General features: G+C 32.4%; 1 protein-coding gene and 2 long non-coding RNA genes across 3 annotated transcripts; 1 reads left to right on the forward strand and 2 right to left on the reverse strand.

Annotated features, from left to right (window-relative positions):
* Positions 1-1259: 1259 nt before the first annotated feature.
* Positions 1260-51326, reverse strand: LOC143052042 (uncharacterized). The gene is made up of 11 exons (XM_076225016.1): positions 51240-51326; positions 46240-46321; positions 45230-45392; positions 43175-43480; positions 41861-41918; positions 38839-38909; positions 6817-6876; positions 5723-5773; positions 5210-5284; positions 4089-4160; positions 1260-1264 (listed from the first exon to the last, which is right to left on the reverse strand). Exons 2-11 carry the CDS (start codon positions 46291-46293, stop codon positions 1260-1262), a joined length of 915 nt encoding a protein of 304 aa, XP_076081131.1. The 5' UTR covers positions 46294-46321; positions 51240-51326.
* LOC143051673 (uncharacterized) lies at positions 23686-29497 on the forward strand. Its single transcript, XR_012970872.1, has 3 exons — positions 23686-24018; positions 27538-27623; positions 28720-29497. It is a non-coding gene; the product is annotated as an uncharacterized LOC143051673 (long non-coding RNA).
* A 14992-nt stretch (positions 51327-66318) lies between the features above and the next one.
* LOC143052871 (uncharacterized) lies at positions 66319-68006 on the reverse strand. Its single transcript, XR_012971275.1, has 3 exons — positions 67927-68006; positions 67535-67584; positions 66319-66370 (listed from the first exon to the last, which is right to left on the reverse strand). It is a non-coding gene; the product is annotated as an uncharacterized LOC143052871 (long non-coding RNA).
* Positions 68007-72089: the final 4083 nt, after the last annotated feature.

Consider the following 72089-nt stretch of genomic DNA (forward strand, 5'->3'; position numbering starts at 1 on the left):
TTTTGGCATCTTTTAAATTTAACACGTTTAGGTTGATAACAGCAATGGGACACGTTTTACATGTTTAAGAGAGCTACAAATCATACATGTTTGAGCGAGGTAAATAATTGGATAAAGTACTTTTTGTACACTTACATTAAATATTGTATGGCGCGGTTTTAGATATAAATACATATAAAAAAACTTTATAGTTCATAGACAGTCTTTGAAATTATGCAGTAAAGCTACTTTAGTTAAATTTTTCCAAAATAAACAATTAAGGTAAGGGAAATCTGCCCTTTACAGCGAAGTGGTATGTAACAAATCACCTTTATTTAAGAATATCTGTAGTTAAATCTTAGTTTAAATCACGCCAACAAATGGTACACAATGTATGCATAAAATCAGATAACGCCCAAGTCTAAGGTTCCTTCCCTTTCATGAATGTGACCTACCGAATTAGACCATTTACAGGATTTGTTATCACATAAGCAACACGACGGGTGTCGCATGTGGAGCAGGATCTGCTTACCCTTCCGGAGCACCTGAGATCACCCCTAGTTTTTTGGTGGGGTTCGTGTTGTTTATTCTCTTGTTTTCTATGTTGTGTCGTGTGTACTGTTGTTTGTTTGTCTTTTTTCATTTTTAGCCATGGCGTTGTCAGTTTGTTTTAGATTTATGAGTTTGACTCTCCCTTTGGTATCTTTCGTCCCTCTTTTCCAATAACCTACCATAAATTTTCAAAAAAAGACAAGATTCAGTATATAGTAACAGATTTACAGAAAAGGGATTGTGAACCAACCATTAAATTGATTAATATCGTTTATTTATTGCTTTATAATTATTTCTATTTCCTAAAATCACTATTAGTCAACAAAATTACGAAATATCAGAGGATATTAGTATATTTTTTTCTACCCTTATGTCCCAATCTCGCTGTTGTATGTATCGAAAACAACTCAGAATGTTAAACTCATGGAATTCATAGTTTTTTTCATTCGATTCGTCTGTTGCTTACACGAATAACGATTGCACGTTCTATTGTTAAATATATACATTATGGTCAAATGAATTGTTCTCTAACACCTAACTGAAAAAATTAACCACTTGAATCGAATACTGTGTGTTTCAGTTCTGATTGAATGACTTTCGGAAAATCTTCCTGGTGCTATAAGATTTAATGGACAAATTTTTGGATACACTTTTATTATTGATAGAATCATGAAAAATTATTTGAAATCGAAATTTATTTGAAAAAAAAATGTTTAAAAAAACAATCTTTATCCTGAATATATTGTTAGTGTTAACAGATGTATGATTATCTCCAGAATACCTAAATCATTCCCTTTTATCAAGCAACACAAGAAAAAAGTAAAATAACAAAAAACGAGCTCCGAGGAAAAGTCTTAACAAAAAGTCCTTAATCCAAAATTACTCGAACACATCAAACGAATGAAAAACAACTGTCATATTTCTGACTTAGTACAGACATTTTCTGATGTAAATAATAATGGATTCAACCTGATTTTATAGCTAGCTTATCCTCTAAAATGTGTCACACTGACAGAAAATTTCAATAAATTGACAATATTGTTTGAACACAACACAAATTTAAACATGCATGGTTGATTACTATGAACAAAATAAGATTTTACTAACATACACCATAAATTTGGGTGCTTTACGACAAACTTGAAGTTGAGTATCCAACTTTCAGCAATTCCACGTGTGATTGAATTGTCTTTTCCGAAAAAAAAAAAAAATACTGGAGGATAATTTAGAAATATTTTGCCATTTTACATGTATCAACTCATGTATAAATTGTCCCAATTATTTTTTTATCTTGTTTTATATATTTGCTATTTTATTTTTTTAAATATAAAAAAAGAAGATGTGGTATGATTGCCAATGAGACAACTCTCCACAAGAGACCAAAATAACACAGTAGAAACACGTATAGGTCACCGCCTTCAACAATGAGCAAAGCCCATACCGCAAAGTCAGCTTTAAAAAGTCCCCAAAATGACAATGTAAAACAATTCAACCGAGAAAATCTACGACCTAATTTATGTAAAAATTGAACAAAAATCAAATATGCAACACATGAACAAACGACAGGCTTCTGATATGGGACAGGCACATACACACTGAATGTGGCGGGGTTAAACATTTTAGCGAGATCCTTACCTTCTCCCTAACCTTGGACTGTGGTATAATAGTACAACAAAAGAACGAACTATAACAACCAGTTGAAAAAGGCTTAATTCATCAGATGAACAAATATACAAGTAGATGAGGAAAAAAGACACTTGTTACAGATCTGAGAGTACTCGCAGTTAACAGACAGCAAGTTCAAAGCCTCTAACAATTAATAAAAAAATCAGGCATGAAAGACTAAATTATCAATCTGTACACATCCAACTCCAATGGATTTCGTGTAAATACGTCATAAACAGTCAGAGAAAAACATGACCTTGTACAAGGCCAAGTTACAGGTATCGACAGATTGTATATCCTTGGATGTTTATATGTATATGTAGGACTCTAAAGTGCGAGGGTACTCTAAAGTGCGATGGGCACGCTAAAGTGCGATGGTGTTCGCTAAAGTACGATGGTGTCTCACGCTAAAGTGCGATGGTTGTTTGTTTGCTAAAGTACGATGGCATATCACGGTAAAGTGCGATGGACCAATAGGTTCGAGGGCTTTATAAAACGCGTTAAAGAACACTTAATGTAAAAATAGTCCTTTTGTATAACCTAGTATTATAATGTATACCATATGTGAAAGGCATTTTAATTTAACCGTAGTCTTAAGTGAATGATTCTAAAAGACCGACCACGTAATAATTGCTAAAAAGTCATTTGGGTGTCACAGAATACTATATGTCTTGTAAATGAATTTCTGACAATTCGGGCGTATTAAATATTGTGATAATTTGTGTAGCTTAACGTTCACACGTTGTAGTCTATCAATAATGGGAACAAAACCCCTAACAATCGTCCTTTTTACATTACTGATACAATATTCGATAATTGTCGGAATATGTAACATTTATTTGTTTAATTGAGATTTAAATGAGAGAGAAAAGCGATGTTTGCCGAGCTTAATTTTCTCCTTTTTTTTGTAGCGACTATTCATCCATGTTATTTTTTCCTGCAATGTACAACTAACGTTTCAGCCGACAATTAATAATTTACGCAATATCTTCCAGCGTGTTCATTTTTAGTTTGTATAAACGACTGTTAACGTCATAATCCATCTACGTTTCGTACGTCTATACTTTCGCAGACCATCGGACTTTAGCGTATGGAGGAATCGCACTTTAGCGTAGACCATCGCACATTAGCGTGACCATCGTACTTTAGCGTCCCCATCGCACTTTAGAGTCCTACATATATACATACAAGTAATTTTTAGTTTGCTTTTAATTCATTGATAACAAAATCAATAATTAAAGACCCTTTCACATTACACATATTATTTCCTGCGCTCGTTTATCAAAACAACCTTTTCTTTTTTGAGCGAATTTGTCATTTTTTTTTTTTTGGTACAATAACACATGTTACGCATCAACATCAATTTAACACCAGGTTTTGATGAAAGTATTAATTATTCAATCAATGTAAAGAATCAGAAAAAACTTTCGCACGGATGACAAAACGCAATCAACTAGTATAGTCTATACCACAATACATTGTATTAAGAGAAAGGTTCAGATTTAAGTATTCCTCAGTTAAGTAAAGTCTAAAGTAATTTTTATGCATACGAGTCAAGAATTTTAATAAGCTAATTGAAATATATGCTTAAAAAACAGTCAAGTAAAGATATTTCATCCATATGGGCCCTGGAAATGTACTTTAAAAAACATATATAAAAATACTAGTTTTAATTGGATAAGACGACATGAGGTACAAGGTTTCCAAATGCATGACCTTATTTAATCAGTGCACTCTTGCACATTTTTATCATCAAAGCATATTATTTTTTTTAGTAATGATTTCTGTATAATAAATATATTGAGTGATCTTAATCATAAAGAATTCATTGGGGTAGACATTTAAAATAAACTTTGGATTGTAAATCCATGTTTTTTTGTCAAATGTAGTACCTTCACGAAATAGATAAACTTCGTGTAAGGTATTCGCCGACTCTGTTCTTCTGATTACTGTTTCATTTTTACCTGAAAAGATTTATGCATAGTGCATGTACATGTATTTGTGGGAAAAAAGTACGTTCTATCAATGTTGAAAATGGAGAACAAAAGATTGTGGATATTCAATGAAACAACCAACGATTCCTTTTTTATTTGTATATGTTACGATCATAGACGTATTTGACAAACTAAGATACTTACTCAATGAGCTAGCCACAGATATGTGTTATAAAAAAGAAACGAATAATAATTGTTTGTGATTTAAAGAGAATATATATGGCTTTTTCAATATTACATTCATATCAACCCTAAACACCAATATAATCCCAGGAGCTCTGCTCGAGGGATAATGTTGGTTGAGGGATACACTTTATTATATACCTATACCTCACGTAGATATTTTTAGTGACATGAAGTCATACAGATTAGGGGTTTTGATAAGGCCTTTACAACAGTGATTGCAACCGATGACGTGACGTCACACATATAAGAAGTGTAATAAAGCCTTTGCAACCGTACTGATATCGATATCATTGCAAAAACAATCTATCTGTTTTTACTACTAAGTATATAATAATAGTAATTCATAATGTATTTCATACTATAAAATTAAAAACTTCTAGTCTATTCTTCGAAAATATTTTTTACCGTTTCTACAATACTTTATCAGATAAATTTGGAAATAAACCAAACAACATTCTTCACTAATTTTAGAGCCTTAGAACACAAAGCGGCATAGAGCTCAAGCAACCCATTTGTCTTACTTGTCTAAGGTTCCCCTTTTTATGTTAATTATATTTCATGACTTAAATATGCATAGTTACTGGTACTTATGATAACCTCATATAATTTGTGTTTTAAGGTTATTATCTTTTGACATCATCAACTTTTATTCATATTCACCACTGTCCTGAACATGCATGTACATGAGCGTTAAGTAACCAACAATCGATCAATCATATTCACCAGGTATGATCATGTCCAAACGTTTGTTGAGGCAATAATATGCAATTAAGACATATAAGACATAAAACAGCGGAGAACTTCTGCTGAAAATCTTTGGCTCTAAACGTTACCTTTTTGGTCATTCTCAAAATTTCTTTCTGATAATTGAAGCTTTTTTCTTGACCATTTTCGGACAATGTTGAATCCTGAAAAATAGTTTATATATGTTTATCTATATTGAATATGTCGCTAATCATAATTTAACTATCTTAATTTTATTCAAATGTTTTAGTTTACAAAATGTGATTAACAAATGGACGAAAAGGGATGTTTTATGAATAAGATGTAAGAATATAAAACAATTAACGGGAAAATCTTAACACATTACTATACTATATTTTATTCAAGAATATTGTCTTAAAGGTTCATGTGCAGTATTAGGCAACTTGACATGGTTACAGGAAATGGTTGATAATAAAAGAGTGGACATAGTGAATTTTGGGATACAATAATACATGCATCTTGAAACCAATTTAGACGATTTATCCTGAGATGGCAAATGTGTTTGTCAACAGCGCCTCGGCTGCAATGTTGTTCTCTTTTTTACTTTTGTCCACATTGTTATTTACTTTAAGAGTACCTACCGGTATTAATTATCTGGTGTAGCTTTTTACATGCAATTACAATTAATGCTCCTGCAACCGAAAGAGTGAAAATTAGTACATGCTGGTAAAGAAAACACGTTTTCATTTTGATTTTCAAAAAGGAAGAATGAAAACGCTTTCCTTTAAACAGTTTGTTAAAAAAAGATAGTGTCCGTGATTGTGCATATTTAAGCTGATTTTGAATATTGCGTCGAACAACATGTACAATTAGCTTGAAAGTGGGCACGCACTGGCTTGTTCGGGTCAAACTTATTTTGTCGGTTTTACTGACAACGATTTTGTGTCTACTTTTTTTTCGCATCATTTTGTTGTGTTTTGGTAATATTTGTCGTAACATACATGACATAAGGAAACGGTTAGAAAAATTAATTATTTGTAAGTTTGTTGAGATACGACAGTGACAAATTTCAAAATAAAGCAATTTAGAAAATAAATATAAGGTAATTAGATGGTATATTGGTAAATGTAGCAGCTATCAACTACCCCTTTTCAAAATAAGAAAATCATTTTTTTTTTTCAAATAGGAAGGATAAATGATTTTTGTTTGTTTAATAGAATATTTCAAAAAATTTTCCTCTTTTGTGTAAACAAATGCTTTGTCGATGAAATACTGTGACCTTTGAGTAGAAATGAGTTACAGTCTTCGGTTCTAATAGTTATAAATCATTTTCTCGGTTGTTTTGGCAACGATTGGCAACGGGTGCCACATGTGGAGCAGGATCTGCTTACCCTTCTGGAGCACCTGAGATCACCCCTAGTTTGAAGTACTGGATGTTTGTAAGTTTGTTGAGATATGCAAGTGACATTAATTTATAGTAAATCAACTATATAAACAAATCGAACAAATAAAATGATGTTTTGATAGCAATTATTGATATCCAAATAAGCAATAAGAGACAGCAATCTATCAAATTTATTATTGGTGCATTTAGTTAAGTTGTATAAAACAGATAAAGCTTTCATTTTAACATTTAATTTGTTTGATAATTTTTATCATTTCGAGATGTTTAAATGGTGACTTTAAATATTTCTTCAACAAAAACAACAACAATATTGTACTCCCTTGAACTTACCAAACATAATAAAACAAAAACAGCACACTGTAAGAGCTGCATTCCGTCTGGTCTCTGAGACTAAAAAGTAAGAGATATATCCTAGTACATTTTATATTAATTACACCTTATATAAGAATATCGGATTTTGTAAGCCAGTGTTTATTCCCATCTTAATTATTTGTATCCTTTGTCCCTTTATCACGATAATCAAGACAACATGGTTGAGCACTATTCATGCTATTGTTTGAGTAAAACCGAAAAACTAAGATAGTCATGTAAAGAGGAAAAAGACGTATATACAAATGAACGATTTAGTGATGGCATAACAATGACGTGTGTACATATAGATACCATGAAGTTACAAAAAGACAGCACTAACATACATGTATAATTCCAGAGGTACTACGATTTCCCTTCACATGTACAGACAGCTTCAATCAAAATACATTCGGTGTAATTAAACAGATATATCATGTTATGAAGGGGTATTTGCGAAAAAAAACGGTCTTGGTACCAAATTTCCCGCGGCTAGCTGCTTGGAAAATTTCACAATTCCTTGACTGGTATTTTCCACAAATACCCCTCGGTAACATGATATATCTGTTCAAAACTGTTTTCGGAAAATAATAAATTACAGCTTTATCTTCCCGTAATAAATAGGAAATATATTTGAATATGCAGATTGATGATGGAAATACTATTGTACATGAAACTCCATGCCTTTAATTATAACCAAAAATTCTTGTTAACAAAATTTTTACGATTGTACAGAGAATTATTCCATTGTAATTGAAAGTTAAATACAAAGAAACTGAACTATGTACATTTTGTTTAAAGAAATCATATGAAAAACAAAATTTTCAAATCTAAAATCAACGAGGTCCGAAGGACCGATGTGAGCTTATGCCATCACTTGCAGTCCATGGTCGTCCTCCGTCCTCGTTGTCGTCGAAAACTATTTCCAGAATATTTTTTTCTGAAACCTTGGCCAATTACCTTCAAACTTTAACTGAGTGTTTCTTAGGGTATTTAGTTGATCAATTATATCCGAAATTTCAATATATCACCAAACATGGCCGCCATGGCTAAAGTATAACAAATGAGTCAAATGCAGACTTTGGCTCTTACCTTAAAAATGTAAAATCATTTAAAAAAACTGGGGTAAAGATTTCAATAGGTCAAGATCTAACAGTCCTGAATTTTTCAGACGATCTGAACAAGTTGTTTTTCGGTTACTCCGACCATATTAGTAATGTTAAAGAAACGTTTGCAGTTTTTGTTATAATATCTTGAATATAAAGAAAAAAAATAAAATGTAAAAAGTAAACAAGTACATCAAAGTAAGATCAACAAGTTATTAATTGACCCCTTAAGCAGTTATTGCAATTTAAAGACAATTTTACACAATTTGTTTATCATATTTGCGAACATTCTTCTCCTCTGAAACTACTACGCCTAATACTTCTAAACTTTAACTAAATGTTCCATAGGGTAACAGGTTAATACATCGTATCTGAAGTTTTGATCCATTAAAAAACATGGCCGCCATAGCTAAACATATGACATTTGCGTCAAATGCAGTTTTTGGCTTTTATCTAAATAATATCTGTAATGGAATTTTCAGACCAATTGGATCACCCATTTTAGGACTACTGTTCAAAATTGTTTATTTTTGTGAAATTTGTTTTCATATTAAAGTTAAATATTATAATAAGTAGAGATACAGTGTAAACGGCAAAAATGTTCAGCAAAGTAAAAACTGCAATCGAGTCAAATTTTAAAACTGAAATATCATGTGAGCGATTAAAGACTCTCATGCGCCTCTTGTGAAGATACAATACAAACAATGACAAAGTTTATGAATATCTATAAAAGTCTGGATTCAGATTTTTGCATTTTGTTGCCTTTCAGATACAAAACAAGTAGGTGTATCTGCGCATTTTGTCAACAGTTAAATGGTAAATTATATTTTGTTGCTTTCAAAATACTGTAAATACAAATGAAGGTGAATGAACATATTTCCCATAAAAAAAATTGGAGAAATAGAATATATAAAATATTGGATTAATTTAGAAAATTACTGTATGTTTCCAGCCATGATTGTATATATATATAAATGAACTATGGTAAATTTTGAATTATTGTCTTTAATTTTTGCACTTTGTCTATATGTACTCTTGTGATTCTTGATCAAACAGTTATTTTGCTACTGTCAAAAATAATAGTAATGCTGTATCCTAATCTTTTATAAGGGGATATTGTTGTCAATGTAAAAGACATTTTATGTGACTGTCATTCAAGTGATAGCTTTTGCTAGCTATAAAACCAGGTTTAATGAACCATGTTCTACATAAGGTACAGCACTGTAATGCATGTACCAAGTCAAGAATATGACAATTGTTTTCCATTCGGTAGATGTGTTTGAACTATTAATTTTGCCATCATATAAAGGACTTTCCATTCTATTTCCCTTGCAGTTCTGTAGTTTTGTTATTTTACTTCATTCTTAATCCCTTGATACAAATTAAAAATGGATCAGAAGTGGCCGCTGTTACAAGCAGCTTTTATTTAACAAAATCTATTGGTTTAAATATATCTTATTATACCACTGTGTTACTGAGCTTTTCTACTTTGCGTCTAATACTGTAATATGTAATTTTACATGTTTCATTGTTACAAATAAAAAAGTAAATCCTCTACTAAAGAGAGGCAAAAGATACCATAAGGACATTCAAACTCAAATATGCAGTCGTAAACGAACTGGTAAGAAATTTAACTCATTTTAAGGCAAGCTATGCTTTGACATTCTACATAATACTTTTTCGGCAACATTTGATTTGTTAATAAATTTTACCTTTCTGATAGATTTTTTATGATCTGAAGTGTCCTTTTATCTATTATAATTCAAATCATATCAATCATAATGGAATCATAGTTTCATGTTTGGGTAATAATGATTTGTCTAACAGTGTTGACGTATATGGACAATTGGTAGAGCTTACTATTCTGAACTTTGCTCTGTCAAAATTTTCTCTGTTTACAACAGTTCAAATGATAATAGCCAAAACTTGCATTTTTACCATATGCTCTATTTTTTTGTTTTATTTAAATTTGCTGTTACAAAATGTTAGAAATTATTATAAATTAAGGAATGTATCTCCCTCATTCAAAGCTCTGATTCCTTTCACGGATTTGGCTATACTTTTCGGAACTTTTGTATTATAGCTCTTTATTTTTTATATAAGCTTTGGATTTCAAATATTTTGGTCACGAGCATCACTGAAGAGACATGAACAGTCGTCGGGACAAGTTTGCAATTCCGCTGAGTGCAAAAGTTGTCACCTTAATTTTTGGAGTTAAGTCAAAATGAAGTTGATAACTTGGTTGGTATTGGTTACCTGATATTTGTCCTAAAATTTTTTGGCTCTAGCACCACTGTTGAAAAAGTTATGCCCCTTTTTTCAACAATTTCCTCAGAGGAAAAGTAGTTTTCCTCAAGGGAAATCAAATTTCCCTAAGGGAAAAAGATTTTTCCTCAAGGGAAATTGTTTTTTCTTCAAGGGAAAAAGATTTCCCTAAGGGAAATTGCTGCATAAATATTTCCTTTGAGGAAATTCTATTTCCTTAGAGGAAATTCTATTTCCTTTGAGGAAATTCTTTTTCCTTCGAGGAAATTTGCGGCTTCAAATTTTCCTTTCAGGAAAAACTTTTTCCTGTGAGGAAATTTGTAGCTTCAAATTTTCCTTGGAGGAAATACTTTTTCCTGTGAGGAAATTTTTGACAAACACTTTTCCTTGAGGGAAAATTCAAGACAACAAATTTCCTCGAAGGAAATCATTGTTCTTCAAATTTCCTCTAAGGAAATTTCTGAACATCAAATTTCCCTTAAGGAAATGGTTTCCCCTATTTTTCCTCTATGGAAACTTCATAACAGTACAAACAGTATAAATATAATTTTTCATAGACTGAATTATTGATACAAAAGATAATTAAAACTTTAATACAAATTTTCATGGTGAGTATTAAACATACAAACATGACAAAAACAAAAGGCTGACTGTTAATAACATGTTTAAGACAATACAATAATAAGCAAAACACTATGAATATCATACCATTTGTGATGTTATTAATATTGTGCTCACATTTGCATATAACTTGTCGTTTGTTTCAGCTGCTGTGTACAATTATTCGACCCCCTACATAACAGTTCAGTGCATAAATAATTCCATCAATAAGACATCATCTTTCAATTGGCTGAATAAATTTTTGCAACTTGTTCTTCAAACACTTTCTCTGTATATTTGATATGATGGAGCCATGTACATGAATGGATAAAGCAGGTGTTTATTTCGACAACAAACATGACAAAGATACTATTTTTTTCTTAATTTCTCCATAATCCATCAGTGAATATGTAGGTTGTTACATTTTACACAATTGTGTTCTTGCGCATCTTTGATAGTACATGTACTCCATTTTGTTTATAGCAATTTTGTAGAATTTTTTCTATTTCTTTTTCCAGAAAAACACACAGTGCAGTTCATTTCACATTAATTAATCTAATTAGCACATTATCATGATTATGTAGAGAAGTATTAACAATTAAGTTTCCTCTTCAGTATAGATCTGCAGGACCTGTTGATGATCATAAAAACCAAGAAATCTGACCTATAAATACACAAAATTAAAAAAATATGTTATAAATGGAGAAAAAAACAGTAATATAAATAAGCTTATTTTATCATGTTTTAATAAAAATTTTGAGAAACTTTCATTTGATATTCTTACTTATGAGTTCTCTTATTTCAGTGCTTTGTGTCCAAGATTTAATATTCGTTGTTTAGTGGCTTGCAGTGATATTTAAAGTTGAGCCACTTGCAATAGTTGTTATAGAATGTTCATATGTTGTATTATTTGAACCACTGTCCTATATTATGGTAAGGTTGATTGTTATTGACTTTGAATATGTTGAACTTCACAAATAATACACGATGGTCTTGATGTATAGATTCTTCGTACTGATGTTGTTTATCATCTTAACAACGTGTGTTATAGTTCTTTCATTTGTCTTTGTACTATCATTAATATTACTTTTACTGTTGAATGGTTTTATGTGATATCCGTTTGATGTGGCTCTGTACTTATACATCTTGTCAATGTGTTTGTATTGTCTTTCATTTTTTGGTGGCGTGTTTTGTATATGCGACTTTTTGTATTTCTTTGGTTCTTATAACGTGACTCTGTACTTTAAAAGATCCCATCAGTATGATATTGTTCATTTTATGTCATTATGGTATATTTCTATTATGAATTACAAAATACGTTGAACCATAAACGTCAAAATCATTCAATTGCGTAGTGGAATTATCTATTTGTGGATTCTTATAAATTCTATATAACTTTTGGACAACTTTCAATCTATGTCTATTTCTGAAATTTATTCTTACATACTTTTAATTTTTTTGCCCTATATGCTAACATTGCCTATGTAAATTTTAAAATTGTTTGTATGCACATTGAACGACAAATCTATGTGACGTATAAAATTTTCCGACGTCAGACACACAAATCAATGAACATGATGAATGTGTTTGTAGATAGATGTGTTTGTGTTCTGTAAAATTGTTCCTTTTAAAATTGTTATACGATGATGACTGATGTACCCATATTTGTACTATTTTATTTATTGTGTCTGTTTAGTTAACGCAACAATGTAAATATAACGGAATTTGATGAGACTGTCATCAAAGTGAGAGGATTAGCGCTATAAAACCAGGTTTAATCCACCATTTTCTACATTTGAAATTGCCTGTACCAAGTCAGGAATATGACAGTTCTTGTCCATTCGTTTTTGATGCGTTTTGTTATTTGATTTTGCCATGTGATTATGGACTTTCCGAATTGATTTTCCTCTAAGTTCAGTATTTTTGTGATTTTACTTTTTCTTTTGGATTGTTTAAATCTTTTCATGTTGGGATCTTTATTGGCTGACCTATAAAGGAAGTGTTGTCTCATTATTGAAGGCCGGCCCATCATTGGCCTTTAATTTCTTGCATTCACTGCATTGAACTCTGGTGGATAAGTCACTCATTTACCATACCACATCTTCTTATTTTTATATATGTCATCATTTAAAGGCAATTATTTTTATTACTGTAATTCAGAAATTATCGAGAGGTTTTTAGTAATGCGAATAATGTGACTGGGTGAGTATCGCAAAAATAAGAACTCATATTTTGATAACAAAAACATATATATATATATATATATATATGGCCAATTAAAATTAATTGATAGATTTTCATCCCCGCCCGCCCCTCTGAAATCTTCCTGCCCCGATTTTTTTTATTTTTGAAAAAAATTACGATTTCCGGATTTTGTTCATTTCCGTTACCGGTAACCGTCGATATTTCGTTTCGTGTAAAACTTCTGTTTTAGATTTCGGTTTTCGTATTGCTTAGAGTATTCCAACTGGATGATTAAGTCGATATATTCTGCGGATCTATGATGACAACATCATTTACCGAGAATAAATTAAAAGATTGATTATGAGAAGGGCGTGAAATATTCGCTGTGTCCAAGAACGCAAATCGCCGTACACTATATCACAAATGACAAATGTTTGCGAGTAAAACACCTTGGATTTATTTTATTTATACAATGACTTTGAAATTTGGACTGTGAAGGAAACCCAAAAGCGTCAGAATCGTGAAACACATTTGACTGGAAGAAAGAAATTGACACAAGCATGAACTTTTTAGATTAATGACCGTATATTGAGTTCAGAAAATCGACAAACATACGCATTTTTAATTTATTAATTTACAGCAAGCTCTTAGAAGTAAATTTATCCATGCCTTTCGTTTTTTTGTAAAAAAAAACCAGCAAACATCCTCTGTCCTAATACCCACGATAGAGTCATTAAACAACTATGTTCTACATTGTAATTATATTTGCATCTTGCATATAAAGGACCAACCCTATTATTTCAACTGTTTGAGTTTTCATTTTATTCTGTACTTATCGTACTCGTGTTGCATACCAATGGATTTGCTTCATTTTATTTTCGGACAAAACATACCTTAGAAAGCAAAATATATTTCATGTAGGTAGTCCAACTGAAGAGAGCATTTCCTCACATTTCTGCTGTTTACTATAAAATAGGTTTCTGAAGCGGCAATTACATGTAGAACAGTGGTGGCCAATCAGAGATATATACTTGAATACGAATTAGAAAAAGCGGCACCAGCATATGGAGTAAATGTGTCTCAATATTGATACGTTACTCTAGAGCTAGCTCAAAGTACATGTACGCTGATTTTGTTGAACGAGGAATACTGCTTTCTCAAAAGTTGCTAAGACAGGGCTATGAATCATCAAATTAAGGTCATCACTCAAGTGTATGGTTGCCATCATGAGCTGATTGGCCATTATGACAAAAGTGTGTCAGAAATTATATCTCAGTGATATTCTTCCTCAGTCATAACAACCTTCCATCATTACCGAACAGAACAAACAAATAACATGACAGGTGCCGTATACGGTACAGGAAATGCGTACCTTTCCGGAGCACCTGATTTCATTCCTGGTTTTTAGTGGAGTTTGTGTTGTTTCCTACTTATTATTTGTAACTGTTGATGTAAATGTCTTTTGGTTTTATGAGTCTTTGGTTACTCCTTGGTTTTGATTGTTATTGTCTTATACACGATACCTAATGGTGTATTTACATGATATAATCTTATTATTACACTTGCATATACATGGTTTGTAAGATCATACCTAGAGTAAAACGACTTTGAACAAATGTGACACTCGTTACCATTACCGGTGTGACCCACAACATGTCGCCTCAAACTGGTACACCTATCAAATGTTTTATCACAAATATCACATACATATGATTTTGAGGCAGGGTTATTGTTGTTGTTGTCTATTGTTACTTCAACTGTACCAAGCAGGTCTTGGGCCAGTTGGGTCTTGATTGATGGGCTCGGTTGTGGAGTTTCAGGTATGATTTCTTCATCACTTGTGATGGATTCAACCAGAGTGAGCTGAGTTTCAGGTATTATGGTTTCTTCATCGAGAGGAACTGGATCTGAGAAAGAGTCATCAAGTACCTGACCTGAGATAGTCTGAGACTCATTATGATGACTTTCAGGGCTGTGTGTAATTAACTTGAAGCCAAAGTAGGACATGTCTTTACTTAACTCCTGTAAATTATTTATATATGAATATTGAGTACATGCAGAAAATAAAACTATAAGCATTTCACAATATGATAAAAAGGTGAAATTTGAGAATATAAGAAAGAAAAAAAACAATGATTTCGTGTAGAAATTGTGGAAAAATCATTTTATGTTACCTTTATGACTGAATTTTACTGTTTAACCTTTATTTTATAGACCTTTTCTATAAAACGAAAACAAGTTTAACGAATAAAAAAAGTATCAGAAATTGTATCTTCACATATTCCACGTTTGTCACTCGAATATATGTTAGCACTGCAAAATATAGCTTTAATATTTCATGTTCACATTACCGACTTTTGAATCCGGTACAAGTGTTTTCTTTCGACAGGATACCTTCTTGGCTGATATATGACGGTATTATTCTACCCATTCAATTAACAACAACTTAAAGAAGTAAAAATCTAAATTTCACTCGGTGCTCTCGGGACAAGAATTTCATATCAGCAAAGTAAATAAACGTTGTCGAAAAAAAATATTGTCCGGATTCAAAAGTCGGTAATATCAATACAAAATGAACTAAGCTACATTTGATAACTTAACTATAATTAAAAATACTGTTACATTGAACACTAATTGGCGGAATAAAAGATCGATTTGTGACCTGGTTTATTACGAACGTAACAATAATATCTGAGTCTACGCTTACTCAAATATTAGTGTAACGTTCATAATTAATCAAGTCCCAATCCGATCTTGCATTCCGGCAATTATTGTTCAACGTAACTGTAGCCACTTCGAATGAACTATTGGTTATTTTCCGTTGTAATACATAACCGGTTGACTCATTTCACTAGATACCAGGAAACACACGAAGGAAATTAAGCAATGTATGTTTTGCAGAAATATTTAAAAAAAATTACACCTATAATAAAAGTATGTTAAAAGGAGTACTGGAATATAGATACATAGTAACGCTCAGGCGCCCCATACATACTATTTATAGAAAAGAAAATGCGTTAAGATATTGCATTTTACAGATAAATATGTTTCAATTCAGCATAAATCTATAATCAAACAGAAAAAATTGAGTCCCTAAAAAAAATCAGGAAAAAAATGGACTATTTTGTTTCCTAGAACAGTGAGGTAAAATTGGACTGGGGGGGGGGGGGGGGGGCAGGGGTTGGAACCACCCCTTTTCTTTTGCCGAGCAATGCATTTCAATGGGAGCATATACAGTAGTTGGACCCCCCCCCCTTTACTCTGGGTTGGGACCCCTCCCTGTTTAATAATGGCTGGATCCACCCCTGATCAACAATATAGAAAAATCTATAAGCTATAACTCAAAATAAGGATAATTTTATTTTTAAAGGGTCTATAATTAAGTTTGACAACTTCAGACATACTAATATTTTACCTTTTCAAACTTTACCAAATTACTACTTTACCTAAAAAATTTGCCACATTTCATCCAATTTAATTTCATCCTCTTAATTACTTGCTATTTCATCCATAACCATGATAATATTTTTAATAAAGAAATAAATTTGGAAGTAGTATGATTTTAATTTGCAAGTTAAACACTATCCAAACTAGAGACCTAATAGAGTAGACATGGTAGATATACTCGACTAATTTTAATCAAACTTGGCGTGAACTAAGATTTAAGGGAATAGATGACAGTTTACCTACAATGACCTAGTTTCATGGCAATAGCATATATACATTAAAAACTATATGGTCATTCTTATGTTTAACTTTAAACAATTTCAACTACACGTATCAAGATTTGATACTACATTATTTAAGTATTGCAAAAAATAGCTTTTTAAATGGCTCTATATATAATTGTGTATGTCACATATATGTATATATATGATGTATATTAATGTAAAGCAGCTGAAAACTTATTAGCCATCTCATATTTATTTCAGTTCTTCAAAAGGCAAATTTATATGAGCCTATGCCTGAAAATAGAGATTTCTAATTAAGGGGAAAGCCCCCCCCCCCTTTTTGTGTAAAATTTTTTGTTGATTATATAGGGTATCACTGAAGCATGACTGGAGCAAGCATCCACCCCCCCCCCCCCTTTTCCAGAAAGAAAATGAAAAGTTCTGGATCCCTCCCCGTCAATCTTACACTCAGAGTTGTCACACAAATTGAATGATACCATATGTTCATATGAATATGTTTTAGGTCGTGTAGGTGTAAGGAGGCAACCATTTGATTTGTAGGGTGAAAAAGGTGAATAATCTTGCCTTGTAAACTTGTGCTATAAATAAAAATTACCATCCATTAAAAATCCGTCATCCCAATCTCATCCAGTAAAATAAATTATTGTCTGCTTTCGAAGTTATATGGAAGTACTTAGTAGTCCAGATAATTATGACGCATTGCAATGCATTTTTTCTAAGGAGCCGTGTTGACTTCCAATTGGGGGAATGGAACCAATAAATTGATCGGATCCGATATGATCTTCCCAGTAACGGAGCACCATAGATGTAATACCCAGGGTATTAATCGAGGTAAATTTTATTAGTGTCGGTGGTCTCACAAGTAAATCAGAGTGAATATTATATTGCATGCACATTAATTAGCAGAGAAGAGACAATTATCAACTTGTGTATTATTCATTTTCTCGCAGTTATTTACGGTAAATTAGCTATATGTATATGTATCCCAAAACAGGTGCTCGGATCTAGTACTAGTATGTGACTTTTAAATAACAATTTCATATTCTGTGGCGGGTCGAAGGGGATGGAATCCGGGGGCTGGACTCCCCTTTTGTGAGCAATCATTTTAACCTACACAATATATGAAAAGGTATACACTTTTGAAATCTAAATTTTATGAATAGGGTGAGACAGAGACATATATACACATATATGTATATATGTCTCTGGTGAGGTCAGAGAAACCCAGCGATAACGACAGCCCTTATTAAATGGAGACATGTAGTTGTTTAATCCCCTTTATCGTGGCTGGATCCGCCCATGATTTTACATGTAAATCAAGTCCCGGGTTTCTGTTGGCATAACGGTAATCACGTAGAGGGGTAATTAAAAGCACGAGGAATTATAAATATACAATTGAACAGGGGTCGAATGCATGGAGGAATGGGAATTAAAATTGTCACTTCACGATGATCGAAAAAAGTATCGTGCACGTTATTTTCATAATCTTGTCTGAAACACTCTGTATAATGAGATTCAAGGCGAAAACAGGTCATGTGAAATACTAATAACATACACGTTGTATGGACAAACCCTTAAATCCCTCAACAAAAATAGTTAAATTCATGTCATATCAAATAAATTATAGCACGGAAAGGTAACTTTAATTTAATATCAAATCTAAATATTTGTTATATTTTTAAATAAATTTATAAATCTTAATTAGGCATGCGTGAGTTCCATTTCAAGAGACAAGGATTTCTATAAAATAAATTTAAATTATAAATACAGTTTTAATTTTTTCCCGGTATAGATAAAACATATTATATGTATATAACCTTTTTGGATAATACGATTTGGTTGAATTATTTAACTTCATAATAATGATAAATCCTTTAGTTCTTAAATTTTTAATTAAAATGAATATTTCATTTCGATCTCATGATAAACTTTTTATAGCGTAGTGACATGGTCAGTCAGTCACCAGATTAGTCGCATGGCTGATTACCATCTTACAGGTGACCCAGTAATTTTCCATATGACATTAGCGTGTACCCTTCGGGTGTGTATTACTTATTTTCTGGGGAACATCCTGTCCACGTGTAATACTAAGTATATATTGCAACAGATGACATTAAACAAATTCTCTTTGTAGCATCGGTGTCAATTTCATGTTCAACCACACAAAAAAAATCAAAAAAGATATTATGATAAAATCATAAGAGAAAGATTAAAAAATATTAACAAATAAATTTGGCATTGAGTATAAACGGGGATTCGTGTTTTAAAGAGCTTATTTCCAGTGGACAACAACAAATGGAAGTTTTTAACGACCTTGACTAGCTATATATACAGTACTTGCACGGTCGGTCCAGTGGACATATTTCATACTAGATAACTTATAGTAATTCTTTTTATATATACGACAATTAAAAAAAATGTTCGATCTGATACACGTACATATAATGTACAGAATTTTGAACAGCTTTAAATATATGGCCTTATCATTGGTAATATACTATATTAGTGTCACTGATTGCCTAACGTGTTACCAAATTAAAAAGAAAGAAATTGGCTCAAAACCGCATTTTTTATTAAAGATATTTTTTTTCAATCCCAAAATAGAGAAGGGGCCGATATATACAGACTAAAGTCCAGATGAGAAGTTTGAGTTGCTTTTCTATATTAGCAAGGATTTATTATTAAATGCATCAATTTATTTGAACATGGGAACCAAATAACGAAACAAATAAACCGGACATTGGCCATACCTTTTTAGTAAGTGGACAAATAGGCAAGGATAATGTTTTTATCATTGTTCAAATATTTTAGAAAAAGTTCTTAACAAATTCACATTCATTACCTTTTTATCAGTTAAGGTAATTCTTTATTAGCCTAACGATGAAGCCATATATGTACCAGTGGCAGTGTGTAGAAATACCGCAAAGGACTACTTAGTGCACTAAGAAGAAAGTTTTTGAACTTAGGACACTAAAACGATGTTTAAGGACCACACAAAACATGGATATAAGAAGATATAAGTATATTACTCATAATTATAAAGTTTGGTATCAATAGATATTGTAATTTTGAAGTTAAATGCCTTTTCTTATCAGCGCGTGCCATTCGACACGTGAACAACGGCATATTGCAAATTCACAATTATCATGTCCAATCAACCTTATCGAATAAACAATTGTCTTTGATCGTTACTAATTGATTAGTTAATGGTAGTTGTTGAATAAACCTAACGGTTTAGCGTGGTATAATTTCAAGATGATGAAAGAAAAATTAAAAATTGAATTTTGTGTTTACTTTGCCTTTGTTTTATTTTGTTTGAAGGAAATTGCTAAATAAACTTCTTTTTTTTTTTTCTTTTTTTTTAAGAAGCCAATTTTGAAATACAAATTGAGAAAAAAATGCTTCTGAGATTTCATTTCCTATTAACACAAGAGTGTACATACTATTATTATACCTTGAAAGATATTTGAGAGTAAAAAATGTGGCGTCCGTGGGTTTCTTCAAAACCCGATTACAGAACTATTATAGAAAGACTTCAAGAGGTAAATACTATTTTATGAAATAACATACCGTTTTTTTTATTTTTCAAAAAGAGAATCATCATAACTGTGTACTATGACAGATACCTTTATTACTGATGTCAATGCCTTTTTATTACAATTTATCTTTATTTCAACATTTGAAGATGAAGACCATTTTCTTTTATAATGTAATAGCCATAGCGGTTTGAGAAACCAATATATTCACAATGTTGTAGAAGTTAATTTCAAATTAACTTTTGGTTCAATATATAAAAATCCGTTATATAGTACAGCAAGATTCTAATCCTTCTAACTATACAAATCCTTGAGTACAGTAATAGGACAAATTTATGGAATTATGGAGTGGACAAGATAACATGGATAAATTAGAATATTTCAAAATTTATATATGAAATTCATATCGCCGATAATCATATAACTCCACAGCCCGTTCTGTCATTATAATAAGAGACGATAAAGAACTGTGGTGATATATGATTTTAAGATTTGGAAACAAATTAAATTGGTGTCACAAATGATATTTGAAATAATAAATAAAATATATATAATGTTCATATGCATAATAAAATTGAGAATGGAAATGGGGAATGTGCCAAAGAGACAACAACCCGACCATAGAAAAAAACAACAGCAGAAGGTCAACAACAGGTCTTCAATGTAGCGAGAAATTCCCGCATCCGGAGGCGTCCTTCGGCTGGCCTCTAAACAAATATATACTAGTTCAGTGATAATGAACGCCATACTAATTTCCAAATTGTCCGAGTCTGATGTCAGAAGATGTAACCAAAGAAAAAAAATAATGGTTGTTTTACTTCGCTTATTTATAGCATTTGAATACCTTCGTTTTCGTATTTTCAGCATCAAATAAAAAGTATAATAGAATCCTATCCGCAAAAGTTAAATAAAGTAGATGTAAGAAATAAATAGGTCATATGTACTTTAAGAAATAATTCAATTGAGAAAACTAACGGCCCAATTCATAAGGTTTATAATTCATTTAATAGTTACATTATGTTTACTTTGTCAGAATAAGGAGATGTATGATTGCAAATGAGACCACAAATTGAAAACGAAGTGCATATGATCATGTAAGCAAGTATAGGCATGCAACAATGCGGCTTTCAACAATGAGAAATACCCATACCGTATAGTAAACTTTATACATAAAAGCCTCCTACATGAGCAGAAAACGACAGTATAGAGAGTGATGCATTGCTAAAAAGAGAGATAATTAATAATTGTTTAAGAATACAGACATGAAACACACCTGGGTGTTGAAACAGTAACGGATTGCGATGTACCCAAATTGGTGACAAATGCTAGAAGCTTACAGCTTACATGCGGACAACTGCAGTTCTCCTCTGCACTTATGTAGAAAGGAACTAAACGGAATAAAATGAATTAAAACTTAAGATAACCAAATGTAGCTGCATTCGCTCCTTTTCATTCTCTAGAATGATTTGTAAACAACATATGATTAAGTAATAGAAGAAAAGAACCAATTGGATGATACTGACGAATTAGGGTTTAACGCTCAGTGACAAATATCGTGCATATAAGAACGACAATACGTTATATGTACCCTGTGTTGTATTAGAAAGACACTTTCAGGCGGATTTTAAAACGTGCTACTTTGAACAGACATAAAAATTAAGGTCTGATTGAAAACGTTAATAATAAATACATGTATATTCCAGCGGTCAATCCATATCACGATATATTGAAGTGACACACCCTTCAATAAAATGCAAAGAAGTCGAACTAAAAATTCTCTTACTAAAAGGATACTGTTGCACCGTATTGTCATTTTTTTTACTCAAAAAGATTTCATTCTTAACTTTTTCAATGGGAAAATATAAAGGTAGCAAAACTATTGTCGTGGCTAAATAACGCTTAACTGACACAATTTTAATTGTCCAACCCATTAACAGACTTTATTCCCATAATTTTCACTAAATCGTGGTATTATTCACGTTATATTATAATTATGAAATATTTACTAATGTCAATTTATTTTGTAGAACCAAAGTACTATTTCGTGTTCTTTAAATGATATCTAAATTGTTTTTATCGCCTTTTATTGAAAAAATTGCTATGCGCATAACATGCCAAGAAATTGCCTATGTTGAAATTCTGCAAACACCCCATAGAGCAAATTACATGGATGATTAATATTGACCATTTGGTATATGGCCGTGTTCTAAGCGTCACGTACGTAAATGAAGGCCATAAATTAATTTCGTAAAGGAAATCAAATCTTTAGTTACTAATGACTGCCGTAAGAGATCGACCGGAATTTTTAGCGAGGATTTCTTGGCATGGAGTAACAGATAGAAAACTCAGGGTTAGAATTCATAGAACAGAAAATGGGGCAGTAGCAAATATTTCAGGTATATTTTGAACACCGAGAGAATTTACCGGCGGCCTTTGCCAAAAAAAACTCTTTCTTTTTCTTATTTGTGCCTTCGGACTTTATGTTTTGAATTGTAGTTTCACTTTCCATATTCGGTATTTATTCAAATGTAAGCTCGACGTGGTAAAAATCACGTGATGCAGGAAAATAGTATCTTGGAGTTGGGCTATTTCTTTCTTTTCGAGCGGGGACTCCAAGCAAACAAAATGCATGTGTATAATGGCACTGTAGATTTTCGTATTAAATAAAGAAAGTTGCCGGTCCGGTACATGAATAGATTTGTTATAAAGCAAGGTTTTAATTTTAATTAGATTCGAAAGCCTATGTCGAGGGTTTAAAATAGAGAGCACAAATAAAAGGGGGGAGGTGTCCACAGGGAATATTTGTATCTTATGAACTCTATATTTGAAAGGTTTATTTTTTATTTATTTAATTAAAAAAGAGAAAAACCAATGCAAGACAAATTGTGAATGGTCTTTCTTCCTTTCTCGCGGCATAACTACTTCATACTTGCGCGGCGCCTTTTAGTTATACTGAAAACTTCACAGACTGAAATGTTTTTACAGGTGGAAAATGTTCTATGATAGATATCATTTTGTCAGACACTTTTCTTTTTTTGATTTGGTTCTCATAATATGCCAAATATCTGCATATTTAAAAGAGTTTAATATTAAATTGTGCGTTTTACTCATAACAGACGTATAACCACTGGCAACCCGACTGATTAACAGACCAACCGCCCATATATAGCCGCATACTCAAATATAGATTAACCGACCAATCTCTCGGTTAGCCGAGTGTCGGCCGTGATATACATGTTTAATCAGTTTACAAGTGGATTATAAACGGGTCAAGGTTGAGCGAACATGAATTTCAATCGATTACACAGGTGACACTCAATTGATTAAGGCGCGTGTCGTTAAAACATTAAATAACTTTCTAATTACTAAAGATATGATTATAAAATTTGAATTTATGAAATTTTTCAAAGTATAATTCTATTTGCCATGTCCTTTGTGACCGTTGTATCATTCCATCATTCTGGCGGATTTTTTGTAAGCGTGACACATGAAAGTCAAAGTATTGTGCCGTGAAAACGGGAAATGAAGTTTAGCGGGACACGGGAAATTACAAAAATATCAAAATTGCTTACTTAAATAGTGTAAGCGGGATGCGGGAATCTAAGTAACTAAGCGGGATCCGTGAACAGAACCCCCAATGAGACCCCCATTAGTTGTGGCTTAATTTGGTCTTTTAAGTTAGTTTCTTTCCCCTACATTACTTGATCGTTTTTGTAAAACAACAGCACTCGAGGTCTGATAGTATTTTACCAAGAAATGGACAAAATATCCAAAAAGAAGGCTTAGAAAATTTTAATATTGGTATGCACACATATACTAACCTGTCAGCACAGACAATTATATTTTTGTTAACGCGCCAAACTCGTTTCTTCCACAGTGCGACACTCTTTACAATATTGATGGTGGTGAAAACCTAGTCTTCTACTTCTACTTCTACCATATAGTGACCGCCTTCAACAAATTGAAGATTATGTCACAGGAGGAAACTTACAACAAGACATAGATTGAAAAAATGTACAAGTTTTTTTTTTAAAATACGAAAAATTAAAAATATAAAATGTTTTGTATAATAAAGTAAGATGTTGTAATTAATATTGATGCTTTGAGATTGAAGATTTGAAAGAGTCTACTGAAGTGCAATTTACAATGTTATCTGGTAGTTTGTTCCAGTCGGTAATAGTTCTTGGAAAATATGATTCTTTTCTGTACTGTGTTTTGCAGGATGGAATTTGGAAGCTGTTCGAATTAGAATGCCTTGTTTGTCTTTTTTGAGGAATTAATTTATTATTTTTAGGAATTGCAACCTTTTCGTGTTCAATTTTGTAAAGCATTACCAATCTGGAGTCTTTTCTTCTATCAGAGAGACTGCGCCATTCAAGATGTTGTAGCATGTTACCAACGCTTGAGGTGTTTCTGTATTTGTTGGTAACAAAACGGGCAGCCCTCCTTTGAACTTTTTCAATGCTATCTATGTCTTGTTGTAAGTATGGATCCCAAACAGAGCAAGCATACTCTAGTGATGGTCTTACTAGGGACTTATATGCTTGCTCTTTAATGGATGTTGAACTTATGTTCAGGTTCCTCCTTAGAAAGCCTAGTGTGCTATTAGCTTTCTTGCATATGTTGTTAATATGCACATCCCATTTAAGGTTGGAACTGATGGTGACCCCCAGATATTTTGCTGTTGTTACATGTTCTAATGAATGATTGTGTAATGTGTAGTCAAATGTGATTGGTTTTTTATTTCTGGTGACTGAAATTACATTACACTTATCTGGGTGGAATGCCATTTTCCAAGTAGTTTCCCACGATGCAAGTTTGTCTAGATCTTTTTGTAATGTTAATGCATCGGAGTCCAAATAATTATGACGTCTTGCAAGGCTATTTTATTTCTGGGACGCTTTCCTCAGACGAAGCCGAAATGTGAAACCAAATCAACAAGAAGTCTAACATTTATTATAGAACTGAAAATAAAATTGAAAATGGGGAATGTGTCAAAGAGTTAAAACCTGATCAAAGAGCAGATAACGTCCAAAGGTCACCAATGGGTCGTCAATGCAACGAGAAAATCGCACAACCTGAGGCTGTGGTGGATCCAGCCATTTAATGGAGGGGTTCCTAACCCAGGACAAATGGGGGGGTTCCAACTACATGTCCCCATTCAAATGCATTGATCGTCCAAAAAAAAGGGGGGTTCCCACCCTCGGACCCCCCCCCCCCCCTCGATCCGTGCCTGTGAGGCATGCTTTAGCTTGCCATTAAACAAAAATGTATACTAGTTGAGTGATAATGGACGTAATACTAAACTCCTCAATGTAAAAAAAAGAAACTAAAATAAAAATCATACAAAGGTCACAAAGGCCATAACTTCTGGCCCCTGACTTGGGAAAAGTGCAAAATGCAGTGGGGTTAAAAGCCTTTACTGTAAATTCCTGAAATTACAATTATATAAATCATCTTGCATCTTTCTGAAAATTGGTCATATTAATAAATGCATGATTTTTTTCAGAAAATTTCAATATATATAGGCTTTTAAAAGTCAATCTTGTGAATGATTATCACGATTATACTCGCACAATTAACACATGTGGTTCTCAAATCTAAGAGATGTCAACATTTTAATTTAATCAAGTATTTACAAAATATATTTTTTTACATATAAGGCCGTTAGTTTTCTCGTTTGAATTGTTTTACATTGTCTTATCAGGGCCTATTATAGCTGACTATGCGGTATGGGCTTTGCTCATTGTTGAAGGCGGTACGGTGACCTATATTTGTTAATGTCTGTGTCATTTTGGTCTTTTGTGGATAGTTGTCTCATTGGCAATCATACCACATCTTCTTTTTTTATATTTGAGTAATTTTCATTTAACTTGGTGAATTATTTTTGTATAACATAATAATGATAATTCCCTTTCAATTTTAAAAAATTCTGATTTATGTCATTGTACTATTGGGATTTGGATAGTCTCAAGAATGCTTTCACCAATTTTTATGAAACTTTGGTGAATTGTTTTTAAATCTTGACATAAACTCCCTTTTCATTTTCAGGCGGCGGCTACGGCGGCGGCGTTAGCTAACTTTTTAAAAGCTTTATAATTTAGAAGGTGGAAGACCTGGATGCTTCATACTTTGTATATAGATGCCTCATGTTACGAAGTTTCCGTCAGTCACATGTCAAATGTCCTTGACCTCATTTTCATGGTTCAGTGACCACTTGAAAAAAAAGTTCAAATTTTTTGTAATGTTGAATTCTCTCTTATTATAAGTAATAGGATAATTATATTTGGTATGTGCATACCTTCCAAGGTCCTCATGCCCATCAGACAGTTTTCACTTGACCTTGACCTCATTTCATGGATCAGTGAACAAGGTTAAGTTTTGGTGGTCAAGTCCATATTTCAGATACTATAAGCAATAGGGCAAGTATATTCGGTGTATGGAAGGACTATAAGGTGTACATGTCCAACTGGCAGGTGTCATCTGACCTTGACCTCATTTTCATGGTTCAGTGGTTATAGTTAAGTTTTTGTGTTTTGGTCTTTTTGTCTCATACTTTATGCAATAGATCTACTATATTTGTTGTATGGAATGATTGTAAGGTGTACATGTCTAGCGGGCAAATGTCATCTGACCTTGACCTCATTTTCATGATTGAGTGGTCAAAGTTAAGTTTTTGAGTTTTGGTCTTTTTATTTAATACTATATGCCATAGGTCAACTATATTTGGTGTATGGAAATATTTTATGATCTATATGTCAGTCGCGCAGGTTTTATTTGACCTCAACCTCATTTTCACGGTTCATTGCTCAGTGTTAAGTTTTTGTGTTTTGGTCTATTTTTCTTAAACTATAAGTAATAGGTCAACTATATTTGTTGTACATGTATGGAAGCATTGTAAGCTGTACATGTCTGCCTGGCATGGTTCATCTGACCTTGACCTCATTTTCATGGTTCATTGGTCTTTGTTTAGTTATCTTGGTTAATGTTAAGTTTATGTGACAGTTTTTAATAAGGCTTTATACTTAGGACTATCAACATAATATCAATGATTAGTAAAGAAGGCGAGACATTTCAGCGTGTGCACTCTTGTTTGATTTGGAGGGAGGTCTTATTTGTGCAGTGCTCATAGTTTTTCTAGTTGATCATTAAAATTGATTTATAGCATAAAGACCAACTAAAAGGGCAACAAGCTTATCAAGCACTCATGGTACAGATTTTTATTAAACACACATTAATATACATCATGTACATTAAACAGCAAAAAAAACATTGATGCAAGATGTCATTCAATACTAACTTTTACTCTTTTATGTATAGGACAAGAACTATAGAAGAATTAAGAATTATAAACAGCAGAAATGATAGGCAATTTAAAATTTGCAAAAGCCAACTAAACCTAAATGGTAAGGCCACTTTTATTTTTAAAAAAGTTATTGAACTTGAAAGACAGTTATCATGATTACTATAATAATTAAAAGATGTGGTATATTAAATATGAAAACTATTGATCATGGCTAAAAGAAAGCAATTGTAGGCCTGTGACGACCTTCAATAATGAGAAAATCCGTACCCTATAGTCAAAGTAGGCAGCTATAAAAGACCCTCAGATGAAAAATTGAAACAATCAAAACTGTAAAACTAAATGCCTAGTTTATAACAAAATAAATTACAAAAAAATAAATATGAACAGTATGAAACAACAACAACCACTAAATTTTAGTGTCAGACTAAACTGACAAAAACTACAGGCTCTAAACTTTGGACAGGCACAATAGGAATATGGCAAGGTTATATTAAATATAAGATGTGGCATGATTGCCATTAAGACAACCCTCCACCAGACAACCAATGATTTAAATTTCCTGAAAACACAGACTGGACTACTGTAAACCAACTAAATTTTCGCGAATACTTTATTTTGCATTTTATACTTTCTAGTCTACATCACAGCTATTTTTTTTTTTGTGGTTTTCAATTTTACTTAATGTATTTTAATAAATGAACAAGGAAAGATACATATATGAAAAACAGTCCCGACAATTTATATGCATGTTATATTTTTAAATGCGAAAATAAATTGCTTGTGAAAATAAATCGCTCACGAAAATTAGTTGGTTTACAGTAAGCAAGAAATTTATACATTTCCCTTAATTGAAAAGACACAAAGTTAAGTTCTCACAGTATCTGACAGGTTAAGTTAAAAATCCATAAAAACTAATGCATGTAATAAAAAACAGGTTTATGAGCACTCAACCCTACCCTTACTTTAGAACGTGGTTTAACAGCTCAACATATATATATAATATAAAGAACAAACTGCCTCAACTTGAAAGATTGATAAATGCACAAAATCAACTAATATAAGAACTATAGACAAAAGCATTCACAAGTAAGAAAGGAAATATATTTAAAATGTTAATAAACATGACAAAATAAACTTTTATTGCTCTTTCTCTCTCCATTTATAACATTTTATTTTTTTATTTTTTGTATTTATAGGTAATCAGACATCTTGGTTTTCATGATCAATAGGTCATTACTGAAGAGGAAACTTAAAGTTGAAATGTATCTACATAGTGCGCAATTGGATTAATTTGAACTGGAATGTGTGCTTTCCTGCAAAAAAGAAATAGGAAATTTCATCATAATCACATGATAATGGCCATAAACAAAATGGAGTTCTATCCTAGATACACAAAAACACTATTGTATAAAAGCAACAACATATTATATATATTAGTCGAAAGAAAGGAGAAACGCAGAAAAAAATCTATTTTGTTGTTAAAAAAAGGAATACCAGTTTTATCCACACATTTACATCACTCCCTCATACATTGTTTCATATCAAATATATATATGGAAGAAGATCATTGAAGAACAATTTGCAAAAATGTTTAGTGAATGGAATAATGTATTCACTGAATTCTTACGTAGTGGATTGAATAACTGTACACAAGCTGAAACAGAAGAAAATTTTAATTTAAAATAACAGGAAAAGACGTGTTTATTTTATTATTTAATCTGCAAATATAAACAAATTCTTTAGAACACCACAAATGGTATGACATTCAAATTGGTTGCTTGTTAATGTATTGGATTGAAACAATTACAAAGAAAACAGAATCCTTTGCTACAAATTTTTTTTATCAATCTAAGTTAAAGTTATATAAAAAGTATGAACAATACCTGTCATACCTAGACCTAAACAGTCAGACTGTATGAATTTTCAATGTCATTAAAATGTTGAGTCAAACATTTATTAAAGTTTTAAATATCATTTGTATCAATTATTCAGTCTTGTAAAATTATATTCACACTGTTTGTATACATGGTATAGTGAAGAAATGTTTAACTAGTAAAAATAAGGGAAAACATTTCCTTAAGGGAAATTTGATGTTCAGAAATTTCCTTAGAGGAAATTTGAAGAACAATGATTTCCTTAGAGGAAATTTGTTGTCTTGAATTTTCCCTTAAGGAAAAGTGTTTGTCAAAAATTTCCTCACAGGAAAAAGTATTTCCTCCAAGGAAAATTTGAAGCTACAAATTTCCTCACAGGAAAAAGTTTTTCCTCAAAGGAAAATTTGAAGCCACAAATTTCCTCAAAGGAAAAAGAATTTCCTCAAAGGAAATAGAATTTCCTCTAAGGAAATAGAATTTCCTCAAAGGAAATATTTATGCAGCAATTTCCCTAAGAGAAATCTTTTTCCCTTGAGGAAAAAACAATTTCCCTTGAGGAAAAATCTTTTTCCCTTAGGGAAATTTGATTTCCCTTGAGGAAAACTAATTTTCCTCTGAGGAAATTGTTGAAAAAAGGGGCATAACTTTTTCAACAGTGGTGCTAGAGCCAAAATTTTTTAGGACAAATATCAGGTAACCAATACCAACCAAGTTATCAACTTCATTTTGACTTAACTCCAAAAATTAAGGTGACAACTTTTGCACTCAGCGGAATTGCAAACTTGTCCCGGAGACTGTTCATGTATTGTCGAAATGCGCATCTGGTGCAGGAGATTGGTACTGCTATTACTACCACTGAGTCGATGCCTCTGCTGGTGGACTGTTAGTCCCTAAGGGTATCACCAGCCCAGTACCCTGTACAACGGTACTGGCATGAAAATACGGATTTATTGTTTTATTTAAATTTGCTGTTACAAAATGTTAGAAATTATTATAAAGTAAGGAATGTATCTCCCTCATGCAAAGCTTTGATTCCTTTCACGTATTTTTGCTATACTTTTTGGAACTTTTGTATTATGGCTCTTTATCTTTTATATAAGCTTTGGATTTCAAATATTTTGGCCACGAGCATTACTGAAGAGACATGTAATGTCGAAAAGCGCATCTGGTGCAGAAAAACTGGTACCGTTATTGTTATTACTACCACTGGGTCGATGCCTCTGCTGGTGGACTGTTAGTCCCTGAGGGTATCACCAGGCCAGTAGCGAGTACGCCTGTACTGGCATGAAAATACGCGGATTTTTTGTTTTACTTAAATTTGTTGTTACAAAATACTAGACATTTTTATAAATTGAGGAATGTATCTCCCTCGTGCAAAGCTCTGATTCCTTCAACGGATTTGGCTATACTTTTTGGAACTTTTGTATTATAGCTCTTCATCTTTTATATAAGCTTTGGATTTCAAATATTTTGGCCGAAAGCATTACTGAAGAGACATGTAATGTCGAAATGCGCATCTGGTGCAGAAAAATTGGTACCGTTATTGTTATTACTACCACTGGGTCGATGCCTCTGCTGGTGGACTGTTAGTCCCTGAGGGTATCACCAGGCCAGTAGCGAGTACGCCTGTACTGGCATGAAAATACGCGGATTTTTTGTTTTACTTAAATTTGTTGTTACAAAATACTAGACATTTTTATAAATTGAGGAATGTATCTCCCTCGTGCAAAGCTCTGATTCCTTCAACGGATTTGGCTATACTTTTTGGAACTTTTGTATTATAGCTCTTCATCTTTTATATAAGCTTTGGATTTCAAATATTTTGGCCGAAAGCATCACTGAAGAGACATGTAATGTCGAAATGCGCATCTGGTGCAGAAAAATTGGTACCGTTATTGTTATTACTACCACTGGGTCGATGCCTCTGCTGGTGGACTGTTAGTCCCTGAGGGTATCACCAGGCCAGTAGCGAGTACGCCTGTACTGGCATGAAAATACGCGGATTTTTTATTTTACTTAAATTTGTTGTTACAAAATACTAGACATTTTTATAAATTAAGGAATGTATCTCCCTCATGCAAAGCTCTGATTCCTTTCACGGATTTGGCTATACTTTTTGGAACTTTTGTATTATGGCTCTTCATCTTTTATATAAGCTTTGGATTTCAAATATTTTGGCCGAAAGCATCACTGAAGAGACATGTATTGTCGAAATGCGCATCTGGTGCAGAAACATTGGTACTGCTATTACTACCACTGAGTCGATGCCTCTGCTGGTGGACTGTTAGTCCCTACGGGTATCACCAGCCCAGTACCCTGTACAACGGTACTGGCATGAAAATACGGATTTATTGTTTTATTTAAATTTGCTGTTACAAAATGTTAGAAATTATTATAAAGTAAGGAATGTATCTCCCTCATGCAAAGCTTTGATTCCTTTCACGTATTTTTGCTATACTTTTTGGAACTTTTGTATTATGGCTCTTTATCTTTTATATAAGCTTTGGATTTCAAATATTTTGGCCACGAGCATTACTGAAGAGACATGTAATGTCGAAATGCGCATCTGGTGCAGAAAAATTGGTACCGTTATTGTTAGTACTACCACTGGGTCGATGCCTCTGCAGGTGGACTGTTAGTCCCTGAGGGTATCACCAGGCCAGTAGCGAGTACGCCTGTACTGGCATGCAAATACGCGGATTTTTTGTTTTACTTGAATTTGTTGTTACAAAATACTAGACATTTTTATAAATTGAGGAATGTATCTCCCTCGTGCAAAGCTCTGATTCCTTCAACGGATTTGGCTATACTTTTTGGAACTTTTGTATTATAGCTCTTCATCTTTTATATAAGCTTTGGATTTCAAATATTTTGGCCGAAAGCATCACTGAAGAGACATGTAATGTCGAAATGCGCATCTGGTGCAGAAAATTGGTACCGTTATTGTTATTACTACCACTGGGTCGATGCCTCTGATGGTTGACTGTTAGTCCCTGAGGGTATCACCAGCCCAGTACCCAGTACTCTGGTACTTGCATTAAAATACGGTTTTTTTGTTTTATTTAAGTTTGCTGTTACAAAATGTTAGAAATTGTTATAAATTAAGGAATGTATCTCCCTCATGCAAAGCTCTGATTCCTTTCACGGATTTGGCTATACTTTTTGGAACTTTTGTATTATAGCTCTTCATCTTTTATATAAGCTTTGGATTTCAAATATTTTGGCCGAAAGCATCACTGAAGAGACATGTATTGTCGAAATGCGCATCTGATGCAGAAAAATTGGTACCGTTATTGTTATCACTACCACTGGGTCGATGCCTCTGATGGTTGACTGTTAGTTCCCGAGGGTATCACCAGCCCAGTACCCAGTACTCCGGTACTGGCATGAAAATACGGATTTTTTATTTTATTAAAATTTGCTGTTACAAAATGTTAGAAATTATTATAAATTGAGGAATGTATCTCTCTATTGCTAAGCTCTGATTCCTTTCACGGATTTATCTATACTGTTTGGAAGTTTTGTAATATAGCTCTTCATCTTTTATATGAGCTTTGGATTTCAAATATTTTGGCCACGAGCATCACTGAAGAGACATGTAATGTCGAAATGCGCATCTGGTGCAGAAAAATTGTTATTGTTATTACTACCACTAGGTCGATGCCTCTGCTGGTGGACTGTTAGTCCCTGAGGGTATCACCAGGCCAGTAGCGAGTACGCCTGTACTGGCATGAAAATACGCGGATTTTTTGTTTTACTTAAATTTGCTGTTACAAAATACTAGACATTATTATAAATTGAGGAATGTATCTCCCTCGTGCAAAGCTCTGATTCCTTCAACGGATTTGGCTATACTTTTTGGAACTTTTGTATTATAGCTCTTCATCTTTTATAATAGCTTTGGATTTCAAATATTTTGGCCGAAAGCATCACTGAAGAGACATGTAATGTCGAAATGCGCATCTGGTGCAGACAAATTGGTACCGTTATTGTTATTACTACCACTGGGTCGATGCCTCTGCTGGTTGACTGTTAGTTCCTGTGGGTATCACCAGCCCAGTACCCAGTACTCCGGTACTGCCATGAAAATACGGATTTTTTATTTTATTAATATTTGCTGTTACAAAATGTTAGAAATTATTATAAATTGAGGAATGTATCTCCCTCATGCAAAGCTCTGATTCCTTTCACGGATTTGGCTATACTTTTCGGAACTTTTGTATTATAGCTCTTCATTTTTTATATAAGCTTTGGATTTCAAATATTTTGGCCGAAAGCATCACTGAAGAGACATGTAATGTCGAAATGCGCATCTGGTGCAGAAAAATTGATACCGTTATTGTTATTACTACCACTTGGTCGATGGCTCTGCTGTTTGACTGTTAGTCCCTGAGGGTATCACCAGTCCAGTACCCAGTACTCTGGTACTGCCATGAAAATACGGATTTATTGTTTTATTTAAATTTGCTGTTACAAAATGTTAGAAACTATTATAAATTAAGGAATGTATCTCCCTCATGCAAAGCTTTGATTCCTTTCACGGATTTTGCTATACTTTTTGGAACTTTTGTATTATAGCTCTTTATCTTTTATATAAGCTTTGGATTTCAAATATTTTGGACACGAGCATCACTGAAGAGACATGTTTTGTCGAAATGCGCATCTGGTGCAGAACAATTGGTACCGTTATTGGTATTACTACTACTGGGTCGATGCCTCTGCTGGTGGACTGTTAGTCCCTGAGGGTATCACCAGCCCAGTAGCGAGTACGCCTGTACTGCCATGAAAATAAGCGGATTTTTTGTTTTATTAAAATTTGCTGTTACAAAATACTAGACATTTTTATAAATTGAGGAATGTATCTCCCTCGTGCAAAGCTCTGATTCCTTAAACGGATTTGCCTATACTTTTTGGAACTTTTGTATTGTAGCTCTTCATTTTTTATTTAAGCTTTGGATTTCAAATATTTTGGCCACGAGTATCACTGAAGAGACATGTATTGTCGAAATGCGCATCTGATGCAGAAAAATTGGTACCGTTATTGTTATTACTACCACTGGGTCGATGCCTCTGCTGGTTGACTGTTAGTTCCCGAGGGTATCACCAGCCCAGTACCCAGTACTCCGGTACTGGCATGAAAATACGGATTTTTTATTTTATTAAAATTTGCTGTTACAAAATGTTAGAAATTATTATGAATTGAGGAATGTATCTCTCTATTGCAAAGCTCATATTCCTTTCACGGATTTGGCTATACTTTTTGGAAGTTTTGTAATATAACTCTTCATCTTTTATATGAGCTTTGAATTTCAAATATTTTGGCCACGAGCATCACTGAAGAGACATGTATTGTCGAAATGCGCATATGGTGCAGAAAAATTGGTACCGTTATTGTTATTACTACCACTGGGTCGATGCCTCTGCTGGTGGACTGTTAGTCCCTGAGGGTATCACCAGGCCAGTAGCGAGTACGCCTGTACTGGCATGAAAATACGCGGATTTTTTGTTTTACTTAAATTTGCTGTTACAAAATACTAGACATTATTATAAATTGAGGAATGTATCTCCCTCGTGCAAAGCTCTGATTCCTTAAACGGATTTTGCTATATTTTTTGGAACTTTTGTATTATAGCTCTTCATCTTTTATATAAGCTTTGGATTTCAAATATTTTGGCCGAAAGCATCACTGAAGAGACATGTAATGTCGAAATGCGCATCTGGTGCAGAAAAATTGATACCGTTATTGTTATTACTACCACTGAGTCGATGCCTCTGCTTGTGGACTGTTAGTCCCTAAGGGTATCACCAGCCCAGTACCCAGTACAACTGTACTGGCATGAAAATACGGATTTATTGTTTTATTTAAATTTGCTGTTACAAAATGTTAGAAATTATTATAAATTAAGGAATGTATCTCCCTCATGCAAAGCTTTGATTCCTTTCACGGATTTTGCTATACTTTTTGGAACTTTTGTATCATAGCTCTTTATCTTTTATATAAGCTTTGAATTTCAAATATTTTGGCCACGAGCATCACTGAAGAGACATGTTTTGTCGAAATGCGCATCTGGTGCAGAAAAATTGGTACCGTTATTGTTATTACTACCACTGGGTCGATGCCTCTGCTGGTGGACTGTTAGTCCCTGAGGGTATCACCAACCCAGTAGCGAGTACGCCTGTACTGGCATGAAAATACGCGGATTTTTTGTTTTACTAAAATTTGCAGTTACAAAATACTAGAAATTATTATAAATTGAGGAATGTATCTCCCTCGTGCAAAGCTCTGATTTCTTAAACGGATTTGGCTATACTTTTTGGAACTTTTGTATTATAGCTCTTCATCTTTTATAATAGCTTTGGATTTCAAATATTTTGGCCGAAAGCATCACTGAAGAGACATGTAATGTCGAAATGCGCATCTGGTGCAGACAAATTGGTACCGTTATTGTTATTACTACCACTGGGTCGATGCCTCTGCTGGTTGACTGTTAGTTCCTGAGGGTATCAACAGCCCAGTACCCAGTACTCCGGTACTGGCATGAAAATACGGATTTTTTATTTTATTAAAATTTGCTGTTACAAAATGTTAGAAATTATTATAAATTGAGGAATGTATCTCCCTCATGCAAATCTCTGATTCCTTTCACGGATTTGGCTATACTTTTCGGAACTTTTGTATTATAGCTCTTCATTTTTTATATAAGCTTTGGATTTCAAATATTTTGGCCGAAAGCATCACTGAAGAGACATGTAATGTCGAAATGCGCATCTGGTGCAGAAAAATTGATACCGTTATTGTTATTACTACCACTGGGTCGATGGCTCTGCTGTTTGACTGTAAGTCCCTGAGGGTATCACCAGCCCAGTACCCAGTACTCTGGTACTGTCATGAAAATACGGATTTTTTTTGTTTTATTAAAATTTGCTGTTACAAAATGTTAGAAATTATTATAAATTAAGGAATGTATCTCCCTCATGCAAAGCTTTGATTCCTTTAACGGATCCTGCTATACTTTTCGGAAGTTTTGTATTATAGCTCTTTATCTTTTATATAAGCTTTGGATTTCAAATATTTTGGCCACGAGCATCACTGAAGAGACATGTATTGTCGAAATGCGCATCTGGTGCAGAAAAAATTGGTACCGTTATTGTTATAACTACCACTGGGTCGATGCCTCTGCTGGTTGACTGTTAGTCCCTGAGGGTATCATCAGCCCAGTAGCGAGTACTCCTGTACTGGCATGAAAATACGCGGATTTTTTGTATTAATAAAATTTGCTGTTACAAAATATTAGAAATTATTATAAATTGAGGAATGTATCTCCCTCGAGCAAAGCTCTGATTCCTTAAACGGATTTGGCTATACTTTTTGGAACTTTTGTATTATAGCTCTTCATCTTTTATATAAGCTTTGGATTTCAAATATTTGGCCGAAAGCATCACTGAAGAGACATGTAATGTCGAAATGCGCATCTGGCGCAGAAAAATTGGTACCGTTATTGTTATTACTACCACTGGGTCGATGCCTCTGCTGGTAGACTGTTAGTCCCCGAGGGTATCACCAGCCCAGCAGCCAGTACTTCTGTACTGGCATGAAAATACGGATTTTTTGTTTTACTTAAATTTGCTGTTACAAAATGTTAGAAATTATTATAAATTAAGGAATGTATCTCCCTCATGCAAAGCTCTGATTCCTTTCACGGTTTTGTCTATACTTTTTGGAAATTTTGTATTATAGCTCTTCATCTTTTATATAAGCTTTGGATTTCAAATATTTTGGCCACGAGCATCACCGAAGAGACATGTATTGTCGAAATGCGCATCTGGTGCAGAAAAAAATTGGTACAGTTATTGTTATAACTACCACTGGGTCGATGGCTCTGCTGGTTGACTATTAGTCCCCGAGGATATCACCAGCCCAGTACCCAGTACTGCGGTACTGGCATGAAAATACGCGGATCTTTTGTTTTATTAGAATTTGCTGTAACAAAATGTTAGAAATTATTATAAATTGAGGACTGTATCTCCCTCATGCAAAGCTCTGATTCCTTTCACGGATTTGTTTATACTTTTTGGAAGTTTTGTAATAAAGCTCTTCATCTTTTATATAAGCTTTGGATTTCAAATATTTTGGCCACGAGCATCACTGAAGAGACATGTATTGTCGAAATGCGCATCTGGTGCAGAAAAATTGGTACCGTTATTACTACCACTGTGTCGATGCCTCTGCTGGTGGACTGTTAGTCCCCCAGGTTATCACAAGCCCAGTAGCCAGTATTCCTGTACTGGCATGAGGACTAGTGGCATGAAAATACGGATTTTCTGTTTTACTAAAATTTGCTGTTACAAAATGTTAGCAATTATTATAAATTAAGGAATGTATCTCCCTCACGCTTCCTCCCTTCATCGGAAAACATTGTTTGTACAAAACAACTTATAGGTGATTGGGGCCTCGTTTGCCTAAATTCAGGGGCAGCAACCTTAATAAGTTTTTTTTCTGATTTGTCTGTTAATTGCAGTGTAGATATTTCTTGGCCTGACATTCAATTTGACCCCATGTCAGATTTGCTCTTATTACTTTAATTTGAGAGATGTAAGCCAAAACTCGATTTTACCCCAATGATCTATTTCTAGCCATGTCTGCCATGTTTGGTTGATAGGCGGAGTCATCGGACACAGTTTAAAACTATATCATGTATAAAACCCTAATGATAAATGTTGGTTAATTTTTTCTCATTTGTTTCAAAGGAAAATTCTTTTTTTAGTAATAAAGTACTCGTTCCCAAATCTGTTGAAAATTGAGTATGAAGAGCAAAAATTCTAAAGGGGTCAATTGACAAGTTTGGTCATATTGATTTATTTGAAGATCTTTCTTTGATGAACAGTATTTATGTTACAGTTTATTTATTTTTATTATGATATTAACCAAAAACTGCAAAGTTTTCTTGATATTAACAGTTTAGGGGTAGAACCCAAACAACGAGTTGTCTGATTTGTCTGCACATTTTTAAGGACAGATTGATTTTGACCTGATGAACACGTTATCCCTCTTTTATATTTGCTCTAAATGTTTTGTTTTTAGAGATATCTGTCAAAATATAAATTTTACACCTATCTTCTACTTTTTGCCCTGGCGTCATACTGAGTAGCGGCCCTTGTCATGGGACAAATTGTGAAAACTAAATACCTCAATGATGATTGTGGCCAAGTTTGATTAACTTTGGTTTAGTAGTTTCAGAGGAGAAGATTTAAAAAAAAGGTAAACGACAGACGACGGACGATGACATAAGACGACGGATGACGGCTTCCAAGTGATGAGAAAATCTCATTTGACCCTATGGGTCTGGTGAGCTTTAAAGTAAATGAACACAGACCCAAGCATTTAAAAAAACAATATCATAACGACTTCAAAATGTAAAAAAGAAATGTTATAAAACTTACGTCTGTTTTCTAACCCCAAGTTATCATTGACCATATTAACTTGTATTTTATCAATTGTTGTGTTTGAATATCTACAAAAGATTGTCAATATATATGTATTGAATTATGTTGTTTTGACCCTAAATATTCTACTTGACTAACAAATTGTTGACGATGTGCGTTGCCAGTGTTATTGACATGTGCATTTGTAGTACAACATTCCTTAAATAAATCAGCCTTATAATTGTGTACACCGAAACGTCTGTTTCAACTGAACACAAACTCATCCTATCAGCTCTGACTAAAAAACAAAGACAAAACTAAAGGAAAAGAGCAATGAGCACCCAAATAATCCTTAATATTGTTATTCTGTTAAAATTTTAGTTAACAACTAGTTTACATATCAGACAGAAATACACTTACCAGATATGCATTTTTACAACGTAAAATAGGGATTTTTTGGGAACTCTATGTTTGTAATGTGAAATTAATTAGCGAAAGGATGAAATATAAATGAGATACTCCAGCCACAATGAGCTTGGGGAAAAAACTAGTTGATAAACTATTTTATCTCTATTATCTGTATTTTTCCTTTGAACTTTTTTTGTGATAATTTTCATATCACCCGAGTAGAGTGAGAATGAAAATTATCGCTAGTTTCTAAGGTCCTTAGCAACAGCATATTAATCCATATCCACGCGCTAGAGTGTCGGCCAATCAGAAAAGTTTAGTCGGAACTATCAAAAAACGTTGTTGGATGACTTCGCTGAAATGTCAACAGAAAAATACAATATGAGGTCAATGTCTTGTGAACTTTTTTGTATGAGGCTGAGAACCTGGACAAGGGTGAGGTTTTACCGAGCCTATCCCCAGTTTTGCGCCCAGTACCAAAAAAGATTATATTTTTATGACATTGACCTACTATTGTTTATACTGCAACTTAAATTAATACATTGCTAGCTTTTAAAATTGTAATACTAATGTTAAACTTATTTTAATCCATAATTAATGGACACCTGATTATGGAGAAAGTGTTCCATGATGAAATTGAATACGAATTTTATTGAGTGAAATATAGCTATGTTACTATATTTAGGAAATAAACACAGCTATAGTTGCAGTATGAAAGATGATTTACCGCGAATTTAATAATTTATTAATTTATAGTTAATTAAAATTATAAAATCATTTTTCTAAAAAATAAAAAACGTCAATTCTACACAAATCTACTACAAATGATCGTCGATGAATCAGCATACATGTATATGTCTTCGTGTGCTTCGAAAAACCATCACCTATACACAGTCATTGACACTTCGGAATTAGTATTCGGATTTCGACCTAGATATAACGCTTCAAATCATAGACGACTTTGACTATCAGGAAAATTAACATGATTAATGTACTCAACAATTTTACTTTTTTTTTACTTGACGTTCTAAATATCAATTACTGGACATTTAGTAAAAATCAAACTACTGAAACTCAAAATATTAATCAAACATCCAATTTACCACCTAACATTAATTCTAAAACGGTGAAAATGTTGTTAGCCATAATTGACCACGCCGGATGATCAGTTGAAACACCTTTTTCAAATGAATGAACAAACTGTGTGAAAACATATTTATATCAAATAAGCCTGCGCCAAAACATAGTACCAAAAATGAAAAGGCAGTATCATCGTTTAAGATAGTTTTTTTGCTGAAGTTTGTATTAATTAATATTCGAAAATACACATAATAGCGATAAATAGATAATTTATGTTTTTTTAACTCGATGGATTTTCTCATTCTCATCTCATCTCAGTGCTGTCATCCTTCGAAGAGATGAAAATTAGAAAATGCATCTCGTTTAAAAAAAACGTAAATAACCTATAATTATCAACATTGACATATTGGTAGTATGCATATTATTTATAACTTTTGTTGTTTATATTATCCGTCTATTTTTTTATACTGTAATTGACAATAAAATTCATTATTACATAGTTTTTTTATTATCCTTTTTGACTAATTATGTTTGCGTTGAAAAATTTGTTCGCAGTTTTGTTTTCTCTGTGTCGTTCCAATGTCTTTCCATGTCAGGGTAATGCACAAAATGGGTGCCTTTCAAAGAAGACCTTCAACAGCTATTTGCTAGAAAGTATTCAGGAACCTGTGATACGGTACACCCACTTAATAGATTACGTCTCACGCACTTAATAAAGTATTTATCATATGAAATAGTTCTATTTATTATTTAAATGACTCTTAAAAAAATAAAAAACATGAATTATTAAAAAAAAATTGAAATACGAAATTTCTATTCATTTATTTGCTTTTTAATGTGAAGCTTGATTTTTTTCTATTCTCGATCAACATTGCTTCGTTCAACTCATTTCAAATGCACTGTAGTATCAAGTAAACTCAACACTATGTGTCATCATACGAATATTCGTGATTTCCGTTCTGTGTACACATTATAGTTTTTATGTTCGTGCAAGTGGAACAGCGAATGTACATGTACAAACTAGTCAGTCAGCAACTTTCTATTAGTGGAATTTCTTTCCTTTTTACATTGTGAGTGATTATAGTAATACAATCATTTGAACTTGAGAAATAAGTCATCCTAGCTGTACTTGGCATAAACTTTATTATTGTTAGGTCTAAAATGATTTTTGACTTCGTACGTCATTTTGCTTTTTGACCTTTTTCATCTCAATTTCACTGCTACGTCTGTTGAAGATGAAATTCGCAACTGATATCAATAATGAGTTTATTGATACATTTGTTGTTATATCCTACTTTTGTAGATATGTGGGTTGTTTAAAGAAAACGAAGCATTTAACTACAAAAGTTTTTATTAGAACTAGCTTTTTGGTTCTTTTTTTTTTTTATAATAGAAAGAGATTTAATTCATTTAAATGCTTTTGATATGGGAAGGACAACTATTAGTTGTTCTAAGAATTTGATGTGATATCGATGACTATAAAAAGATTTATTTAAAATTATTATAAACACATACAAAATAACAAGTGAAAACGAGGTGTTTGAGATCTTACCGTATTGTGTCTATACATTTTGGTTTTCCCCCATGACTTTTTGGAGTGCAAACATAATCTAAAATAAACACATGTCATCAAAGTTATGAAAAACAAGACATTTCTGACAGTAGATCAAGTAGCATGCATTTATCGACTATTGCTCTACTTTTTCGGCATAGTTGTATGGAGAATGTGTTTATAAAATGCGCAAGTTGCTCAATCATTTTTTAATAATTATATTACATGTATATTTTATTTCAATATGTTGATCGGCTAACATCAATTTAGCGTCATTCTGAAATCAACCTTTATTTCCAAATGAAATGTAACATTCGTGATGACATGAGCTTCCACAATAAAGTCTTGAGTTAAATATAAAAATAATCGTTAGAAATCGTGTTTTCATGATCATATAAAAATAATATAGTTTAAATACGTATTAGATACTCCTAAGATATTTCATGACTTTCGAACAGTGGTGTATTACTGTTGTTTTTATCTATAAAGTTGTACAAACTTTAACCGTGCGTGCAATTTTAGAATGACGAGCTTCCGCTAAATGTACCTCGGTCATTGCTTTTACACCTTAATATGTTTACAAAAGAAGCATTCAATTCTTAGATGAATGCATAATTTGTTTGAAAATGAATTAACCTTCTTCTGGCCCTATATTTTCCCTTGTTTCCGATCAACGATATCAAGAGAGTTCTCTCATCTGTATTTTGCATAGTGTGTGCTATTATCGAAACTGTTGATTATAGAGAATAGAATCGTGTGACGAGTCATGCATGCATCACAGGATATGTCCGTTTTGACGCGATTGATATTGTTTTATTGTAAGTTCATGTGATCCACCAGGTTTTTCCTTGTTGGCTTAATTGATATTATCGACTACGGATTTGAGATTAAAGTATCGGTAAACTACTATTGTCTTAAATTTGTTCGAATGAGTCAGATCATTGTTTATTTCATCATATTCATAAATACAAGGTATCATAATTGTTTGTATTTTCAATGATAACGTTCTCCATTTTTATTTTAAAAACGCATTATTTGATGTAAATGTAACTGATAGATATATGGAATGGCCATTAACAATCTGAAAACGTTAATCCATTTCGTTTTGAATAATGAAGTAACTTGATATGTTCTAAAACTCAGATTTTGTTTTATAAAACATTGTTAGAAAAGTTGCTCACATCTACATAGAGTCACATAACTTAGCAAGGTATTGGGTATTTAAACCTAACCTATAAAATTACTGATTAGAAGCATTTTGATTGATATAAATAATAACTGATAACATGTTATTCAACTTTAAAGACAATATACCTGTTGACAGTGTAAAGTTTCTTGGACAGGATTTAATGTTGCAGGAACAGTCTTCTTCTGTTGGTAAACAATAGCAAACATGTCTTGGGATTTTAACAAAAGAATAATTTCTTGTATAATCGCATCGACACGTTCTATCATTCTTGAATGAATCATCTTCGTATGCAGTTTGTCCTTCTTCATTACATAATGATTTAGAGTAGATACAGTCACTCATGCTGGCATTGGTCTGGAATTTGAAAGGCTGGTATCGCTCCTGTATACATTTTCCTCTGGTAAAGGACACGGAAAATATTCGCTTACTTCCTTAAATGTTACAATGAAATGTAAACATTGATTAATCTTCAAAATATATTTAACCTGATACAATTTTTCAATTTTATCTATCATGGAAATAAACATTTATAGTCCAGTCAAACTAAGTGTAAACCTCAAACTTATTGCAACAGAAAATGTTTTAGTTCTATTGTATAGCATTAAGTCCCAAATATACACAGAAAAAAGTCCCATTAAATCTATCTTGAAGAAAACTCAAATTTTGCATTTTTAATTTCTAATGGAAAATAACATTGGAAAGGGAGATAATTCTGTTTAAAATAGAGTGTTTTGTCAGTTTTTGGTTGGTTTTCTTACGATTCATGTAAAGTAAGATACTTTGACGGGGTTATAAGTTCATATTTGACTCTATCAATAATTCTCTGCCATTGGAATGTACAAACCCAAAGTGTTATGGGCATCTTTAAATTTTTTTACACATGTTTTTCTTAAAAAAATTGCAATTAAGGCTTTGTGACCATTTGAAATAATAATGTGAATGTTTAGTATTTTTTATATCTGTTAATTATATTTGTTCAGCATATACCTTGTTTAAAGAAACTTTAAACCACAAAAAGAAGAATATATGCTTAGTTAGTTTTATTCAATTTGAGATTCTCTACCTCGACATGCTGAAAAATCTTATACATTAACTTATTACATACAACTTATAAATTATAAAATCTATGGTGTAGCTTGATAAAAGATATGAAAACACCTTTACAGTTTTTTGTTATACTCTGAAGACATAAAATATTAAGAATCAATACATTCTGTTGAAAAGAAGTGGTAAAGTAATAATTTTGTATCAATTTTTATTGAAATTCTGCCTTTTTGCAGAGTTATCTTTCTTTTCTATGCAAATCTCCATAGGAATTTCAAAATCATGATTTTTTAGTTTTCCTCAAGTTAGATTTCATAGAACTTATTTCTGTGTATATTTGGGACACAATACTAAAGATTAAAACTTAACAATCTTCTGTTGCGATTACTTCAATGTTAGGGTCAAATGTATACTAAATGACTGGACTATTATTCATGAACTCTTATCGCCTCTCATTACTTCAGTTTTGCATTCCACCTAACTAAAGAGCAAGTGTACATCTTGTACATAAACAAAATATTACTCAACAACCTCTTTCAACGAAAAATAGATCTTATCTTAAAAAGATATGATGCTGCAAGTATTCTACTTACGCATTCCAATGTTACAATAGCAATACAACTATTTCTCATAAAAATGAAATCCTTTTGACATAATGACACAACATAGAGTAAATTATTCTCTCCTGATGAACTTATTATCAAACAAATTTTAATATTTTCCAGTATAAAATCTTGAAATAGAGTTTGAACTGTCTTGAATCTATTAGCATTTCTTGAAATTTAAAGACTTTTTCTTTTAGTTCGTTTCTTTGTGTTTTGCATTGTCGGTTTATTGTTGGTTTTTTTTTTTTGCACTTCAGTGTTTCCGTTCTTTCGTTGCTTTCCTATTATAGTTTATGTGTTTACCTCAGTTCAGATTTGTTTTCTCTCAATCGATTTATGAGTTTCGAACTGCGGTATACTACTGTTGCCTTTATTTCCATGTATTGTTCCTTTTTATGTGGTGCCGTTTTTTAATCATTGTCTAATGGACCTATTATCCTGAATTACCTTAAAACTCGGTATTTTTGTATTTTAACTTCATATGTCGCATTATTTGAACTAAATTAGAAAAATTCTATAAACAAACTTTACCTTTTCTATCCCAGTCTGGTCCATCACATCCCTCAACATACCTCTCCTCCAAATTGTTGTACAAACAAAAGTATTTAAGGGTGCTGTTACACTTTGATTTTGCCCGAATTGTCCAGCTGTCTTGTGAAGGACATTTAAAGCTGAACGATTCAACATCACCAATCTGTAATACATGGACACATATGCCTTGGCAAATTGATGTCTAATCGGTATAAATATAGTCGTTTTGCAAAAGGAAAAAACATTTTCTGTTATTGTTGCTGTTTTTGTAGCATAATTTTTCTTTAATTAACTAGTTTATTGTTGGAATAATCAGTTCATTTTGATAAAGCATTTCACTTTGTCTTTAAAACAAGCATTATGAAGTTATATGCATTTATACAACCTTAATCAATTGTTTTAGCATTTTTGATTATACGACAGTATTCTAACGATGAATTTATAAAATGTAGAAACCGAGGTTTTTTTGTTTTGTTTTGTTTTTTCTCCATTAAATGTTCCTTCGAATGTCTTCTACCAGAATCTCGTTTTTAGAATAAAAAAATTGTGTAAACAATTAAGTCCAAAACTGCGTTGACGAGACAGGAATGTTCTTTTATTTTTTTGTTTAATTTTTGTTGTTGCATTTCTTTTGCTTTTAGGTGATATGATGTTGAATTTTCTCAGCCAAGGCACATTATTTATTAGCAGAAACATTTTCTACTACTGATTGATTTTAATGAAATATACCTTTTACTGTGCATAGAATTTACAGGTTAATTTGATATAATTTTCTTTGATCAAGTATTATAACATGTATAACTCTTGCTTGCTCTAGTTTCAATTTATCAAAATAAAAATCAATAGAATTTAAAATTCTTATCAGGAAACTAAATAATTTAGTATGAAGTAATCAATGAACGACCACAACTGTGTGCTAGTTATTGAAAAATCTTGATTGCAAGCACACGTCAGGAATGTTTCCTTGAAGATAAAGGTCGATATATACTTAAAACTATGTTCATACTTACTTGGAACAACAATGATGTCAGGACGAAGGCAATTACTTGAATGGCGTCTTTCATTTCAATAGTTTATTCATCATAAGCGAGTCTGTATCCATAAAATCAAAAAGAAAAACAATGTTTAGGTCGCAATAGTTATTACGACAACGGTTGTTTAAAAATGAATGTTTTGCAAATGGTGCATTTATCTTTATATTTCAGACATTTTTTATCAGGTTTAGAAGGATACTACAGTAAGAAAATACAAAATAAAACATTATAAAGATGAACTATTTCACAAAATCAAATATAAGTGGGTATCCAAAATGTATTTCTATTTCTATGTTTAGAAACTCATGTTACTGTGCACTACTTATGGCTGACCTGTTTTTGTATTGCTATGAGTTACAATTTATGACTAAAATCAGCAAACACCCATCGAAACAAAATCAGATACAAAAATTTAATAATACTTGAAAACATTTGGATGATATATTGGCTCTCAATAATGACGTCTTCAGTATGTATACTTAAGAAATTTTTCCTGTTTAAGTTACTTTAAATAAAGTTAATACTAACAATAACCACTGTCCTGTCCTTGACCTTAATATCTATATCATGAACGGAAAGTTGAATACAAAAATTTATGATAAAAGAGTTGATTTTTCATTTCCTCTCGTTAACATTATAAAGATGAACTATTTCACAAAATCAAATATAAGTGGGTATCCAAAATGTATTTCTATTTCTATGTTTAGGCTGAAATATATTAATTTACAGAGCACAATAATTTGTCTTCCTTGAATATTAAAATAAAATAAAATACACCTACTTCATGTAATTGCAGCTATTCCGAATACATTAATGGACCCATTTCCCATGTTATAACAGGAGATATTAACATCGTCAAAACCGATAGTTAAAATCCTTCCTCAGAAAAGGACCTAAATATCGTCCCCCGTCAATCATTTATTGGAACGAGTGTCGTAATATCATCCACGACGTGCTCCATATTTACTATTTGAAATAGATAAAACGGGAACAAGGTGACAATTATCTTTAGACTCTTTTTTTAAATCAGTAATGAACATAGTTTACATACATGTTCATCATTTTAAAGAACATTCTACTCTTAACAATAACCATAATAAACCTATTTCTCGTATCAAACATAAACTTAAAGAACTAGCCAAGGAATTTTTTGTTGTCCCGGTCGATAAAGCTGATAATATCATTAATGTTTGACGTAAATTTTACATTGAGGTTCTGAAAAAAGAAATCACCAATTTACAAACATTCCAACTGACTCCATTTTGAGAAAACGACTTCTGTAACAACAATAAATTTTAGCTTCCGCTTTACAAGCAGATCAACATACAATGATAGCCCAAACTATGTACTGGTTTCCGAAGCTACATAAAACACCTTACAAACATAGATTTGTTTCGTCTTCAAGCCATTGTTCCAAAATGTCTATTCTTCTTACCAGTACACTTGGTACAATCAAAAACCTAATAATAAATTGTTCAAATAAGGCCTTTGAAAATAGTGGAATTAATTACTTTTGGAGTATCAAAAACTAGTTGGCAGTTCTTAATAAATTGCATGCTTATATTTGGTGATATTGAATCTGTTTAAAGTTTTGATTTTTCTACCCTGTATACCACATTGCCTCACATTCTCATTGGGAAAAAAAATCACACACCTAATTAAATGGGCTTTTAAAAAGTCTGAATGTGAATTCATATGTTCAAACTCTTTTAGGTCATTTTTAGTAGCTATACACAAAATTGGACATCCTTTAATACTATATATGCTTGTTTTGAAGATTCCGTTTATCGTCAAATTATCGGAATTTCAATGGCAACTTACTCATGTTACTGTGCACTACTTATGGCTGACCTGTTTTTTGTATTGCTATGAGTTACAATTTATGACTAAAATCAGCAAACACTCATCGAAACAAAATCAGATACAAAAATTTAATAATACTTGAAAACATTTGGATGATATATTGGCTCTCAATAATGACGTCTTCAGTATGTATACTTAAGAAATTTTTCCTGTTTAAGTTACTTTAAATAAAGTTAATACTAACAATAACCACTGTCCTGTCCTTGACCTTAATATCTATATCATGAACGGAAAGTTGAATACAAAAATTTATGATAAAAGAGTTGATTTTTCATTTCCTCTCGTTAATTATCCATTTTTAGATGGTGAAGTTCCCCTGTACCATCTGACGTTGTTTAGATATCTCAACTTGTACGATTCGCTAATGTATATAACAACGTTTTTAATTTTAACAAGAGAATTATTAAAAAAAATATTGCGCCAGGGTTTTCGATATCACAAACATGTCAAAATATTTACTAAATGTTATCAGCAGTACAAGGATATTCATTCGTAAATATAGCTCAACATGAAGAACTCTTATACGTACAGGTATGTCACATCCAATCTTATGGTAATATTCTTTATAAAGCACAAAAATGTCAGTATTCACCTAAGACGCTAACAACACATTGAAATAGACTGATTAAGAAGGTATATAGTTACGATACTGTTGTCAGGTCATTTTAGATCGCATAATTTGGCTTTTCTATTGATTCACTTGTAGGGTCTTTGCATCGGAACTAAACACATTTATTCAAAAACCATATATTTTATAGTGGTATGATATTAAAGCTCTAACGGAAGGGATTGTGCCTGATATAAATATGATGAAGACATAATCTTTCATTCAGTTTAATTGTGGTTTGGATCTGGCATGTCAGTTAACTGCTAGTAGTCTGTTTTTATGTATTATTGTCATTTTGTTTATTTTCTTTTATAACATCTTCTGACATCGGACTCGGAATTCTCTTGAACTGACTTTTCATGTGCGTATTGTTATGCGTTTACTTTTCTACATTGGCTAGAGGTATTGGGGTAGGTTTGTGATTTCATAAACATGTTAAACCTAACCGCATGTTTGCGCCTGCCCAAAGTCAGATGCCTCTTGCCTTTGTTAGTCTTGTATTATTTTTAACTTTTAGTTTCTTGTGTATAATTTGGACTTAAGTATGACGTCTCTTATCACTGAACTAGTGTAGGTATTTGTTTAAGGGCCAGCCGAAGGACGCATCTGGGTGCGGGAGTTTCTCGCTTCATTGAATTCCTACTGTTGACCTTCTATTGTTGTTTGTTCTGTGGTCGGGTTGTTGTCTCTTTGACACATTCCCCATTTTCATTCTTAATTTGATTGTAAGACACATGTCAAACTACGGTTGCTAGTGCATCGTGTAGACTTAGTTGGAGTATAGTATTTAGAATTGTATTGCGTCTCGATACGTACAAAAGTCTTACAATATATAATGTTAACGTTTAACACTGGAAAAGGACAAATGACGCGTCATATTTGAATGCGCAAAGAAAGATTTACATTTCGAAGAAATTTCTTTTTAACACCTTGAGAGTGTTGACCATAAAAAAAGGTTTAACAATTTTCGAAATTGGACATCGCTCTCGTTATTTTATTTTAAAAGAAAGAAAAAACTAGCTCAAGGCCTGTCTATAATACTGTCAAAGGTTTCAAAATTTTAAAAAATGCATACAATTTTCATTTTATTTACAATAAACTCATCATACATACCAGGAAAAGAATTTGTATTTACCCCAGACGCGCGTTTCGTCTACAAAAGAATCACCAGTGACGCGCTGGAATCCAAATAAATTAAAAGGCCAAATAAAGTACAAAGTTAAAGAGCACTGAGGACCAAATTTCTAAAAAAAAAATTTACCAAATACAGCTGAGGTTGTCTAATTGTGGGGTAGAAAGCCTTAAGGTTTTAAAAAATTCAAACGTTTTGTAAACAGTTAATTTATAAATATGACCATATCAATTATAATTCATGTCAGCGCTTCTGTGCTGACTATTAGGCTGGTCATACCCTCGGGGAATTAAAACTCCACCAGCAGTGATATCGATCCAGTGGTTGAAAAGACACCTTTAAAAATAAAAGTACAGCTTCTACATTTTAAATTATACGTTTAATGGACAAACAGTTAAATTTTTCCACTTTTTGTTTTCCAGCTGACAGCCTCAACTTTCGTCAATAGTTTTGCTGTTTCTACGAAAATGAAATATTAAGATCTAAAGTCACGAGCAGTAAGGTGTTGTAGCTTACTGAAGGATTTCCGACAATACTTAATATTGAATCAATATGCATTAATTATTTCAATGTATGTATCATTTCTTGAGAAAAGTAAATATAAGCCTTTTTAAAACATAAAATGATTATTTTTACTTGCTTAGTGCATTTGATAACACTCATCCATGACGTTTGTTACATTATAGATATTTTACACCTTGCATTTATATGAATTAATATAGTCCCGACTTTTATCAATGTTATTTAAATGGAAGAAACCTTATGTGCAAGTTATTTTCATTCATTTCTTTCAAAATAAAAAAAATGTAAATTTCTACACCTTCTCCTTTTAAACATACTAAACAGGAAACAGGTGCACTTCTGTAAAATGAACAATATATTATTGTAAAAGAATTCCCTTTACTAACATAGTTAATCATTTGTGTACTTCAGTTGACCTGAGACGTCTATCTTATATGCGTTGTAGCATGCTCTACTGATATAATCAAATGTATTTGAACTAGGAGACCTTGATATTTAATAGTCTGCTTTTGTTAAAAAAACAACTAGGTCACATTACGTTACTGGTAAAATTTGAACACCCGTCTTTTAAATTAGTTCAATTTTATGTGTAGTGTTGTATGTTATACTCCGTCAATCATTATCTCTACGTATGTGTCAGTTCCACGAAAAATGAAAGGAAATATTAATATGCATTCAAAAAAGGAAATATCCATATATCGTTTAAAAATTTACTATTTTACTTTAAAATAATTGTGGCCTGTCATTTTGTTTATATATATTTAGCCATTCACAATAACGTAACTAAAGCCTTTAAACCGAAAGTTAATCTATTAGAAATATATTTAGATGTAATACTTAAAGTTTAGTTACCTTGAATGTGTAAAGTTCAATTTTGTAAATAGAAGGATCCGTACAAATCATCCGTTAAGCGAAATTCAACCAAACGGAAGAAACCACCTCAACATGTCAAATGCAATTTGAAGGTCATGCTATGTTAGGTTCAAGAATTTTAACAAATCTTTAAATAGAATTTGTTGATTAATGATTTGTCATTTTTCAAAAATAGGAGAGAGAGAAAAAAAGAAAAAAGCAAAAGATATTTTCAAATGTTGTATGGAATATGCAAATTAATTCATCCCTAACTAAACGTACACTATAAATACATATGTATAAACCAGAAATGTATAATTGTAAATTGATATCGATTATCTAGAATGATATGAATAGAATGCAACATTCATATTACCGGTAATGAGACAAGAAAATGATACAATAAAGAATAGACGTAGGTGGTTCTGCAGTATATTAGGAAAAATAAACAAGACGAATCATACACATCAATCACATCTTAATTCAGATTCATAGTATTTAACAAAAAGATACTACTAATGCGATATATAAGTAAATGATAATACATGATTGCTTAAACATGTTACAGTATAATGAAAATAATGGAGTTTATTCGTGTGTGTGTATACATAGGAATACGATGTGTTATCTTTATGGAAATCGACGGTTTGTAATTGTGTTTATTTTATTTATTTATGTTTAAACATGACAAATATAACAAAGAAGAAAATGATGGAAAATACAAAACGTATTACGATATAATAAATTGCTAATGCATCTTTTGTATTTTGTCATTTCAGAAGAAAACAAAAATCTAAAATATTTTCTTTTGTTTTAAATTCGATAATTTTGAATTTTTGAATATCTTAGACTTTTCTGTCTTAGGAAAAGATTAACTTATCCGTATTTGGCAAAACTTTAAGGAATGTTTGACCCTCAATACTTTGCATCTTCGAATTTATTTTTGGAATATTTAACTCTTTTTCATTCGAGCGTCACTGATCACTCTTTTGTAGACGAAACTCACTTCTGGCTTAAATACATATTCCTGGTATCTATGATGAGTCACAGCTGGTAAAGTTTTTATTCCACGAGGGACTCAATAATCAGTACATCTGTGTTGACATGAATTAACAAATAAACTCATCACAGATACCAGGATTGAAATTCCATATTTACGCAAGACGCGCGTTTCGTCTACAAAAGACTCACCAGTGACACTCTAATAAAAAAATGTTAAAAAAGTACGAAGTTGAAGAGCATTGAGGACCAAAATTCTTAAAAGTTTTGTCAAATACAGCTACGGTAATATATTCCTGAGGTAGAAAAGCCCTAGTAGTTCAAAAATACAAAATTTTGTTAACAGTAAATTATGAACATAGCAATGCTAACTCAAGTCAACACAGAAGGGCTGACTACTGGGCTCTAGATACCCTCGGGGAAATAAATATCTACCAGCAGTGGTATCGACCTAGTGGTTGAAAATACCTCATCATAGATACCAGGATTAAAATTTTATATTTACGCCAGACGCACGTTTCGTCTACAACTGACTCACCAGTGAAGCTCGAATAAAAAAATGTTAAAAAGAAACAAATAAAGAACGAAGTTGAAGAGCATTGAAGACCACAATTCCTAAAAGTTTTTGCCAAATACAGCTAAGGTAATCTATTCCTGAGGTTTATGTATGGTTATAGTTATAAATTAACTGTTTATAAAAGTTTGAATTTTTGAAATACTAAAACTCGTCTACTTTCGGAATAGATTTCTTTAGCTGTATTTCCATCCTATTATATGATGAGTTTATTTACTACTAAAGAAGCTTGATAATTAACATCTAATGATAAACATAAACATGCATATAATTCAGTGTTTTATATATTTTTGTAACCAACTTGTCTATCATATTTCCTCAGTACGTTTGGTTCTCGTACATCGTTCGCCTTACATGTAGCTTGAACGTTCCTGGTGAAGCTTAATTTAGAAAACCACTTCGGACGAAAAAAATCTATTAAATATTATGTAGATTGTGTACATAAATTATATCTGCTTGAATGTTACTTCTACAAGAATTATATATTGTTACGATTTAGTGATTGCATTATTAAATTAATGGAAATCGTGCTGTCCATAGTCTATAGTAGTAATTTTACGAGTCAGATGTTTTTGTTTATGTTTTCACATCACTTTTTTTACGATGGAATGTCATCACGTACAGAATATTGACGGTTGGTTGGCATGTATTTTTATGATACATGAAGTGGTAATGTGTTTACCTAATTTGCTTATTTGTTTTCTTTATGTAATAACTTGTGTTTTAGCCGTAATCATCTAAATCCCAGCAGTGCCATTAGTTTATTTACAAGAGAAGCTATAGGTGGCAGAAACCAGTTATTTTACAATAAATCTTTAGAATTTCATGGATTTATTATTTTATTTCTTGAAAATTCTTGTTAAAAAGCTTATATACAACTAAATTGTATGGTTTTAAGCAATTAAGATATGTGTGTGCTTATGTAAATATATAGAAAACCTTTAAACGTTGGTGTCTGTCCAGCATGGAGATTTCAAAATTTATAAATGCATTGCAAATAAGGCAAAAAAATGTGATGCTCTGATACCTAATGCTCACCTGCAGAATCCTGCTAAAAGCCGACAAGATTTTAGGGCAAAATTCAAGGGATAAAGGATATCCAGCCTTGTCCGGATCAATCTTTACCATCAAAATCTCAAGATATTTTTGTTTACAAAAAAATAAATATTTTCTCCACTTTGATTGGATGCCGTCAAATGAGGAGACCACAATTTTGACATCTGATTGGACCCATGTGTGAAGGAAATCCCCAACCTGTGTATGCAACTACTTACTTGTAGTATACTAGCCTAAAACTTTCATTCATTTATTTTTTTAGTCCACATGATGCAATTATATACCTCAATGCTTAACTATAACAAAATTTTTCTGCGTGGGACACATGTTCTGGTATACCAAAACAGGTACCTGCCACCATATTTATTTGTGTATTGGCGGTCTGTGACACGAGATTGCCTGTGAACATAACAAACGTTTTGATTGGTCGATCCATTGACTGGAAAATTATAAATAGAAGGTTAACGAAACGAACTTTAAAAGTATTCTCATCGTCTGCAAGAGCAGTCAAATTTCTCGTAGTAATATATATATTTAGTAAACCTAAATTAGTCGGAATGTCTGAACCACAGTCAATCATTAGTATGGTACGCATGTTTTATTGTTAAACCTTCAAGAACATGGCTATTGTTTGTTTGCAAAAGTCAACGTTGGACCTACGGGAAAGTCCCGACAACCATCGTTCCACTTAGTCAACCTTCTATCGATGCAATGATATGAAAGAGGTTTTCTGGAAATCTACTTTCGTTTTAGGGAATAAGATTTATGAATATTTTATTATAAACCAACCCCTTTTAAGTATTTCATACTTTTGAAAATAGAAGGTTGAAAGTTCAACCTTCTATTGTATCAACCTACGGAAACAGTCAACCCTGGAAATTTGAAGTCGACCTTCCTGACCTATAAATATAAACTTAATGTATGTTTTTATGATCAATTGTAAATATTTCATTATATAGATATGATATAAAATACCTATGAAATGTTACCTGATTCAGTTATTATATCAACCATATACCAACTCAAAGGATCCATGCAAATTATGTTCGATCGAGCCTCCTTATTCAATTTAACTTACCACTAGGTTTAAGGGGCGAAATCGTTACATTGGAGTCAGAAGTGGGATCCTATTAACTTTGAATTTGGTGGTTGAAATAAATAATTTATGAATTATACTAAAGAAGCTTTGGTGTATTTACTTGATGTTAAACTATTTCACTGGATTTTTATAATAAGAATTATTAAAATTTTAGTACGTTATGGATGATTCTGGAGAAGTAATTATAGCTATTAATAATTCTTTCCAAGAGGAAAATAATGGGCAAATTACCATTCCTTTAAATGAACAGAAGGTTGATAGCGTTGACTATGCAGAGCAGACAATAAGCCATGACAAAGAACAAAACTTATTTATGAATGAATTAAAAAACCTTAAAAGTTTATTTAATAACCAATTAGGGGAGATAACCCATGAGTTTTCTGAATGTCAAAAAGAAGTTATCATTGCTGTAAATCAGATAAAAAGAGATTTTGGAGACGAAATTTCTTCTATTAAAGGTTGCATAAGCCAAATTGTAGATGATGTACATGAAAACAAGAAAAATATTTCTACTATTTACAAAATGATTGGACAAAATAAAGATTTAGTAGTTCCTGATGAAGCTAATCAGACAAATCAAAATACAGAAAAACAACAACAAAACACAGATAATATTTATTCATTTAATACAGATAAAATGTATAATATAAATCAAAACTATGCTGTACTGGATAGACCTCAGGTTCCAAGATTGACTGATTGCAATACCCATTCACCCAATTCTAATAATGTAACCATGAAGCCACAGTTATATGAGGGAAATGAAGATTTAAATGAATATTTAGCTCAATTTGAAATTTTAGGTGAAAAAAATGGTTGGAATTATGCAACCAAATCATCATATTTGGCTGGTAGTTTAAAAGGGGGAGAAAGAACTCTTTTAAATGAACTAGATAAAGAATCAAGGAAAGACTACAATAGTTTGATAAAAGTTTTGGACAATAGATATGGTTCAGCTGAGAAATCAGAACTTTTTAGGGCAAAACTCCAGACCCGTATGAGAGGTAAAGAAGAAAGTTTACCCGAATTGACCCAATCAATTAAGAAATTAACAAGGCAAGCTTATCCAAGTGCCCTATCCACAATAACTAGTGTGTTAGCACTAGAACATTTTATAGATGCTTTACCAGATGCTGATCTGAGACTAAGACTTAGGGAAGCTAACCCTAAATCTATACATGAGGCAAAGACAGTAGCTGTTAGGCTAGATACATTAACGTTAGCAGAGAGACAAAAAGGTCGCATGGTTAGACAGACGGATTCAGTTCAAACTGATACTAAATTTAATACAGAATTGAATGATGACAAGGGGAAAGATTTAAAATCATTAAAAAATGAATTGTGCGATTTTAAAAGAGAACTGGTCTCATTGACCAGATATATAAAGGATATGTCCCAAAACCAGAATAGGAATAGCCAAAGGGGGGGGGGGGGTAACCAACAGAAGAACTATCAAAATGGTCAGAGATGATATAATAAACAGAATAAGAATTTTGGTCAGGGCAATAGAAATTTTAACCAGAGAAATAATAGTTTTGGTCAGAATAGACAAAATCAACCTAATTACTATCAACAGGGAAACCAGTTGAGGTCGGAATCAGGGGTTGGAGCCAGGCCGGGACAGACTGGCCCAAGTCGATAAAGATTAATGAATCTTTGGCAAATAATGCTAGGGACTATTTGTCAGAGCTAAAATAAATTGATAAATGTTAAGCTTTCATTGTGGATACAGGAGCAAATGTTACTATTTTAAGTAAGAAATTTCTTGATGAAATAAATCCCTCATTACTTCAAAAAATGAATCATGTTAATTTTAATTTGATTACTGCTACTGGTGATAGTGCACCATTTATAGGACAAGTTGATGTTGAAATTTGTCTTGGAGATCATATTTATCACCACAATGTTTTAGTGGCTGATATTTCCAATGAAGATATCATTGGAATAGATTTTCTTAGGACTCCTGACTGTGATGTCTTGTTAAGTCAAAATAAGTTGAAGATTAAAGGGGAGATAATGCAATGCTTTCATTATGCAAGCAGTGCTAAATCTTGTTATAGAGTTGCTATACAAGAGACAGTAGATGTGCCTCCTAACTCAGAAATGATTGTTTCTGGGAAGGAAGGTGGACCTATTTTAGAGGTTTAGCTGGTTTGATAGAACCTAATGAGAAATTTATGGAGAAAAATGGTTTACTGGTAGCAAGATCAATTGTACATCCAGAGATGTATAATATTCCTTTGAGGATGATTAAATTAAATAAAGACCCCTGCACTTTATATAAGGGTACAATTATTGCTACCTGCAATAAAGTAAATGAAGAAGATACCTTTTAATAGAATATAATAGTATATTCTTAAACTCCTCTGAGGACATTGGTTTAACTGATTTAGTTGAACATACAATAAATACTGGAAATCACTCTCAAGTACGTCAGCGACCCAGACGAATACTTCTGGCTAGAGTGAAGGATGCTGAAGCTGAAATTCAGAAAATGGTTAAGCAAGATATTATAGAACACTCTAAAAGTCCCCGGAGCTCCAATATAGTTCTCGTGAAGAAGTCAGACGGCAGTTGGCGATTTTGTATTGATTTTCGCACCGTAAATTTATTGGTTTTACGCCCATTCTACTCCTTACCCCGTATAGATGACACTATACATTCCTTGTCAGGCTCAAAGTTCTTCTCGACCGTCTAATAAAAGTCAGGATATTATCAGATTCCGGTAGCCAAAAAAGATAGACCAAAAACAGCCTTTTCCTTTCCAGGGGTTGGTCGTTGGCCGTTCAAGAGAATGCCAATGGGTCTATGTAATAGTGTCCCTGTTTTTTAACATTTCATGGAAACAGTTTTATCAGGTTTGACGTAGAATTTTTTTTTTAGTTTATTTAGATGATATAATTGTTTTCTCAAAATCATTTGAGGAACATATGAAGAACTTGAAAGAAGTTTTTCAAAGATTGAAAACAGCTAATTTAAAGCTGAATCCCAAATAATGCAACTTTCTTAAGAAATAAGTTAATTTTTAGGTCACATTGTTAGCGAAAGTGGAGTAGCTACTGACCCTAATAAAATTCAGTCAGTTAAGGACTGGCCAGTGCCCAAGAGTTTAAAAGATTTGAGAAGTTTTCTAGGATTAACATCCTATTATAAAAAAAATAATTTTGAAATATGCTGATAAAGCTAAACCTTTGTATAAGGTTACTGAGAAACAACCAAACATTTGTCTGGACAGAAGAATGTCATCAATCTTTTGAGGAATTAAAGACTACTTTAATTAGTGCACCTATTTTAGCCTACCCTACAAGGGAGGATTTATTTATTTTGGATACCGACGCGAGTAATGTTGCTATGGGAGCAGTGCTATCCCAACTCAAGGATGGAGTAGGAAAAATAATTTGTTACTTTAGTAGAACTTTCAATAGATCTGAGAGAAAATATTGTGTTACCAGAAGAGAACTGCTAGCTGTAGTAGCCTCTATTGAACATTTTCACCATTATTCAAATGGTAAATACGTCAAGGTTAGAGGTGAACATGGTGCATTAAGTTGGTTGTTTAATTTTAAGAATCCAGAAGGTCAGTTAGCTCGTTGGTTCGAGGTCCTGGCATCATATGATTTTAAAATTGAGCACAGAGCTGGAAGGTCCCATAATAATACAGACGCCCTAAGTAGACGTCCTTGCTATAATAAAGAATGTCCTTACTGTGCTAGAGCAGAAATAAATTATGAATTGGTTCCAACTCATAAAAACGTTTTAACGGTTGAAAAATGAAATGATAATGTCACTTTTAGTGAATCTTGCAAAAATGTTCAAGATGTTAGTGTCAAACAACCAATTACAACAACTAGTATTAGCTGTATAAATGAAAATTGGCCAAATATGACAAGTGACGAAATGATGAATTTAAAAGTAAGGGTCCAGATATAAACCCTGATGTACTCCCTGTTCAGTCTAAGATAGTAAGAGTTTGTACCAGATCTAAGGATTATGGTTGCAGTCAAAATCAGAAGGACGACCCAGTTAAAGAGATAAATTTTGAAAATATTTCAGAATCTCAATTATCTGATGATGTAATCAGTTTATTTATCCAATGGGAAATAGATGAAGTTAAACCCATATGGGCAGATGTATCCCATATGAGTTCTGAAGTGAAATTGTATTGGTCAAGACTAAATTCTTTAATTCTTGTCAATGGAATTTTATATAAGTGGGAAAGTTATAATGGAAAACATTATGATCTACATATTGTTCTTCCAGCTTATTTTACCAAGTTCATAACACAGTGACCGGTGGTCATCTTGATGTAAGAAAGACTCTATCAAAAATTAAACAGAAATATTTTTGGTATAAAATGAGACATGATGTTAAATTTTGATGTACCAAATGTGATATGTGTGCTTCTAAGAAAGCACCTTGTAAAAAACCTAAGGCCCCAATGAAGCAGTATCTTGTGGGTGCTCCTTGGGAAAGAATGGCTATTGACATTTTAGGACCATTACAAATAAGTGTGAATAAAAACCGCTATTTAAGGTGATCCTGGGTATAAATCAAATTTTTTTTCTAATAATGGATTTCGCTATATTTTTTTATAAATGAATTTTATCATATACTTAAAAGAAAAATGAAACAAAAAATGGGGTCACCGTTCATTTAAGCTCACAATCTGACTCCGGAAGAAGCATACATTTTTGTTAATGTCCTTTGTTTCTGTTGAACTAATAGGAGAAATAGAGGTAATTTCGAAATATAAAAAAATAATTTAATTACAGAAATCGCTTAAATTTTACAGATATTTAGTTAATGTACAGCTTATATGAAAACAATAATAAAACATTTAGGTCACCGATGAGTTAAAAAAGATATTTCAAATTGAATGCCAAAAAATGGCTTTTTTTGCACTAAAGGGAGATCATTTGGAGCTTTTTCAATGATATAAACATTTTAAAACTCATCTGGGGCCAAACCGAATCGATTTTTTGGGTTGACTTTTTTACCATATCATAAAGTAAAAACTAATAGTGTAATAAATAAAATTTGTAATGAAAAAATAAAGGTCCAATTTGTTGCTGAACTTTTTGTACCCACGAGCCACCTTAGAGGTAGTTCAGGATTATTTTTCAAAATGTACTGAAGCTATACCAATTCCAGACATTGAAGCGGTTACAGTAGCTAAGAAATTTGTGGAAAGAATAGTAACCATTTTTGGGGTTCCTCTTTCCATCCACTTAGACCAAGGGTTTTAGATATGTCATTATTTGACAAAATATGTTGTTGAATTTTCCTAATCACGTAACAAGTATGTAAATACATGAGTTTTAAGTTAAAGTGTATATTTTAAGACAGGTGTTGTCCTGTCGGATTTTGTTTTTCAAATTTTGGGCCAACCAACCAACTAATTTAATAAATGTATAGATATTTTCTGTGCTTTGAGGACAAACGCCTAGTGGTTAGGGGGCTGTATTACGATTTAGTCATCGTATTATTAAATTAATGGAAATCGTGCTGTCCATAGTCTATAGCAGTAATTTTACGAGTCAGCTGTTTTTGTTTACGTTTTCACATCGCTATTTTTACGATGGAATGTCACCTCGTACAGAATATTCATGGTTGGTTGGCATGTATTTTTATGATACATGAAATGGTAATGTGTTTACCTAATTTGCTTATATGTTTTCTTTATGTAATAACTTGTGTTTTAGCCGTAATCATCTAAATCCCAGCAGTGCCACAGTTTATTTACAAGAGAAGCTAAATTTATTTGTGTATTGGCGGTCTGAGACACGAGATTGCCTGAAACATAACAAACGTTTTGATTGGTCGATCTATTGACCGGAAAATGATAAACAGAAGGTTAACGAAACGAACTTTAGAATTATTCTCATCGTCTGCAAGAGAAGTCAAATTTCTCGTAGCAATATATATATATTTAGTAAACCTAAGTTGGTCAGAATGTCTGAACCACAGTCAACCATTAGTATGGTACGCATGTTTTAATTGTTTTAAGAAAGACTTAAACCTTCTAGCACATGCTTTTGTTTGTTTTGCAAAAGTCAACTATCCACCTACGGGAAAGTCCCGTCAACCATCGTTCCACTTAGTCAACCTTCTATCGATGCAATAATATGAAAGAGGTTTTCTTGAAATCTACTTCCGTTTTAGGGAATAAGATTTATGAATATTTTATTATAAACCAACCCCTTTTAAGTATTCCATACTTTTGGAAATAGAAGGTTGAAAGTTCAACCTTCTATTAAATCAACCTACGGAAACAGTCAACCCTATTGAAATTTGAAGTCAACCTTCCTGACCTATAAATAAAGATGATTACGGCACATTGTTTATAAATATGAATGTATGTTTTTATGATTAATTGTAAATATTTGAGTATATAGATATTATATAAAATACCTATGAAATGTTACCTGATTTAGTTATTATTTCAACCATATACCAACTCAAAGGATCCATGCAAATTATGTTCGATCGAGCCTCCTTATTGAATTTAACTTACCACTCGGTTTAAGGGGCGCAATCGTTACAATATATATATATACTTTAACCTCCAGAAGTAGTAAAATAAATATAGTTATTGTTTATAAAAAGCACTGTTTAGGGAAAAAACGTTTTGAATAAAATAAAGCGACATTCATGCCTGGTAAAGAACATTTTGCCAACCAAAGTATTGTTCTTCAGAATAAACAAAAAAGTAAAAACAGTAGTCAATGCATTATTAACGAAACTACAATAACAGATGTGGGACCACATATAGGTTATAATTTCAACAGACATTGGAAACAAAAATATTCAAAACCCTATAGCTAAACAGGGGTATCTCATGTATGTTAATATTGGACTCTTGTGAAAAGTTGTCTTTTTGGCAATCATACCACATCTTATTATTTTTATAAGTGTGGGTACATGATGATATAATAAGTGTTTCATTTTTATTATTAAAATTAGTAGATTATTTGTTCACACATTTTTTAAATATAAATATGGATTTAATTCCTAGCAGAACGTTTTACCATACTTTTGGATAAAACCATCCTGACGATACCTTATTTCTATAACTTATGCTTCAATGCATGAAATAATTGCCTATGTTTTGTCTTAATTGACACCTAATAAGGTCGCTTTAGGTTGCACTTTGTAAATACAGCTGTTTCTCAAAACACGCCTCTTTTGGGTAGTAATTAAATATTCATAGAAAATTAATTTTGTTTACATACTGGTTCCCAGTTATGCTCTCTGTGTTCCATATCGCAGAGACAGAACTTGGGAATGTTACCAGTAAATAAACACGTGCATATTATTTACATTGGAATCTGTGGTAACCTTTCATTCGAGGTAGGGGTAGTTAAGAAAATTAGTGTAAGTTTAAACTCTGAGAAGTTCAGGGCATATAAACGTTGAACATATGCCGCACAGCCCTATATTTTGACCTTTGAAAAAATTTGTGGTGCATATGAATTTTCAATTCTAGGAGAAGATTTTTTTCAAAACTTCATAGTAAAAGTGGTATAGTTTTAGCCGTAAAAGGAGTTCCTATGGGAAATTGCATTGTCAATATTTACAGAAATGCAACCTTTAATGAATTTAAACGAAATGTGCAAATTTTAGAGTGTAGTATGTAGTCCATGTTAATATTGAAAATTGCATGTGTTTTATCATATGTTGCGGCTGTATGTTCTGTAAAACATATTATTATGTTTGGTTCGGGTTTTTGCCTAATTAGGGGAGATAACGCTGATTAAGTAATTTGTATAATAGTTGAATTGTCAATTACCTATTTTGATATATAGCAAGAAAACTAATCTGTTGACCCCATTTGTTTTCCTTTCCGTATCTAAAGGTATGTTCTCACAGTTTATCTCAGAATTCTATTGTGTATTTTTGTCACACAAAATTCGATTTACCTGCATAGTCTACATAATGCAAATTCTGTCAATTTCGCACAACCAGTACCGTGTCAAAAGGTCATGTGATCCAATTTCTTTATTATACTTTGGAAGAAAAAAAAACATGATAAATACTACATTTTGACAAATTATTTTACAATCTATGGATTTAAATTAAAACCTTAGAATCAAACTACAGATTGGTTATTGGAGTATTGTATTCTTCTGATGTTGCCGGTTGGTGGATTTTTCTGTAGAATTTATCATCTTAAATATTCGTTTATGCTTAAAATAGGAACAATTCACTCCTCTATCTAAGATATTCAAATACTAGTTGAAAAAAACGTCGTTTTACACACAGTTGAACTTTCATCCCACTAAATGTGAAGTTTTGTTTTAATTTAAAGCTACAATACGATGACTATAACAGCATTAAAATATTCAAGAATTCTATTCTATTTCTCATTTTTTTAATAGAATTTGTATAACCATGTAAAAGAGAGAAAACATTTATACATTTTTGTCATATATATCCACGTCTTAAAGGCTACAAAGATTATGTTATTGTCGTAAACAAAACGGAAATAGAGTAGACATTTTAATTAATTGATTGTAACGATTGCGACATAGTATTGAGAATTTAAGAATATTTTTCTTTGATAATAAAAAAGAGTGCAGTGTGGCCTTACAAGCAGGATACAGACGGACATGCAAACCAAATACATGTAGTTACGGAAGAATAATAAAGGATTTTTTAAAGTAGTTTGTGGTAACGAAATTCCTGACTTTAAGATCTACCAGTTATACATATGTTCCGGAACATATTGAGTATTTGGACCATACGCGTATGGTCATGACCATATGACCATATGAGTATACTCACATGGTCCTACCATACGCGTATGGTCCGACCGTAAGCGAATGGTCAGACCATATGAGTATACTACTCGTTTGGTTATTAACGGGCCGGACCATATGATTATTTGGACCATATCGGTATTTTTTTTAATAACATTATAAAAGTTTCTATTATACAAAAACTTTATCTAAAAAGACAATCACGGTTACATGAAAATGTATTATTTTTATAATTCAAAAACTACGTAAAAATTAAATATTGTTGGCATAAGCCATAGTTAGTTTTCATCGCTAATAACATTCTTGCATGTAGGCTTGGTGACATTTACTTCCACACTGTTTCATAGCTTTTTGCATATGCAAGTCTTGGTTGTGCATGATCCTTTTCATTTACAACTTTTGTGTGCGAGTGAAAAGCTAGCCTTTTTGTAGCTGCGTACAGTGATACCGAGGTCTAGGGCCATTTCTATGTCTACGATGGGTTTTTTCTAGATCTCAAATGTCGTAACATGACTACAGTACACCATATTTACAAGACAACTTAAATAAACTATGTAACTTTCCAGTGACTTTATGTGTAACAGTTCATTAAGAAATTTTTGGATTTCTTTTTTTTATTTCGACATATTGCCATTCACTCGTAATGACCATCGGTAATGACCATCGATATAAATGTGATATTATAGTTTTGACAAGTAAGTAAAATTAACTATTTGAAACTTCTAATTTTTATTTAGCAAATCTTTTTATTATAATATATTAATACAATGACCTAAATGACAGCGTACATTTAATGAACGGTCGTACCATATGGAGAGTTTAAGAGTATTAAAAGCAAACTGTAACAGAGTGTTAATTTCTCAGATTACACGCATACGGTCGGACCATACGCGTATGGTTGGACCATATGAGTATATACCCTTATTGTCATGACCATACGTATGTCCAAATACTCATATGGTCCGGAACACATACACAACGTTCATTGCAAAACGTGCCTATAGACAATTGCAAAGCAAGTGAGCTGTGAGATATAAACACCGGGTGATGCAATAATGGAAATTAACAATAGGGAAACACAAACTTTTGTTATGAATTTTTGTGTAAACCAATACATCTAAATCTAGGAAATGACAGTTTCCACATCATTACGAGAACAAGTCGTTTATCAACAGAACGCAACTATGACTCATAGGAATACATAAAATCTGTCGAAAAACTTTAATTCAATGGCATGTAAGACTAACTGCGAATTAATTGCAATGTATTTTAATATGTATGTTGGATTCTAAAGTACAATAACACAAAACAAATTACAGAATTTTTTGATAGCCCTAACTACCTGCAATCATTGAACTGATCTGTTATTACTGTCGATTAAATTTCAAATTCAAAGTTATAAACTATGACGTCTTGTACAACAATTCGTATTTAATAAAGCGCACACTTGATCAAGCGTCTCGGTGAAGAGTAATAGAGAATTTGCCATAGGATATAGTATTATTTAATAAAGCGCACACTTGATCAAGCGTCTCCGTGAAGGGTAATAGAGTAATTGCAATAGTATGGAGTCGTATTTAATAAAGCGCTCCTTTGACAAAGCGTCTCAATGAGGGGTAATAGAGTAAATCAACACCCTCGTATTAGCAAATCAAAATCTGGCATAAATTTTTGCATTAATCATTGTATTAATATATATATTTCAGCTACTTCTTGGGGTCGCTAAATTCAGAAATCATTTCCATCTGCATTTTCTGTATGCTTTCGTCATCTAGCATATCTTCGTCAACGATAATGTTATATACACGTTCCTCATTTGTGACATTTTGACTGCATCGGGGTAGTGAAGTGATTTTGGATTGGCGGATTGTAGTTTTAGAACCTGTCCTGCATTTGTAGACCACGAAACATATACATATTATGAAAACAGCCACTATCGCTGATATTGTATAGTAAACAACTATATCTCCTGACAGTGGCCCTGAAATTGCAATCAACATCTTTTTACGAATTTTAATAAGGACCAAAGAAATTGAATGATAAAGTAAATTTTGGTTATTTATATGCATAAAAATAAAACCAATATACAAATAAATTAACTACAACCTTTCTTCCATTTTATATAATATGAAATTAATTCACGTTATAGATAAGTATAATCATAATGCTTCTCCTCTACTTGTTGTAACACCCGCGGTCGCCCAATACAAAATTTATGTTTAATAACACTGTATATCTGTTTGGAACAAGTACTGATTTCTATATTGGTATGTTTATCACTCTTAAAATTAAATCACAGTATCAGAATTACATTATACATACATATTAGAACATCAAATTCTAAGTGCTTAATATGAGATTAACAATATTATACATGAACTTAAATGCAACAAAAGTAATCTGTCATCCCTTAGTTTATAACCGATACTATACTAACATCCCGAGCCAATTAAGACAATTTGGGTCATAGCCAGAGCAATATAAAAAGGTCATATTTAAACTAAAGCCAACTGTTCTAAACGGCAAATTACGACTAAGCAGTGCTAGCATTAGTAAAGAACACTATATTCCTGATATAACCATTTAAACATACCTTTTGTACTTGTTTCAAATCTTGTCCCCATAGTGGTTTTATCTAGAACCCCTACAAAATTTGCTTTTAATTTTAAATAGCTGCTTTTGGAATGTGTTGGTTAGAAAGTGGTATCCTTCTTAATTATTCAGCGTCACACATTGGTTTATGTTGTTTTATAAGGACCAGTATGCTTACGTACAAAAATGTATGATATGTTGGTATTTATTGATAGTCATCGATTTTTAAAAAGAAAATTCTTTCAAAAATTATGCCAAAAATTGAAGCAATATCATTCCTGATACATGTATTATGAAACGTTTGGTCATATGACAAATTATGCCACAGATATATATTTAAGATAAGACTTCATTAAAATTCCGTCCGGTCTCCAAACTCCCGACATACTGTATTAGGATTTGTTTTTGTTTTTTTCAAATTGATCGTATTTCTCTGAAAGTTTGTATGAAAATAGAGTGTGTATTATAAGTGCACAATCAAAAGCCAACTTTCCAGGAAACAACACTTCACTCCAGCTTAAACTTATCAATTAGCCTATAAATAGGGCAACGGGTTTAAGTTTTTCTGAAATAGAGCATTTGCTGTTCTGCTTGTTTAAATGTCGCTTGGCTTTCTAGAAATTCGTTGGTAAGTCGATGTCAAAGTCGTGGAGGAAACAAAACACTCATTTGAATATACCAGATTATAAATCATTGTTGTGCATGTTCATTATAGCCATAATTGTTTGTTCGTGTATGCAAATTCAATAAATGGGATATATTTCAGTTAACCGCAGAACACATCAGTAGCCACATTTGTTAATTTAATTTGATATTGATAAATGAACAAACACATCATAGATATCGGCATTAAATCTTTTAACTACGCAGATAAAGCGTCATGTTATTGCGCACTTCTTTGTACAACCTATATGCGTTAACTCACATGAAGATCTAAGCAGATAACTGCATTTACATGTATATTGCAACGTTTATGAGTGTACTATACAATTTCGAAATCATATTTATTTTCAACACAGTTTAGATCATAATCCTAAACAGTGGTAAATGTACATAGGAAATTTCGGTTTAGTTACAGGACACCACCATACATGCCATATAGATGTCAATGTGAATAATCGGACATCTGGATAAAAACATTCAAAAGACTTGTTTATACCGTTGAAATAAAGAATTCTACATTACTAGTTGAATGTTATTTAAGTAAGTTACTTACTAGATGTTTTCTGCACTGACATATTAATACATCCTTCAACAAAGTCACACCTGAAATATACAATATAGTTTTTATATATTTAATGATAAAAAGATCTACCTTTTGTAATCTGTATCAAGTAAAACATTTTTTGTGGTAAACTTAAATGAATGCACATGTACATGTCATTATAACAAAATATCAATCCTGACTAAACAATCACTATGACATCATCATACGTATGTAAAGATGGTTTGGGCTTTAATTAAGGTAACATTTACGTCGTTTATCCATTGATCATCTCTGATATGTTTTACAATTTATCATTTTGGTAGTAATATAGATAGAACATCAAATACTAAATTAATAAGCCTTTATCAAATACATGTAAAACTATTTATAAATGTATATACTTTTCAAACATTGAACAAAAACAATCATGTATGCATCTCTCTCCATATGTGTTTTTTGAACATGGTTTACAGGGTTGTCCAATTAATGATGTGTATCCAATGGAACAAGCTGTAAGTAAAAACATTCTATCAATGTATGAAAAATAGTCCTGAAATGTTTCTATTGGTTATCGTTAAAAATACATGTAGCAAATCGAGAATAGGGAAACAAGTTTGAAAAATAGTGAGAGGGTTATGACAATGTTAGGTCTCTTCTATTATTAATAGCAGAATTGTGTTAATTATTGTTTAATGTATTATATGTGTTTACATACTTGCTTCTTGTATGTTAAAATCCCAACTTCTCATATCTTTATTATATCATGCAGCTTAGTTGGAATGATGACTGATACCAATAATATTACATTTACAAATTAGCAGCAATACTAGTAATTGTTTTCAAACATTTGAAAAGAAAAGGGAAAACAAATTTCCATCACTCTTTCCCGATTTGTTTTCTCTCTTTTCCCCGTTGTCTTACTTTTTATCATAGTTTTTGACATTTATTATATCTGCATTATCATTTAAATTCATACCAGAAAGATATAAACGAGTAAACATAAACTGTAAATTATGGTAATAAACAGAGTAAACCCTTTGACTAAAACGGCTGCATTTCACCTCAACATTATCTCCGAGTACAGACAAGCATGTGCATCTGTAAAAGTTTTAAGGCATAGCATTCCCTAGATTGATCAATTTTAAATATGTTTCATGCTTTATAAAGATCAACACTTAACAGGATTTTGTAGTGAACCTTTTTTTTCATTCATCCAGAAGTTGTCAAAAGAAACTAAGTTGGGAAGGAGTTTTGAAAACTTCATAACAGGTAATAATAATAACAGGAGTGCCCATGAACCTTAACGACCGGAAGACATCTAAAATAACAAACAAAAACACATACACATTTACTATTTTAACATATAGCACGCAAATAAATTTTAGGCAATAATTTATAGATACGTTCAGATAACTCAACGTATCAGATACGGATACAGTGAGTCTTAAAATGTCCCACTTCTGATTAAAGGTTAAAATATATATACGAACACGATAAAATGAAACAGTGTTGACATATATTCACACGCGTTTGCAATGCACACCATGCATACCGAGAACACTAATATTAGATAAGTGGCAACTCACCAATGCATGTATGCCCCTTTTTTTCATAATCGGCACAACATGGGTATATTATTTCCTCTCTAAAATATAATCAAACATTTTTTTTACATTAGATCTAAAGTCTTTAGATGTATTCTACAAATTTATTTTATTTATTTCTGAAAGCATTAATTCCGTTCTTTAATTTACAATTCAGTCGATGTGTCTTAAGTTTGAATTCAAGTACACGATGTATGTCATGAACAATATTAAAGAATCAAAAGCCTTATCATACCGCAGTTACAGTAGGCCACGATGGCACTACGATCTGTGAAAAAAATGCAAATTTTGACGATCGCAGTAAGGGTGTTATACGACCGTGGTGAAGTTCATTATGCTCGTGTTGAGCGTGGCCAACTTTAAACTTGTTCAAAACCATCGTTGCAAAATCAGGTAGTAGTAGTAGAAGTGTAGTGAGAGCGCAGTAAAGTCGAAAACTACGCTACTATCTCACAGCGTTACAACGACCTCATTACGACCATGGCTTCGACTTCGACTATACCACGTTTATACCACACTGTTCAAGACCATAGTACGATTTTAAAATGTGCATGCGGTCCTCATCACGCTCTTCTTATGATCTGACTTTGTCCATACTACGACCATCATGCTCATTGTCATATTAAATATATAAAAGCTATCTAGGTTTTGTTTTCTGTATGTAATTTGGACATCTTGACCTCTATCTCAGACAGCTCAGCCAAGTTTGAGACATCTTTGTCATCCCTACTATCGTTCACTACAAAATCGTCGTCATTTGATCCTGACGCACAAGCAACAGATTGTGTTTATGTTGTATTGGTCGGTCCGAAATATCTTTACTGCATCATGCTTCTTTAGCATAAGATCTCACTCTGTCTCTACCTCTACTCGTACCAACACAACCAGAAGTTCTGGTAGAGTTCGGTTGCATGACTGTGTTGAAACTCTAAGTATTGATAAATAAAAGGAATAGAAGAGTATGTATATGGAACACGTTGTGACGTTATTGCTGAGAGCGGAGTAAGACCGTAGTAGAACGCGGAATGATCAAAGTAAGGTCGTAGCTCATTTCGAAGTAAAAGCGTGATAAGATCGTGTTGCAATCTGATAAATCACAGCATGGTCGTAGTGAGGACGTGATGATCGTAGAAAGATCGCGATGATCATAGTGATATTGCAGAATAAGCATGGTGAGAACGTGGTATAATCGTAGCGCGATCGTTGTAGAGGCGTAATGTTGATGTATTTGTAACGTGAAAGAAACATTAACATTTAATGTCGGTTCCATCTAGTCCAAATAATTATGACGTCTTGAAAGGCTATTATAATTTTTTAATTTGACGCCTTACTTCGACGTCATAATGCTGAAGCCGCCATTTTCGGTTGGACTTTGAGCATATTTTGCTCTCAACTTTGAGACCCAATTTAGCCATCAAATTTTCAAAGAAGGCTAAAACAAAATGCATATATAAAAATTCTTACCTTTTATGTGTTTGTTTTACGAAAATATTTCCAATAAATCCCTACAGAAATAATAATATAAGTAACAATTCCATCCGAGGCGGGAACATGTCGACTGCATTTTTTAAAACGTAGTCGGATTTCTTTTTAGGAGATTATAAAATAATTTTTACACCAAACTCGGTAAAACCCGAATTTCCGGAACCATTGTTTTACATTATCCGGAAATTCAGGTTGGTCAAAATGTACCGAGTTTGGTTCAAAAATATATTTTATACACCTTAAATGAAGCATCTTGAGGAGAAATCAGCTAAACGTTTTTATAAATCAGTAAATTCCCTATCAAAGTCCAACTGAATATATGAGTTTGGCGTTATGACGTTGATGTAAGGCGTCAAAGAAAAAAATTATAATAGCCTTTCAAGACGTCATAATTATTTGAACTAGGTTCCATCGCGACCTCACCACGCCGCCGCCTAAGGCGACCACTTGTATGTCCGGGCGATCAAAAGTTCTCAAAACACAAGTAATTATACTGGCCCAAAAGTAAACGTCTGGGCGACTGCCCTACACTTCTGCTAGGATTCAAATTATGGTAATTTAAAAAAAAAAATATTTAATCATGTAAAGATTTGGAGATTTTCCTGAGCTGCTCTCCCGTAAAAAAAACCATGGAAGACAACTCTTAAATTAACAAGACATTTGTGACAACTCGGACCACCGGAAACTCGGTCCCGGACAGTAAATTATGATTACTTGGACTGTTATCGTCCTATAATCCGGTCCGTGTTGTTCCGGACGGACGTAGTGATTGGTCAAACTGAATAAACGCGACCAATGATAACGAAGTTGGTAATTATAGCAGGGGTCGTAATACGGCACAACTAAAATAAATATGACAGAGTTAAAAAACTGCTGGTCGTTTTTGAAAAGTAGTGGAGGAGAAGAGAAGAAGGCTGCAGTCTTCCCACCGGCCCTAAATAAAACGGCGCCCCGCCCTTATGCCCGTACCCCGCCCTTCTGCCCCCATAGCAAAAGAATGCCCCTCTGCCTTTTCAAAAGATACACTTACCAAATTTCATGCCATCTGGCTATTCCGGTAAAATTGTTACCTGATTGTGTAACATTAATTAACAGACAATAGGATTAAGTTAAATACCTAATGCCTTTGGCAGTTTTATCACATCTGTTAATGATTGTTTACTGCTAATTAGTGGATTTAAGATAACTGAACACATACTAGATTTTTAATATTGAATAAAAATGTCCAAATGTTAGCCATTTGTAATGTTTACTGACATAGCATATGTATACATTAAAAAAAATTATTTAAAGTCATAAGAAACCTCAAATCAAAAAAAATAATGCATATGTTTTTTATAACTGAATGGATAGTTTTCATTGTAAAACTTATGTACATATACTTTTCTTTCTTTCTTTAATTTATTCATATTTAGAAGAAGTTTACTTTATTTGAATTGCTTCCTTCCAGCAAAAAATTCCCCCGATATATTTTC

This window comes from Mytilus galloprovincialis, chromosome 11 (genome assembly GCF_965363235.1).
Source record: "Mytilus galloprovincialis chromosome 11, xbMytGall1.hap1.1, whole genome shotgun sequence".
Lineage (NCBI taxonomy): Eukaryota > Metazoa > Mollusca > Bivalvia > Mytilida > Mytilidae > Mytilus > Mytilus galloprovincialis.

Bases quoted from the DNA above. Each gene is read 5' to 3' on its own strand.
- LOC143052042 (XM_076225016.1), bottom strand. From the start codon at position 46,293: ATGAAAGACGCCATTCAAGTAATTGCCTTCGTCCTGACATCATTGTTG. The intron at 41,919-43,174 runs GTATATTGTCTT...TGTTTATTTTAG, and splicing joins AAACTTTACACTGTCAACAG to ATTATGTTTGCACTCCAAAA. The intron at 6,877-38,838 runs GTAAGTTTTATA...CTTACTTTTTAG, and splicing joins CTTGGGGTTAGAAAACAGAC to TCTCAGAGACCAGACGGAAT.